Source organism: Balaenoptera physalus (assembly GCF_965194825.1).
Source record: "Balaenoptera physalus genome assembly, chromosome: 7".
In the NCBI taxonomy this organism is placed as follows: domain Eukaryota; kingdom Metazoa; phylum Chordata; class Mammalia; order Artiodactyla; family Balaenopteridae; genus Balaenoptera; species Balaenoptera physalus.
The window spans coordinates 6,727,148-6,795,068 of NC_138886.1; the positions used below are offsets into that span (position 1 = coordinate 6,727,148).

Below are 67,921 nucleotides of genomic sequence, written 5' to 3' on the forward strand. Positions count from 1 at the left end.
CCCTTTCCTGGAAGCCTGTCGATGAACTTCCCATGGGGAGGCCCCAGTCAGCCATGCACAGATCATTATGCCCAGCTGGGCATTCATCCAGCCAGATTTTGCTGAGCGAAACTTCATACCAGACAGTCAGGACCCTTCTCACTGGCATGTGGATTATACGTCTGCTTTTCAGGAGCAGGGAATGACCCTCCTCCTTTACCTGCTCCAAAGCTGGGAGATGGGGAGGGGTTAAGGTACAAAGAAGTGGATCCTCAAAGCTAGGATTGGAGCTGAGCTTCCCTGAGGCTGCCTGGGGTCGGTGGCCTGCGGCTGGTGTGGCTGCCTCATGCTGCCCAGCACCCTCTTCTTACCTGGAAGCTGGTGCCAAGGTCTCCACCAGTCTCCAGTGCCCCAGGGCTACAGGCAAGGCTTCTTCCCCCAGAGGAGCTCTCGTTCTTTGGCTTGGAAGGCCAGCCCTTTCTTACCGCTGGCGTCTAGTTCCCTCCAGCCAAGCCCAGGCACCTAGGTTACCACTTGCGAGTTGGTCTGTGTGGGCAAGGAAAGGGGGCCAGGGGACCCTGAGCTGCACTTCTGTGGGTCCTTCTCCTCCCCCCATATCTGGCCTCTCAGTTGAGTCCAGAGCCTTGAGGACCACAGTGCTATTTCTAGCAACTTCCAGACTGTCTAGTCCATTGGCCTCTCCCTCCTCCAAATCCCCAGTCGCTAACCCTCCTCCTACCTGCGGGTAATTCTACCCTGATCTCTAACACCACAGGCTAATTTTGCTTGTTTTCGTCCTTTATGTAAATATCTTTTCCACATCATGTTTGTGAGGTTCATCGCTATTGTTGTGGCTAGTTGTAGATCATCCATCCTTAAAGCTAACCAATCATCCACTGCACCAATAGTCTACAAATTGTCTGTTCTACAGCTGCAGGATATTTGGATTCATTCCATGCAGGGCTACTATGTGAATAGTGCTGCTGTGAATATTCCCAGTCACATCTTTGGAGAACGCAAGGATAAACTTCTGTTAGGTACATGCCTTGGAGTGGAAGTGTGGGTCAGAGGGTAGGACGTGCCCAATTTGAGCAGACCTGACACATGCTTCCCACAGTGGTTGTACCAATTCACATACCCGCCAGCTGGCTGTGAGTTCCAGTTGCTCCACGTGCTTACCAACACTTGACATTGTCAGTCTTCTTCACTTTAGCTTTTCTTGTGTCTGATGTGGTAGTTCACTGTGGTCTTAATTTGCATTTCCCCTTGATGACTTACGGAGCTGAGCACTTTATCATGCATTTGCTGGTTATTTGGCTATTCCCTTGTGAAGTACTGTAATTCATTTCCTCCATTTTTCTCTTGAGCTGTCTGCCTCTTTCATCTTGGATTATAAAGCCAATCTGCTCTGCCCCACAGACTCAAAGCCATAGTAGTTGGGTCATACTTGCACTGTAGGTGGTGACAGGGTTTCAAGCCAATGATACGTTGTATGAAATTAATCTGATTTGAATTGATTTTGTATTTGATTGACCAATTTGTATTGGTTTTATGGTTGTATAAGAGCTATAAGGAGTTTATGCTTCATTTAATGTTTGTACCTGTCCGAATAACACCACAGTAAAAATCACTTAAGGCAACAAGGAGGGCCCATGAGGTACCCTCTCCTCTTGGTAAGCAGGAGGAGATTTTCAAACCACAAATCCAATCTGGTAACTCCCTTGCTTAACGTGACTCAAAGGATCCCTTCTGTCTGGGATGGAGACGAGCCTCCTCAGCCTGACTCCCCTCGTACCTGCTCCCCTCGTACCTGCTCGCCTGTGTCATCCACTGAAGCTGCTGCCCCTTCCTGGACCGTGATCTCTCACACTGCACTTTCACTCTGCACAGGCCCCCAGCGCTTGCTGCGCCCTGTGTTGGAGCAGCCTCTGCCCTTAGCCACCTTCCCCTTTCTTTGCTTAGAGTTGATTCCTTGCTCAGACCTCAGCTCAACTGTTACTTCCCAGGGAAGCCCATCCTTTCAAGGATGGCCCTGAAACACACCATCCCAGCTGATGCTTTCCTTCTTTGCATAAAATCAGCTGCAATTTTTGATTTCTTTGTGGCATTCTTCCCTCCTAGACTGCAGGTTCCACAAAGGCAGGGATGGCATTTCCCTGCCCCCCGCCCCTTTTTTTCTCTAGTGCTTGGCAATTAGTGAGTGTTCAATACATGTTTGTTGAGTGACTTAATGACTTGAGCTTGTGTAACCCTCTCAATTGTATTGATGCTGCAAGGCAGGGAGGGCCCAAGGTCACGCACGCAAGCACAGGGAAGGGCTAGAGGCAGGCCTGGGGCCCAGCTCTTCTTGTCTAACCGCATGAACATGAAGGAGAGTCCTCTGGGTAGCAGGATGGGGGCCAGGGTCACCTCTTCACGGGCCCGGAAGACCCTTAAGGATAATCCAGTCCAATTCTTTTGTGCTTCAAATGAGGAAACTAAGAACCAAAAAGAAGACGGGGATTGTCTAGAGTCACATGGTAAGGCAGGAGCTCGGTGGGGTCTGGGACCCGTGGGACCTTACGCTCAGCATTCTTTCCGCTGCCCCACTCTCTCGTGGAGCAGGAGACCAAGGCGCGTGAGAGTTGCCGTTTTCATAATCCTGACCGGGAGCCTCTGAGCGTGGCTAGGAGTCCCAGCCGGATGCAGACAGGAGACTGATGACAAAGGCCTTCCTCGTCCTCCTCCAGTGTCTATCTCGGGTCCCATGGGCTCGTATTGAATTCTTGTCTATGGGAAGGTGAGAGAGAGCAGGAACATTCTGGAATAAAGACTGAGGACCTTCCAAGTGAGGCAGGAAGGACAATTCAGAGCCGAGGAAAACTCCAGCTGCCTGGTAAATGCCCACTTGTCCCTGTCCCGGTCTGGGCGGTTGTGGGGTTGGGCGAGAACGAATTGCAGTGGTTTACGTAACCCCTTCTGTGCAGAGGCAGATGGCATTTTTTTTTTGGCCACTCTGCGCAGCCTGCAGAACCCTAGTTCCCGACCAGGGATCGAACCTGCGCCCTCGGCAGTGAAAGCGCCGAGTCCTCACCGCTGGACCTCCAGGGAAGTCCCCAGATGACATTTTAAAAATTGAAATTTCCATTGAGATCATTGTAGACTGACATGCAGTTGTCAGAAATAACACAGAGATCCCCTGTACCCTTCAACCAGTTCCCCCCAATGGAATCATCGAGCAGAACTACAGGACAAGATCACAGCTGGGCTGTGGGCATTGACACAACCCACCGGTCTTACTCCGATTTCCCAGTTTTACTTATAATAGTTTGTGTGTGCGTTTAGTTCTCTACAGTTTTATCACAGGTTTGTGGATCCTCCGTCACAGTCTCACAGTCGGGATACAGAACTTGTCCATCGGCACAAGGATCCCGCCTGTTGCTCTTTTATGACCACACGCCCATTCCACCCCCATCCAGCCTGTCGCTAATCCGTCCTCCATTGCTAACATTTTGTGATGTTGAAAATGTTATGTAAAGGGAATCGTAGAGTATGTAACCTTTTGGGATTGGCTTTTCCCCTGGGCAGATGCCACTTTTGGGGCCAGCATCGTGTCAGCGGGATTGCAGAGCCCCAGGGCGTGGGCTCTGTTACTCTTCCAGCTGAGCAAAGTGAGCCCTTGAAACTCCAGAGCCAGCACTCTTGGTGGCCACAGCAGGGAACGCGTCCTCCAGGAGAGGAGGGTGAGGTGGGCTGGGGGTCCCCTGCCCCTTCCTCAGCTCTGCTGTGACCCAGCCTGTCCTCTGCTGCCCTGTCTGGGGTAGGTCTCTGTCCCCACTCCGTCCCCAGGGCTGTCTCTTTCCTCCACAGAGAGGCAGTGACTGGAGACCCCGCTTGGCTACTGAGAAGCTGTGTGACTTGCACGGTGGCCCCATCCTCGGAACCTGTCTCCCCCCGGGGGAAAACGGGGAGGCGGGGGAAGGTTCGCACCCTGCAAATCCGCGAAGATGCAATGAGGCAGCGTGTGAGGAGCAGTCAGCAAAGTGCCAGGCGCTGAGTGAGCCCCAGCGCACAGTTGCCCACCGCCCCATTTGGCAATGAATTATGTATGACCTTCTGGCAGCCCTGCTCACTGGGGCTGTGTGCCTTCTCCAAGCTTCTCCCCGGCCTCTCTCTCCAGTGAGGGGTGCAGGCGCCCCCCAGGGGGCCGGGCAAGGTTCTTTGTCTCTCCTGCAAGGACCTGATCGGCTTCTGGTGGCCGATATCTCAGTCCCCTGGATGCCCATTTCAGAGGCTGGAGAACCAAGGTCTGAGATCAGCTCAGGAACATAGTAATGATGATGATAGTAATAACAGCAGCAACATCAGTAATAACAGGAATGGCGATGGCACCAGCTGTGCTTTATTGAGTCTTTCTGATGTGCAAGGCACATTTAACAGACAATCGTTCATTCAGCAAAAATCAGAGTGCCCATCTGTGCCAGCTCTGTCCTAGGTGCCGGGGCAGAGTGGGTGACAGCACAGAGTCCTGCCCACGCAGAACTTGGATTCTGCCGTGGGAGAGCAGGCAATTAACAAATGAGTAATTTAATCAATGATACGTCAGATGTTAGAGGCTGGGAACAAAGAGAAAGGAGAACAAGAGGGGCGGGAGGAGACTGGGACGGCCAGGGCCAGCCTTGCTGAGGACAGTCCTGGAGGAGGTGAGAGAGCGATCTTGTGAGATGTCTGGGGAGGAATATTCCAGAAAGGAGCAGCAAGTGCCAAGGGCTTGGGGCAGGACAAGAGCCTGTGTCTGAGGCCCTGCGGGCTGGCTGGTATCATGAGAAGCATCAAATTCTTAGGGCAACTGTGTGAGCCGACTACCACCATTGCTCCACTTTAGAGATGAGAAGACTGAGATTCAGAGAATTTATGTCTTTGTTCAGAGGCTTTGATGCAGATGTGTTAACCTGTTTGATTACGGGGGTGCCCCACACTTCATTGGGGGTATTGGGGGCTATGTGGTCTGTGTCATACTTTCCTCCTACAACTGGAAAAATTCTGAGTTCTGGACCCATCCGCCCAGGGATTTGGGGTCCGGGATGGTGGGCCTGTGTGGTCTTCACCATAAGTGCTCCTGTACCATCCCCATCGGCCTTATATCATGTCCCTGTTCCTGTTTTTCTCCTTTTCCAGCCTGTGAACTCCCAGCATCAGATACACAGTTCAGCGTTTCAGTCTAGAGACGGGAAGTAGTGTCTCTGCATGTCCATGGCTCCCGATTAGGCCCAGGCTTCGCATTCCAAGTCAAGACCCAGGCCCAGGGCTGCAGGCAGGCCCGGAGGTGGCAGGCTGGGAGCTCATCGATGGATCTACCAGTGTTGGCCACTGGCGGCCGAGAGGTGTACAGGCGTGGACTCACGCTGTCTGACATTTTTGTCGATGGCCTGGATGAGGACTGAATGGTGAGAGTCCTCCTTCCATTTCCAGCTGGGGGCGGAGGGTGTGAGCAGCCTACGGGGAGGGAGTCCGTGCAGAATCAAAATGACTCTGCAGACTGGAAGAGCGGCTGGAGATGAGGACAAATCTGCTTGGGAAGGAAAACCCGGTCAACAGCGGCCTCCTCCTGGCCTCCTCCCCAGCCTCCCTGCCTCCAGGTTTGCCCCTTTCATCCATCCTGCAAAGGTTCCAGATGAATCTTCCCAGTTAATCTTCCTACCTGAGCTGTCAAACCTTCGCTGCTGACCTCGCTTCCAAAGGCCACTTGGTACCTGGCCCCACTGTCTCCTTCCCAGAGCACACATCTGGCTCCCCTCACCTCCACACCTTCGTCCTCACTATGTCCACGTCTGGAATGGCACTGAAGGCAAGCTCATAGGCCAACCCCCAACATCAGAGGAGCCCATCCTTCTAAAACTCCGCAGGGTCTCTCTCTGATCCACCCAGCCTACCCCATTCCACATCCTCCTGGTTATCCCAGCCCTGCAGTTCCCTAACCAGCCTCCCTGCCTTGGGATAGGTCCCACCTCCCAGCGGCCTGGCAATTGAGGCCCTTCCTAATTGCAGCTCCAGCCTCATGGCTCCCCCAACTCCCTCCTTGGCCCCTGCATCTGTTCAGCCCAACAAAGCTGCTTAGGGACCTCTGGTTCTCTGGGATGACCCTGTTCTTCTCTCACTTTGGGACCTTCTTATGTGTGGTTCCCTCTGCCTGGAACACCTTTCCCTTCCCTCTTAAACTGCCCAACTCTTACGTATCCTCCAGGACAGTGTTGATTCAACCTCCTCCAGGAAGCCTTCTTGGATTCAGGGTCCCTCCCCTTGATCCCCAGAGGCCCTGCCTCCCTCACATCATCATAATTCCCCATCTACTTTGAAAGTGACTGATTTGCCAGTTCCCTCTAGGCCACGGTCTCATGAGGACAGAGCCCCACATTGTCTCCCCCAGCCTAGCTAGGGCTCAAGAAAGCCCAGAGGGAAGAAGTCAGAAATGGAATAGCAACATTTATTGAGCTTCTACTCAAGGCCAAGCCTTTCATGTGCAGCACATGGATTACTAGGCCTTTCTGATGTGGAGTTAGGTCACCATCTGGCCACACCCAGCAGCCCTGGGCTATTCTCCTTTAATGTAAATAATGGGCATAATCCCGGATCTTATCTAACAGCATTATGAGGATAAAGGAAATAGTACATGTAAAGTGCTAATCTCAGCCGCAGGTATTCAGTAAGCATTTAATCCTCCTATTGCTATTAATTATTGGGGCTCTGGAGCCAGCCTCTGTGGCTTCAAATCTAGGCTCCTCCACTTGCTTGGCTTTGTGACTTTGGGCAAGTTACTTAACCTCTCTGGGCCTCAGTTTCCTCATCTGTAAAATGGGACAAATCATAGGCTTCTGCGCATGTGCGTGCTTTCTCTCCCTCTCTCTCTCCCTCTCTCTCTGCTGTTGGGAGGATTAAATAAATGGCACAGGGAGAGGGCCGAGCAAAGGCTGCCTGTTATTATTACTGTCTCAAAATCACACCGAGGGTCTCGATTCTGATCCCAGTGAGATTCCAGATTCTGGAAAATATTCCAGAATTACTGATCTGAGTTGGGGCAGGGACAAATCTTAGAACTTGTGAAAATTCACTTCCCACCCCCTGTATCTCCTGAAAGCACTCCATCCGTGGCTGATGGTCAGAGTCACCAGGAGGTTCTTCCTTGGGCCTCTGGTGATTCCTCTGGGTTCCCATCCAAGCCTGGATGGAAAGATGAGGGAAGGAGCCGATGAATCCCAGAGCTTCCCAGCTCAGCACAGAATCCAGCAAGGTGAGCGGCCTGGGATCCTGGGGGGGCCGACAGTCAGGAGGGTTTGCTGGGCTCAGTCTCCTCCAAGGCCTCCCAGCCACAGCCAATGCAAAAACACTTTTGTTCCCTGATTTCAGGCCTGGAGACCAAAAGGGGTGAGTGTGAGTCTGAGGGTGGGAGGGGGAGAGGGAGTGAGAGATGTAGGGTCTGAGCAGGAGGGAGCCAGGACAGACGGGGACCCTGGGCAGCCAGAGAGGGGAAGGGGTGTGGGAAACACGGGGCGTGGGGCAGGGCCGGCAGCACTGGGAAAGGGAGCCTCGGGGAGGCCAGCGAGGCGCGGGAGAGGGAGGCCTCATACCAGACACTGTCTAGACGCAGCAATTATTGTCAGCTCGGAACACCCAGGCTCTGCCGGCTCAGCTGAAAGGGAGCTTAACAAAGAGCCGAGAGAGGAAGAAAGCAGGGAGAAAAGCGCCCGCGGAGCCGGCTCCTCGCCTGTCGGGCTCTTTCTCTGCCCAGCTTACCCCCCTTTGTGCTCCATCGATGTGAAAGCCAGCTCAGAGATGCCTGATGGGGACCCGGCTCCTCCTGGGCCCAGACGGCCAGGCCAGAGTCACTGTGTGGGTTTTGGGGAGGGAGAGAAGGGTGTCCTGGCGGGGAAATGCATTTTGCACTTGAGTTTCTTTATTTGGAGGGCGGTGGGAACCGAATCCCAAATCCCAGCAGGCCTGAGAATTTGAACCCTTCCTTTTGTGTAGGGCCAGTTACAAATTCCTCTGAGCCTCTGTTTTCTCATCTGCAAAATAGGAACAATACCACCACCTGACCTGTGGTAAGTTCAATTCTCTTCCACCTTGGAGGGCTGCAGCCCACACCCCTCGACGTCGTACTGATGGGGAAGCTTCAGGGCCCCAAGTGACCTGGGACAGGCCCCTTTCCTTGCTAAAGGCCTTACCTCCATAGTTTCTCTGCCTCTGCCATTATTATCCCCATTTTGCCGATGAAGAAACTGAGGCACAGAGGCCAGAGCTCTCAGCCAGCCAGGCAGCAATGGGTATGGATTCAGGTTTGTTCCTTAATCTTAACCATGACTTTATGATGTGTACCTGCCCTAGGGGGTTGGGTGCTAATGGTAGGTAGCAGGACTGATGGGAAAGCCACAGGTCCATGTGTTCCAAGAGTCTGAAGGTGGGGTCAGAGCTGCAGGTGGCCAGGCCACAGCCCCCAGCCACTATCTGGAATCACGCCTCAGCTGAGCCACCGGACCCTCATATTAAATGCAGCACTAGGCTGAGCAGATCTGCCCTCCCATCCTGGGAGAGGAGCAACCTGGGCCCTGAGTGGGAAGTGGGCATGGGTGACCCTGGGTTGCTGCAACAAGGCCTCCTCGGAACTGTGCAGTAGTTAAAAGCATACAGACATTGCCCTCCAGCCAATAACCTAGCACCACCCACACCAGCTCCTTTGTTGGGGGGTGGTCAGATGCTGCTTCCAGGTTCCAGAATGATGTGTGTGTGTGTGTGTGTCTGTGTGTGTGTGTGTGTCTGTGTGTGTGTGTGTCTAGGGAGTTCCAGAGCTGTGGCCAGGGGCTGAGGTCCTCCTCCATCCATCATCCCCCTGGTCTGGTCTGGCCTGGTCAGACCACTCTCTGGTCCTGGAGGATTTGGATGTGTCCCCCAGGTCCTACCTCAAGTGAAGGGCAGGACACTCAGTGCAAGGGACACACACACACAGTTACTCTCACTCACCCACCCCACAGGCTGTCCCAGAGGCGGGCTCATGACACGCCCCAGTCATACCCATCCCCCCTCCGGCCGTGGGGTGCAGGCACCAGCTGCCAGAGACGCAGCCCCTGCCCGCCCTCGTCACTGTTTGCTGGGTACCTACCCTCCCTGTGTCCGTCTTCTGTTCCCACATTTCTGCTGCTCAACAATGACTATAGGCTGAGTTCAGACCCCTTTGCCTGCAGTCAAGGCCACCATGACCAGACTCAGCCCCTCTTTCTGGAAGATTCAGCACATCCCGAGGTACCACATGCGGTTCCTCTTGCCCTTCTCCTCTCTGCGCCTTTGCTCAAGCTGTTCCTGCAGCCTGTCCCCACCTTGTCCCAACACAAATGCTTGACCTCCTGTGAACCTGCTCCCTGGGCTGCCCTCTGTCTTAGGGGACAGCCCCTGACTCTGTCCTTGCAGGAGTCAGAGCCTGGCACTTCCCTGACACCTTCTTGGTCTTCTTCAGCCCCACACCATGACACACCAACTCCTGTCCTCTGGACCTCCCGAATCACGTCCAAGGCCAGCCTCCCCTCTGTCTCAGAAGCCGCTGCCCCGGGCCAGGCTGCCATCACTCTCCTGGGACCTTGGTACCACTCCTGTATCCACTCTTGTCCCCTACAGCCCAAGTGAACTTTGCGGATCTGGTCTGCTCACTCTGCTCTATAAAACTTCCAAAGCTTCTGGTCACCTCTAGGACAAGGGCCTTGGTTGGCCACACTGATCCTCTCTTGGGCCTTCAGGTCTGTGTCCTTGGGACCCCCATCCACGCCATCCCCACTCCCTCCACCCGTCACTCTTCCCTTCGTTAGTTAGCCCCTCCGGTCCTCAGGCACCCCTCCTCCCTCCTCAGGGATCCCTCCTATGACCCCTGCAGAGATCAGGCCCTTGGGACCGGCCCCTTCAGCCCCCTGTACAGTCCCCTCCCAGCCCACCGCCCTCTTGTCATTATTGGCTGCACTGTTCAGAACGGTCTGTGCAGCCTCAGCCTCCCCTGCAGGACTGTGGGCCCCGTGCGGACCCGGCTATGTCTGTCCTGTTTGTCACTGTGTCCCCAGCACCCTCCCCATAGGCCCCCTCACCAGGTTTGCTTTTCAGCTTGGCTCCACCCCAAGGCAGGAGAAAGGGAGCCCGAGGTCCCTTCTGCCCTGCTTCTGCCCTTCCCTCCAGGAACCCCTCCCTGCAGAGGCCATGGGGTTTTCAGGGCAGCCCTCCTCGCCCCCTCCGCCAGTGAGCACCACCCGGACAAGGGCAAGTCACCAGGCTGCTGTGGGCTGGAGGACACCCTGCCCCCCCCCACTCCCCAAGCCCCAGTGCCTTGCATAGCCCTGGGTTGGTGATACTCAAGAGGGCGCTGCTCTCAGCTCAGGCTTGGCAAGACCAGGATGGGTGGCCTGGGGGTGGGTCCAGCGGGAGCACCCCCGCCCCCCGCCAGGGGCCTGGGAGAGGAGCCAGAGGGGCGCAGGGAGGGGCTACAAGGGTGGCAGTGCCCTCTTCCACATCCATTCCCCTCCCAGAGACCCCTCACCCACAGCTGGCTTCCCTCACTCCAGCTGGCCCAGTCTCTCCCCGCTCTCCCCTCCCTGATCCCACAGTCTGCCCCTTCCCCCTTTCTGCCTTCCCTCGCCCCTCTCTCCTGCTCGCCTTCCCTTTCCCTCCTCCACCCCATTCCCTTTCCCTCCCCCTCCCCATTCCCTTTCCCCATCCTCTCCTCTCCTCTGCCATCCTCTCCTCTTTTCTCTGAGTCCTTCTCCCTCGCCTCCTTCCTTTCTTCTTCCTGGGTTAAAAATAATCAACTTTCTGGGAAGCAGCAGCTCCTGCTGAGCCGCCCTCCCCACACTTGGGAGCCCCTGAGAATAGCTTTCTGCGGTTCTCAACTCGAGCCCCTCCTCTCCCCCACCGCCCCTCTCCCCGAGAGCTGACTAATAAGCCCGGGCCCGGCAGCAAAGCCAGCTAGGCTAGAAAGGCTTTAACCACTTCGTGCCCAGACGGCGGGATCGGCGCTCGGCCCCCTGCAGGCCGGCCGGGATGGGGACCCCGGGTCGCGGGCAGCCCCGGAAGCCGGCCAGGCAGCAGCCAGACCCGAAGCTCTGAGCCGCACGTAGTAGACGCTCAATTAATTTTGGTGGTTCGATGAACTTTGACCTGTGACCACCAAACCGGCTCCTCCAGCTGCTTTTGCAGCTAACTTGGGGCTTGGAGGCAGCGAAGCGACATCGCAGACACCCAAGGGATAGGGAGGGGCTGATACTTTGGGGTCACAAGGAGGGTGTGACTGGGCCGGTGAGTCTCCCTCCCCTTGGCCTGGCAGACTCCTTGCCCCCCGGCGCTGGGCACTGCCTGAGGGGGGCCAGGACTGTGCCCGCTACAGTGCGGGCCAAGGGCAGGGAGGGGCTGAAAACCGTCCTGGGATCCAAGAACGTCCACCGCTGGTCTGGTCTTCAGCGATCTTCTTGCAAAAGGGGAAACTGAGTCCCGGAGGAGGCAGTACGTCTCCGGGTTCCTGCCGCAGACCTTAAGGGATGCAGGGCCACCCGAGACCCTCAGCTCCACCACAGGGGTTTCTACGGGTGTAAGGCTGCGGGGTGAGGGGGGGGCGGGAGACATCAAGGTCAAAGGTGAGGGGTAGGTGGGGAGGGAAAGAACTCAAATCCTGCGAGGACCCCGCCGGCTCCGCCCACTCCGCGCGGTCCCGGCATTACCTCATCGCGGCGCGCGCCCATTGGCTGGTTTCCCCGGAGGCCGGCCCAATGCGGCGAAGCTCGTTAACCCTTCCCGCCCCGCGGACTCAGCCTTGGCTGTGCCAGTTGTCCCCGCGGCCCCAGGCGGCCTTCGGGAGTCCACGGGCCACGGAGACCGGGAAGGGTACTTGGGGGGCTGGCCCGCAGGCAGAGAGCTCAGTGGTTAGAGCACAAGTCAGTCAGCCTCTCTCGGGCCCCATCCTCCTACAGGCTGTGTGACCTTGGGCAAACAACCTCACCTCCCTGAGCCTCCTCTTCTTGTTTTCTCAGCTGTAAAAAGAAGTGAATGATGTAACTCCTGCCCTTCCTAATTCCTTCCCCAGTACTTGCCAAGTGCCAGGCACACGTGGGCTCCGCGTTCCACATTGCCTCCTCGCTGCAAGAGGTACACTTATGATTGTGGGTTTTCAGAAGAGGAAAGCGGCTCAGAGCAGAGAAGCACCTCCCAAGGTCACACAGCAAGAAAGTGACAGAGCTGGGATTTGACCCCAAGCCTGTGTGCGTTCTGAGCCTGGATTCCTACCCAATGCAAGATACTGTTTCTGCTGGGAGGGGCTGTTTCTCGGAGCTCCTGGTCCCGCAGGAGGGACAGGACTCACATCCCCAGCCAGTCAGACCACGCACGAGGAGCCACTGTGACCTAATAACACCGGTGACAAGCTGGAGAGCCAGGGCCTCCAAGGAGCGAAGGCTTCCTGGAGCAGGAGGGGCTGGAGGTGAACATTCAAAGGGGGAGGCAGGAGGACCCTCGGATAAAGACAGAGGATGGATGTGCAGTGGGGGCACGCGAAGTTGGGTCTGGGAGCTCTGAAGAAGCCTGAAGCGTCCCCTGCGGTCGCCCTCCTGGTCCAGGGTCAGCCAGCCGACGCCGATGTGGAGCCCGGGAGGCTGCTCCTCTCCGGGCAGCACTGGAGGGCAGGAGTGCAAGCAAAGGCCCACATACCTTGTGTCTAAGTATTTACAAGTTATAAATCAAGCTCACGAACTGCTAAATAAAATATGTTCTGTCCTCCCGCCTTGACAAATACACCTTCCTAAGGACAAACACACCTGGAAGGCTGGGTTTGTATTTAGAAGTCGCAGACTCCTGGGGTCCATGCTGGAAGTGGCAGCATGAGGAGAGGTAGCCCTGGCCTCCGGTTTCCACTCAGCCCCTCTTTCCTTTCTGCGCAGGTTTTGCTCTTTTCCATGAGGGGCTTTACGTGCTTGGGTGCTGACACTCCAGCCTGCGTGAGTAAACTCTGCCCACACCCATTGCAAACAGCCACCTCTTGGCCACCCCTAGGGATAAGGGGTACCCAAACAGGCAGCTCAGACCACCCCCAGGAGGATGGACCCAGGAAGTGGGCTGGGGGGCACTGAGCGGGGAATTCCATGGTCTCAGGTGCCCAGATCACAGATTCCTTGCCCCATGAGGAAAGGCACAATCAGAAAAGGGCCAGAGTGCCGCTCTCTAGACTGGGACTGGGGTCTGAGGACACCACTGTGGTCCCCGGGCGCTGCTGCAGACTGGGGTGGCCCAAGCTGGATGCAGCGCTTCCCCTCTTTTTGGAACTTGCTCCTGACCATCACTTCCAGCCATGCACCTGACCCTGCCCAGTTCCCAGGTGCCATCGCCGACTCCTTCTCCCCAACCCCCAAGCCCAATACTTACCAAGACCTAAGGAGCTTCCCACTTCAAGAAGTCAGCTCCCTTCACCCTGTGCCCACTGCCCCTGCCCCAATCCAGGCTGGGCCCCCAGCTCCCACTCTCTGCCCACCTCCCTGCCCCGTCTGCCCTCTATGTCCCCAGACAGATCTTTCTAATATGCAAGCATGATTGATCACTTCCTTCCCTCTCTGGCTCTCCAGGCTTTCGAAGTAGCATTCCCAGGCTCCAGATATCTGGCTCCCCTCAGCTTCTCCTCCCCTCCCATCACCTTTGGTTCTAAGATCCAGACATTTGGACCTTCTCTCCAGTCTGGACAGCTTTATGTCCTTTCTGCCCCAGGGTCTTCAGGCATGTCATTCCCCCCGCCTAGAACCATGCTTTCTGCTCTTCATTTTGCCAATCTCAGCTTAAGAGTCCCCTCTCCATGGCACCCTGCCTGAATCCCCGGATCAGCAGAAGTGACACCGTAATGAGCTGATTCTCTCTGGAGTTACCCATTTCAGGTGTTTCGCATCTGGACTGTAGGTGCCAGGAGGGCAGACTTGGACTGTCTTGTTCACTGCTCCATCTTCAGTGTTGGCAGAGTGACTGGCCCAGAGTAGGTGACACTGAAAGTTCATTGGACAGATGGGTCTGCACTGGGCTAGAAATCAGGAGACTGACGGGAATTCCCTGGTGGTCCAGTAGTTAGGACTCAGCACTTTCAATGATGGGGCCCAGGTTCAATCCCTGGTAGGGAACTAAGCTCCTGCAAGCCGCGAGGTGCAGCCAAAAAAAAAAAATAGAAATCAGGAAACTGAGAATGACAGTATCCATTGCACACTGTATACCGAGCCCTGTTTTTATTCATAGTGTATGCTTATTTCTCACAACCATTTTTGAAATAGGAACTATTATTCTTCCCATTCTACAGAATGAGAACACTGAGGCACAGAGGGTTCAGAGACTTAGGCTCACAGCTGGCAAGCAACAGGCCCAGATTTGAACCTGGGCAGTTGAGTTCCAAAGCTCAACCACCTCCCTCTTCCCATCTAGTCCCAGCTGGGCCAGTACCTTGCTGTGGGTCCCTGGGCCAGTGTCTCTACCTCTCTGAGCTGAAAATTTTCTGTCTGTGCAACATAGGGTTGCCAAAGTTGTGATCCCTGAGCTCTCTTCTAGTCTGACACCCTGGGGTCTCATGACGCTTCCTGGGAAGTTCCTCTGATGATCTGCCCTTTGGTGAGTACCTGACCTCAGGCCCCGTCCCCAGGTCTCAGGCCAAGGCTCTCTGTGGGGGTCCTATGGGTGATGCCCAAGGAGTTGAATGGATGGAGAACAGTTGGGTGTGAGTTAGGGAAGGCAGGTGGGGGTGGTCAGTACTTAGAAGCTGTGGTCAATTTTCCTTTTTTAATCAGTGAGCCCCAGAGGCAGGAGGCAGGGCCCATGGCTCCCCTCACCAACTTGACCCTGTGCTTCTAGAACTCATCTCTATTTGAAACGTTCCACCTCGGACAGGCAGGAGCCCGGAGTACTCGGCTGGGTAACCAAATTGTCTTGTCATCATGGCCAGCTGGTGCTGGGCCTCCCCCTCACAGGGACTGCACATACCCTCCAAAAGCTGAGCTGCCAGGTACTGGGGTTCAGGCAGAGACAGGAGGCTAGTGGTCCAGGGGGCCTGAGCACGGCAGTCATGCCCAGGGGGCACTTGGAATAGACTCAAGCTTGGGTCCCCATGCCAGAGGGGACACTTCACCACATCTCAGGGGCTCATCACAACAGCCCTGTGGGATATGTACCCATTTTCCAGAGGAGGACACTACATGAAGACTCAGAGAGGGGCAGTGACTTGCCCAAAGTCACACAGCCAGGAGGAGGAGTCTGGATTTTGCTCTTAATCACTCTGCCCCCTGCTTCAGGCAAAGGTGTTCAAAACACATTCGTAGGGACTTCCCTGGTGGTCCAGTGGTTAAGACTTCACGCTTCCAGTGCAAGGGGCTCAGGTTCGATCCGTGGTCGGGGAACTAAGATCCCACATGCTGCGCGGTGCAGCCAAAAAAACAACAAAAACCAAACACGTTCATAGACAGAATGAGTATGAGTGAAGTGATAAGAAAAGTTCTGGAAGAAACTCTGGGACACAAATGTAGGTCCACGTAAGGGAGTGGTTTTTTGGTTTTGGCCGCACCGCATGGCTTGCGGATCTTCGTTCCCTGACCACGGATTGAACCCGGGCCACGGAAGTGAAAGTGCCAAGTCCTAACCACTGGACCACCAGGGAATTCCCATTGTAAGGGAGTGTTTATAAATGAGCATGAGTGCCCCTTCTTCACCATCCCAGCATCCCCCCTTTCCGGCTTTTCTCATGCTGCCTTCATGTATTCACTTCTTAGACTCTAAGCTCCATGAGGGCAGCAGCTGATTCGTTCCTCACCATGTACCCAGGACGTAATTCCATGCCGGGCACACGGAGGTGCCAGTGAACCCCAGTGAATGAAAATACAAGTGACTCCAAGAGCAGCACGTGGCCACTCCACACCGCCCCCCCCCCCGCCCCTTTCCATGTGTCCTGGCCAGTCCTCTCCCTGCTCTGGCCTCTGTTTCTCCATCTCTGCCTATGGGGTGGTGCATGCCACCCTGAACCTGAGCTCAGGTGAGCTGCTGGGCTCCTGCTGGGCCAAGGGAGGGGCCCTAACACCCAAAGGGCCGTGGGGACGAGGGTGGATGCTGTGAGGTTCTAGGCTCATCTTCCCATCTCCTTGAAGAAAGCGTGCAACTCAGTTCCTTCCCCGCGTCTGCCTTTCTCCCCTCCTTATTCTCCTGACTCTCATCACTCTCCAGGAGAGGCCCACCCTCCTTCTCTACAAGTAGCTCTACAAGCTACTTGTCAGGAACCCCAAGCAAACACTCCACTCCCAGGACTTGGCACAAAGTGTCCCAGGGACCCAGTTTGCCAGAAGGGAAGGGCATGACCAGGACACTCAGTTGGGGAAGGGCTCACATAGGGGATGAGTTGCACCTCCCAAAGCTCAGTTCACTCACAAACTCGGCCCAGCAGGAACCCGGTAGCCCTGAAATAACATCCACTCTGACACTTCTGAGTTTCTGCAAGGCACTTTCAGTGTGACCCCATTTTACAGATGAGAAAGTTGAGACTCTGGAGAGAAGTGACCTCAAGGCTCTGGTGCTGTTCAAGTCACCAAATGTTCCTGAGGCCCTGGAGGGGTGGTGGGGGTGAGAGGGGGTGGGGACGGGGAGCAACTAGACACTGTCCTTCCTCTCCAGTAGCTGTGGTCTGGGTGGGAGTGCGGCTGACCAAAGCCCGGGTAAGTGTGTGTGACCTGCAGGTGAGAGGGCCAGGCCTGGAGCGACTCTACTGGGAGTGAGGACAGCTCCTGGCACAAATGGGGGCAGGTACTCACTTGAGAGGAACTTGATGGAGGTGGGACTGGGACAATGTCGGCCATGGGAGGGGGTCAGGGGTCCAGGCACTAACTGAGCAAGAGTTGGTGCAAGGCCCTGTGCTGGAATGGAGGAGAAGGAGGATGGGTCCCTGCCCTCACCGGAGTGGGGAGGGTAAATACCATAGGGGGGAAGCAAGATTAGAGTCTGTAGGAGCCCAGAGGAGGGGCACCACTGTTGAAAGGTGTGTGTGTGTAAGTGTGTGCGTTTATTGTGTGGTCAGGGTATGTAAGGTGTGCACATTGAATGGTCTGTGTGATACCGGTGGGGGGTGCGTCTGCGGCCTATGGCATATGGAGCGTATACACACGCAAGCGTGTGTGCCTTTGTGTCTGTGCCTGTGTGCTGGTGTGTGTGTTGTGGGGTGGTGGTAACTGGGACATTCCCCAGGGGAAGAGCTAAGGAGAGATGGCAGAGATGTTAACCAGGAAAACGGGGGAACAGAGGAGGTGTTCCCGGCAGAGGGAGGGAACAGCACATGCAAAGGCCTCTAGGCAAGAAGCAGGCTCCCAGAGCACTGGAGCACTTGAAAGAGTTCCAGTGAGGCTGGGGGACGGGTAGGGCAGGTCTCTTTCTCTGATAGCTTGAGGGTGTGCCGGGCAGGAGTGCAGGTGGGAGTTGGGGGGGAGGGGGTGCGCCGAGAGGGTTCAGCCGCACTGACCAGGCCGGTGCGGGGGAGGGGGAGGCGGGCCTGGACCAGGGGCAGATGCTGGGTGGAGGTGGGGCTGCGTTTGCGGAACAGCCAGAGCCACGGCCATGCGCGTCTGGGAAGCTGTGTGGTCTGGGATCCCGGACCTGAGCCTAATCCCGGCTCAGCCGCTGAGAGCAGTAGCCAGAAGGTTCTTAGTTTCCCGTCTATAAATTGGGTCCCGAGATTATATGTCAAAGACCCAAGAAAGAGCCTAAGAACTGTCCGTGTTTTCAGTGCAGTCTGTGTGTCTCTGGTGAAGGGTGGGGTGGGCATTTGCTAACAAGCTTTCCCAGCACCCCAGGAGGCCGGAGATGCGGAAGATGGCAGCCCTGGCACAGGGCTCAGCTGTTAGTACCTGGCCTGAGGGCACAGAGGAGGGCATGGGGTGGGGGACGAGAGCCAGGATTTGAACCCAGGTGACCGGACTCCAAAATGGCCCTCTCACCTGACTGCGGTAGGTTCATAATCTGGATCATGCGCTAACAGCTGCCCCAGAGCCTTCACACTGCATGGTCTTTTCTTATATATTTTATCCTTTTCTTATTTCTTGCTAGATTATCAGTCGTGCTTTAGAAATGAGAAAACTGGCCAGGACTCAAACCCAGGCGGACCTGCTCCAGAATGCGCCCCCTTCCCCCACCTTGTATGTACGCAGCCGGTTTTCCCAGCGTGTGCGGAAACGGCCCTCAACTGCAGGTGGCTAAGAGCCTTCGGCAAGGCAGAAAGGACTTGGGCCCCGAAACCCAGCTCTGCTGCCCACGTGCCGTGTGACCTTGGGTGAGTCTCTTTCCACCTCTGGGCCTGGGGTCACCCAGCTGTGCAATTCGCTTACTGAGTCTGGGAAGATTTGTTGAGCACCTGCTAAGTGGCAGATGAGACCGCGATGTCCAGAGAGCCTAAAGGACTTGCCCAAGGTCAAGCAACCCGCATAAGGCGACTCCGGATTTGAACCTGGAACCCCAGTGTGTGCCCTTCAAGGCGGCCTACTCCACAGCCTCCAGGAGTGCTGTCCCCGCCCCTAGCGGCCCGCAGCGCGGAGCTCAGGGGCCCCACGCGGTTCCAGGCTCGGCCAGCCTGACGTCAGGCCGGGTCCAGCGGGGCCTAGCTCTGCACAAACAGACGGCGCGGGCCGGGCCGGGGGCGGTGATGACTCAGGGCCCCGAGACGGCCGGGAAGCGGAAAGTTTTGTGCAGATGACATCACCGGGCCGCGAGGGCGGGAGGGGACCGGCTCCGGAAAACGGCGGCCTGGCGGGCGGCCCGGCCTAGGGCAGGGCGCGGGAGGGCGCGGGCGGGGGGAACGCGGGGTCGTCACGCTCCGCCGCGCCGAAAAATACCGACCCCGCCACCCCCGGCCCCCCGCTCCCAGCCCCCGGCCCGGGATCCAGGCCCTGGAGCCCGATTCCGCGCTTGCCGGCGAGGAGCGGGTTCCACCCGCCTGCTAAGACGCCGCGCTCCCCAGCGCTCCGGAGGCAGCCGCATCCATCCTGCTGCGTCCCTGCATTTTAATTACCGCTGCATTAATATTCATGAGCCGGGACTCGAGGGGGACCGCGGGCTGTCATTTCCCTCGCCCGCGCACCCCCGCACCCCTCTTCCCCGGCTGAGTCGTGGGCTTTTTTCCCTCCCGCTCCCAGCCCCGCCCGCGCCAACAGTTGGTGCACAGCCGATGTGGGGTGTGTGTGTGAGTGAGCATGAGTGTGAGCGGGTGTGGGTGCCGTGGGCAAGGGTAAGGGCCGGGTGGGGAGGACCTGAACGCGGCGTGGGGCGCGGAGTGGGAGGGTGGGATGTGCCTGCGGGGTCTAAGTGTAAACGTGTATGAGTGTGGTTGTGTGCCTGTGTGTCCGCTTGTGTGAACGTGTGTGCCCGAGGGAGCATGGGCCTGCAGACACACGTGTAAGCCAGTGTGAGGGCCTGTGTGTGTGTGAGCGTCGCCTGTGTTTCTCTGGGCAATCCCAAGGGCTGTGTGTAAGTCTGGGGGAGGCAGCCGTGTGCACAGTCTGGCCTGGGGCTGGGGGAAGGGTCACAGGGTCTGACTGTACAATGGGGAAACTGAGGCCTGGGGAGAGGCTGGGCCTTGTCCAAAGTCACCCGCTTAGTGAGTGGCATGGAGGGCCCAGAACCCAGGGCCTGGGTGTTGGGTGCTTTCTGCTCCCTGCTCTCCTGTGCCGTTCGTTGTTTACAACAATGGCAGACAGAAGGTGCTGAGCTGGCACCTCTCAAGCGCTCTCCCCAGCAAACCTGTGCCGCAGGGGCTCCATCAGGCCCCTTTGCAGACAAGGACACTGAGGGACTGGTGTAGCAGGTGAAGGGTGAAGCTGGAGCCCAGAGATGTCCAAGTCCACAGCCCCTGGCTTTAACAACCCTGCCATGCGGCCCCCTGTGGAACTGTTTGTGGGGGGTCCCCCCTGGGATAGTCCGGGGGTACCTGAAAGTTCTTCAGGACCGCGGGTGCTGCCAGGGCCCAGAAACATGGCTGCTTTACCGTGGTGCTCCCAGCCCCCCAACTTGCCTCCCCCTCCTTTGAAGCCTGCCCATGCACCCCGCCCCGGCCCCCAGCCCAGGCACATCAAGGGCTCAACAGGACGCAGGAGGGCTTGCTTCACAAGGGAGCAGGCCGACAGACTTCAAGGCTCCTGGCCCTCCTCCTTGGGCCTGGGGTCAGGCAATCACTCATTCATTCATTCATTCATTTGTTCATCCAACTGATGCTTAAGTGCCTACTGTGTGCCAGTTACTGTTCTCGGCACTGGGGATTCTCTGAGTGTAGGAGGAACCCATGCCACTCTGTTCCCGGTGCTGGTCATCTCCACCCTGGGGTGGAGGTCTCTGGGCTCTAAGAGGGGGTTTTCTGTGCTCAGGCTCACTTGGGGTGGGGGTCTAGGGTACCTGTGCACAGAAGACAGTTTCCCACCCCCAGCCTAGCCACAGAGGTCCGCGTGCACACACACTGGGAGGGCCAGGCAGAAAAGGGCTGTCGTCTTGGGGCTAACGCAGAGCGGGGCAGACCAGGCTAGGCAGCCTGGATCTTTGCTTGCCTCTCCTTCTGGAATGTGTCCTTCTCCTTCAACCAATCCCAGGGGCTGGCCAATCCGTCTTTCCCTGGGTGAGGCAAGGCCTTCCTCCCTCTCATGTCTACCCTGCCCCAGTCCTGCCCTTCTGAGCACCCAGAACCAGCTGTTTCCTCCTCTCCGCCCACACGGGGCTGGGCTGGAACTCATCTCCCAGCCATATCCCCTGAGTTTTCTCCTCCCCTCCTAGGGAACTCTATGGGAACATAGATAAGGGGACAGGAGGTACAGTCTGGGGCTCTCTGGAGAGGAAGTCATGGTATCACTGGGCTCCACAGGTCAAGTAGGTGTTCGCCCTGTGAATGGTGGGGAGAAGGGAGGAGAAGCATCCCAGGCAGTGGGAATGGCTCAGAGGGATGACTGCGGCCCCTCTTCCGGGAACCAGAGCAGGCCAAAGCCATGAGATCTGGGGAGACCAGAGGGATAGATTTTCTCCTAAAGAGCTGGAGGCACTACAGCCTAGTGGTCGGGACTCCTGGGTAAGCCCACCCTGGGTGAGACTCACACTACCCCCACCACTGTGAAGCTTGGGCAAGACTCTGAGCCCTATTTCCCCATCTGTCCAATGGGGAGAACAACATATTTTTTTTTTGCTGGATTGTATTCAGATTAACAGACACTGCCCGTAAAGCACCTAGCATAGTGCCTGGTGCTCCTACATGGGACAGTCTTCCTCAAGGACAGAGGGAGGCCCCTGGGATAACTGTCCCCATATAGCCCAGAATGGGATTTAAGGCTCAGCCTCTGTCCCACAGTGGGGATGAGTTTGGTGAGGACAGTCTTCTGGGGCGAGTAGGGACAGGCTGAAGCCATCAGTCAGGGGAGGCTCAGGCTCTAGGTAACAGGAGGGTCTCCAAGCCCTACAGCCCCTGGCCTCACCTATAGATCTCTGAGAAGGTGCTGCCAGATTGCCCATCACTCAAATCGCCAGAAAGCCATCAGTCAGAGGTGGCCTGGACCCACTCATCCTGGCTCAGTCCGCTGCAATCTCCTATGTCTCTGTCTCCCGGCTCTTTCCTTTGCAAATTTCTTTCTTTCCTTCTTTCTTTCTTTTTTTTTTTTTTTGGAATAGACATACCTGTACAGGCAAAAGAAAAATTTTTTTAAGGAAGTGCTGCAAAAGTTCATGCAGTACATCCTCACCTATCCTTCTAGTTTTTTTGCCTGTATGTTTCCAGGACATTTCTCTGCCTACAGAACTGTCTTTCTCCATCTCCCACAGGATGATATCCACCTCTGCTCAAAGACCTTCGGTGGCTCCCTACCTTTACACAGCAAAGGTAGCTTTTCTAAGGCTTTTAGCAACACCACCCCGAGTGTGTTACCTCCTCTCAGGCTGCCATGCCTTTGCCCTTGCAAAGAGCCTCCACCAAAATTCCTCTTCATTGCTGCAAACCAGGCTTCCCTGTTTCTGGGCCTCCTCCCCCAGCTCCTGCCCTCCCTGCCCCCTACCTCTCTCCTGGTGCCCCGAAGCCCCGGAGCTTCTTTTATGGTGGTGCTTTTCGCATTTAACTTTCACAAGGGTGTTATTGGAGTCGTGTGTTCTCACTCAACTATGAGTTTCCGCCACCCCATTCTTAATTTTGTTGCCACCTACCTCGATGTCTTACACATAGTAGGTGCTTCAAATGTTTTATTTTTGAAAACATTCAACTTGCTTTTTCTTTAGGGATTCAGGCTCCAAGCTAGCAGATCAGGGTTTGAATCCTGACTCTCTCATTTCCTAGCTGTGTGTCCTTGAGAAAGTGAATTGACCTCTCTGAGCCTCAGTTACTTCATCTGGAAAATAAAGTCAATAATAAAACCTCCCTCCAAGAGTAACAGTGAGATGACAATGTATGTAAAACACCCAACATCAGCCTGAAGCAGAGCGACATGTTCTACTCATTCGAGTTATTCAGTCCTATTCAGTCTCATTCAGACTTGCCCAAGGCCACCCGTCCAGTTGTGGGCAGCGCAGGGACTCGACTCCCATCTCTTCCTACTGCAGTGCGCCTGACTTCCCGCTGATGAGTGACGCTCACAGGCCACCGTCTGTTTTGCAGATAGAACAGGGTCCAGAGAGGCTGAATTGTGACCCCAGGTCACACAGCCCTGTGAGCAAAGCAAGGATCAGTCTGTCTGCCAGGTCCCTGGTGGGTTCCCCCGGCCACTTCCCCACAGCCCCAGTGAGACCCACCACCCTGATCAGAGCCTCTGGTTCTCCTGGTGGTCAAGGAATCAGCAAAGTGGGCCTCTTGGAAGCCCGGTGGCCCCTACGATTGGGACAGTCAATAAAGCAAAGAGCCCCCGCTTGTGGGATGCTCACAGTGGCCCCGTTATCCCATCTTCCAGGGGCGCTCACTCAGACTCCTGCGGTACAGGGGCTTGCCAAAGGAGGGGTATGGCCAGCATTCTTCCTGCCCCAGCCCTCATGACCAGCAGGACAGTGGGCTCTTGCCTGGGCTGTAGCAGCACCGGGGCTGGAGATGGAGGCCAGGCGCGGCCCAGGGTTGGGGGTGCTTCCCAGTTCTCGAAGATCATCTGGGGGCCCTTCCCCAGCCCTGGCCCCGCAGAGCCTGCCCAACTGCGTCTCTGAGCCGCACCCAAACTCTTCCCAGCTTTGCCAAGGAGACTGGAAATTTCTGCCCAGCAGCTTCTCTGGGAGGATTTCGACACTCGGCTCATGCGGGTTGGGGAGGAGAAGCCAGGCTGCTGCTGCGAGGCGAGGCTCAGCATTCTCACGGCTCTGCTTAGGAGGACAGGGAGGGGGGCTTCGCTAGGCCTTGGTGAGTCCTTCAGAAATAACAGTAATAACAAACAACCAGCTCCAACAACAGTGACTGTGTATTGAGCGCTTACTGTGTGCCAGATCCTGTGCTAAGTCAAGACTGGCATGGCCTAACGGAATCTTCCAGAGCCCAGGCGAGGCTGGCACTGTTACTAACCCATCTCACAGGTGAGCAAGAGAGGATCAGAGTGGTGAAGGCGGCTGCCCCAGGCTACACAGCTGGAAGCTGAGGCCAAACCTGTGACACTCTGGAACCCAGTGGGTGCAGGTCACTAACTGGCTGGGAGCAGGCAGGGCTGGGAGGCCCCCAGGGGTGGCTGGGGTGGGGGGAAACACTAGGGACCCCTAAAGGAAACTTCGATACACAGAAGTTAACCACGGCTCGACCACAAGCTGCAGTCCAGGGGAAGGCCTGCTTGGTCCTGGGGTCTCTGTTAGCATCTAAGAGTGTCCTGCTGCGGTACACTGAGTCCCCCTGGAGACCTCAAGGGGTCTGGAAACTTCTCCCTACAACCAGTCCTGGTAAACCAGTAATTCCAGACACCTCCCACCCCTGCCCGGCCCTGGGGCTGTGGGCGTCTGACACTGTGAGGTCAGATGCACGGGCTTGCTCACTGCGCTCCGGGGTCCCTGGAAAAGCGCCCCAGTCAAACTCAGCCAGTGGCTAAGGTGCGCCTACAGTGTGCCTGGCCCTCAGACCCCAGGGCTGTCAGCAGACCCAAAGTCACGACCAGGGGAGAGGGGTGAAGGGAGAGTCTCAGGCCTTGGGCAAAGGAATGGGGCGGGGTGGGGGGGAATCAGACACCCCGGCCAGGCAGCTGAGCGGCCTGCCGCAGTGATGAGCCTCACTGGGCTCAGGTCCCCCACCCCTTAAATGGGCAAACCGATCCCTTCCCTCCCAGGCAGCTGAGGCTTCAGTGAGCTCCCGGGAACAGCGCAGGGGGGAAAAGGGGCCACCCCAGGCCTTGCTCCCCGCTCCCCCCGTCACCCCCCCCACAACCCCCGCCCCCGGCCGGGCGCCGTTCCCCACCCGGGGCCAGGCCGCCGAGGGCGATGCGTGCAGGGCGCGGCAGCGGCGCGGGCCCAGGCGCCCAGTTCAGCGGAAAGGAATGTCTTGCTCGGCGGGGGAGGCCGCGGCCCCCGAGGCCGTGTAAACCCCGCCGCCCTCCCCGGGCCTCATTTATTGCGGCTCTAAAGCCGGGCTCGTTCCGCCAGCCGGGCTGCTCGCCGGGTCCGCCGCATGACTCACCCCCGCGCCCCGCCGCCCACTCCCGCCCCCCTCCCGGCCGCCACCATCAGACCCTCTAACAACCTTCGCCCAAAGTCGGGGAGGGTCTCCCAATGGGGGTGCGCGCGCCCCTGCCCGCCGGAGCCCACCGCCCCGCCCCCACCCGCTGTGGCGCCCCCCTCCCCTCCCAGCGCCGCCCGCCCGCTCCCTCCCCTCCCCTCCCCTCCCCTCCCCCCTCCATAACTCAAAAGCTTGTCAAGCTGGTTCCAGACTCCTGGCGCCGGGCTCCGCTCCAGGAAAGAAAAAAAGGAGAAAAGAAAAAGGGAAAAAGCCGGCGCGAGGGAGCGAGAGAGAAAGAGAAAGGCCCGCAGAGCGAAACTGCGCCCCTGGACCCGCTCAGCTCCGTGGTCCCCGTCCCTCCAGCCCAGCCCGGCTCCCCTAACCCTGCTGGGGAACCCCCGCACCCTGGGGGCAGAGGGCGCGCCCGCAACACTGATCAATTATTTATGGGCGAATCAATTATTCAGCTGCCCCGGGAAGGGGAGGGGCGGGTAAGGCCGGGGAGAGGGAGAGCGGCTGCGGAGACCACCCCCCGGGAGGTCGCAGCTCTCCCGCTGGGCCTTGGGGGTCGGGAGGCGTCCCCACTCTGGGGGTCCTGTTGTGAGAAAGCTGCCTCGGGGTGGGCTCCAGGAGGAGCGCGGGGGAATCCGCAGAAGCAAGATAGCTGAGATACCACTCAATTAGTTTGGGGAGAGGGGTGGAGAGCGGGAGGCTTGGGTTGGAAAGAGCTGGCTGGGGATGGGGTGGGTGGCGTGGGAAGAGCCCGGCCTGTGAATTCTTTCCTTTGTTACTTCATTCATTCCCATCTTTATTGCGAGCCCACTACGTGCCACTGTGCCCAGAGCCTAGTGTGCCCGGTGGCAGGAGAGGGTTAAGGGCAGGAATCTGGAGTTAGAGCTGGGTCCAGTTCCTGGTTTGTACCGTGTTCTCTCCAACTGTGTGCCCTTTGGCAAGGGACTTGCCCTCTCTGAGTCTCCACTTCCTCATGTGCCGGATGGAGAAGGGCAGAATGAGAGCTTGAAGGAGGCCGTGTGAGGATTCAGTAAAATGGGGCACGTGGGCAGGGCCTGGCACAGAGTGGGGTGTGGGGGGCGTCCTCTCTTCACATTGAGGGGAATATGCCAAGGCCCCCAATATCCTTCCCTCTCCCCTGTCCCCATCTGTGGGTCCTGGATAACCTGCATCTTTCCCTGGTTTCAGACACTGAAAGGTCCTTATCAAAGCCAAGTCAAAGCCAAGGCCTCTGCCCAGGGCTCTCACCTCTGGCAGGCTTCTTACTAGCCTGGCCCTTCAAAGGCTAGTGCATAAGGCAGCTAGAGGGGTCTGCATGTGCCTCAGTGGAATCCTGTTGCTCCCCACGTCCTTCCCTCCTCCAAAGCCTCTTCCCTTCCCCATGTCCCCCCTTCTCCTTCCAACCTGCTCCTCCCTGCTTCCCATCTGGGCTGGAAAGGTCTGGAGCCCTGAGGCCATGGGGACAAGGGACTGTCAGAATAGGCCTGGGGCTCAGACTCCCCTGTTCAGTGTGTCAGTATGTTTTCCTTCCAAGGCCCAGGAGCTAAGGAGTCTTCTGTTTTCAGACTCAGGCTTGCCAAAGGGTTTACTGTCTTCTCACCAAATCTTACAGCAGCTGTATTAGGTGGACCTGGACAGATCCAGGTTTTGTGGGGCCTGAAGCTTTTACAGTCTTGGGGACCCTGTTTAAGAAAAATAATGCAAAGTTATGAATACACGGTTAAGCCCGGGGCCTTGACAAGAGTCCCTGAACCTGAAGCTTCATTAGTTTCTTGGTAAACTGCCACTGTAGGTGGGGGGCACAATTATTCCTTCGCAGAGGTGGAAACAAAGCTTAAGAGAGGGAAGTCGCTGGCCCAAGGTCACACAGCTGAAGAGAAAGCAGCAGCTGGGATTCCAGCCCAGGTCTTATGCTACAGGCAACACCCTGAACTGCCTCAGTGCACTCACTTACCATCTTACTGCCTCATCTACTCTGTGTCATATCTCACCTGTCCCCACCATGGGTCCAGCCCAGGCAAGGTCAGGGAAAGCAGCCTTTGCCTCCAGACCAGCCCGTGCCCTCCGTCCCAAGGCCTTCATGCCCCAGGGCTCCAGCCTAGGAGACTTTCTGTCTTGTGACAACAACCACACAGTACCAGGAAGTAGGTCTCTTCTAACCTTTCCATTCCCACAGCTGTACCTGCTCATTCCAGAACCCAGGCTTCTCAACTGACGCCAAGGAACACCCGCTGTTAGGTGGTGAGCTCCCAGGGGCAGGGGCTGGTTCCTTCTCCTTCGGCAAAGCATTTCCAGCTCCCTGCACAGTGCAGGCTGCCAAAGTGAATTTAGTGGTAACGTCTATTCCCAGCTCAGGGAGGGGATGGGGTGTTAGGGACAGAGGAGAGGTTGTTAAACTGCAGATTCCTGGGTCCCTCCAGACCTACTGAATCAGGCTCTCTGAGCACAGGGCCTGGGACTCTGCATTTTAAAACTCCCTCAGGTGCATCTCAAGCTCAGTAAAGTTTGAGACTCACTGACCCAGGGGCCAGAAAGCACAAAATGCTGTGTCTCGACCAAGCTCCTCTCACAAAGGGGATTCATCTCCCCTAATTCTGGACAGTTTTACCTGTGCACCAAGCTCACCTTCCAGCTGAGAGCTAATTGTTTCTAACACTTACTAAAGACCTATTGTGTGCCTGGGACTGGATCTGAGGCTTCAGATAGTTGACCTGATTGGACACTCACAAAAGCCCTAAGAAGTAGGGACAATTATTGTCCCCATTTTACAGATGGAGAAACTGAGGCCAGGGGAGGCCAAGTGACTTGCAGAGGGACAAAGCACTGGGGAACGAGGAGTTTGGAATAGGAGAGCCGTCTGCAGGACCACTGGCCTCAGTAATTTACAAGGGTCTCGTGAGAAAATCCTTAGATGAGAATTTATACACTGCCTATGAATGGCTTGGAGAAATCAAACACGCTACAGTCACTGCAGGGACCTCAGGCTAAGATGTGCAACAAAATTAGGTGACAGACCCCAAAGAAATCTAATCAAGTAGGTCTCTTCTCCCTGGTATCTTTGGAGTCAGTGTTCTGGGGAATGCGTGTTTGCAGAAGGATTTGATGTATTTGCGTCAGGCAAATCTTTGCCTTTTCTCTGCCTGCAGTTCTGGTACAAAAGGGAAAGGGCCAGGCCAGCAAGAGGAGGGAACCAGGGCTGGTGGTAGGCAGGCAGGCTGGCACTGCAGGCCAGCGTGGCTCCCTGGGCTATCTGCAGGACTGTATCATGTGATTCCCCACCCCCACCCCTGCACCCCCGGGCCAGTGCTCTGTGCAAATGCAGCCTAACCCTCTCCTGCTCCAGTAGGGTGATCAAGGCACTGAGGAGGTGTCAGGTGGGGAGGAGCTGATTTAGTGGCCTCTGTTCCTGGTGCCTGAGGAGCTAGTTGGGGCAGAGGGTGTGGACTTATTCTGGGAAGACCCAGAAGGCAGAACTAAGGGAGGTCACCCAGAGGGGTCTGTTTTGTCTCACAAGATAAACTGTCTAATTGTCAGGGCAGACTTGTAGGTAGTGAGTGCCCCACCTGCGGAGGTATTCAAGGACAAGTAGGGCATATGTCTGTGTGTATGTACAGAGCCATGACTCAGGAAAAGGATTGGCTGAGGCAACCTTGAGATCTTTTTCAATGTTGAGACTTCGGGAATTTCCATTCTTAACATAACTGACCTGCCCAAGCGGGGCAGATGGGAAAAATTAACAGAGAGAGAAGGTAGCTGCAGGTTAAGGTGCCCAGACTGGGAACCCACAGAGCCTGGAGAGGCACCCAGGGGCACGGAACCAAGCCCCCAGCCCTTGGCCTTCCAGCAGAGCTGCCATTTCTTTGACATTAAGGTGTGCTACTTTCTCTTGCAGTCATCTGTAAATGCTCATTAGCTCTTCATGATAGTGATTAATAATAATAGTAGTGATAACTGACAATCAATAACCGTAATATCCATAGCATGAACTGAGCACTTACTGAGACAGACTCTATGCTAAGCACTTTATATATAAACCTGTATAGTTGACATGACAGTCATACAAGCAATGTCCTTACTTTTACTATCATTCCCATTTTACAGATGAGGACACTGAGAGCTGACATGTGACCCAGGACTCAGAGCCAGGCTCAGGAAGTGAGCTGGGAAATGCCAGCAGAGGTCCAAGAAGAAGCATGCTGCCCTCCATCTGTGGGGCTGCTTCTGCCCTCAGTGGCCAGGGACCCTGGCCACTCCCAACCCCAGGGGTACACAGCAGCAGAAACTGGAATGGGAATAGGGAGAGGGGACCATCTCCTCCAATTCCCTCATTTTATACCAGGGGAAACGGGTATCAAAGAGAGGAAGAGACGTCTCAATCCTCCATGTGGGCTTCTCCTATGCACTCCCACATTCTACTCCTCTTTAAAAGTGATGTTTTAGAAGTTATTAGTGGTAGCATATTAATAAGAAAACATTGTTAAAGGAATGAGAAGACCTGCCACGTGTCAAGTGGTTACTATGTGCTGGTGACGTGTGCGGGGATTGTCTGCTCACCTGTAATGGGGATAATAACGATGCTTCCCCGCTGACCTCACAGGAGGGGGTCACGGTTAAAGGTGACAGTAAATGTGAAGCAGCTCTTTATAAACTGGAGGATAATGCCACCATGACCATCTTTGGGCACAGAGATTAGAAGTAAGTGCTGAGGCTCCTATCAGGGAAACTGACAAGTATTTAGGGCCCAGAGCAATCAGTTCTTCCAGTGTTAGATTCTCCCTAGAAAGCCCCCCATTCATTTATTCATCTATCTGCCTGAAAATCATGTACTGAGCACCTGCTATGTGCAGCAGTATGTCCAGCCCAGCAGCTTTGAGCGCAGGCTCCGGGTCAACCCTTTCCTGTCCTGAGTTCAGGTCTCGGCTTCACCACTCTCCAGCAGACGTGGCCCTCCCTCTGGGACCCTCCGTGTCTCCTGTTAGGATGCAGCCCGGCTGCTCTAGCAGAACCCAGGGAACAGCAGCTAAAGGAGAGAGGAGCCGATTTCCTTCACATGTCAGTCTAGGGGGCTCTGTGCTGGGAGCCGGTCCAGGGTCTGGGCTCTCTCTGTCTCTTCCATCCCATCGGGGATTGCCTCCATCCACAAGGTGGAAGACGGCCACCACCTCCCCCTTCCCATTCTTTCCTGTGTGTGTTGGGGGGGGGGGGGGGACCCAGGAGGTGGAGACCGCTCCTCCCTTTTAAGGGAGAGCTGGACAGTGCATAGATCACCTCTCTTGTATCCCATTGGCCATAACTGATCACATGACCATGACTAGCTGCAAGGGAGACTGGGAAATGTAGTATTTAGCCTGGCAGCCCTGTGCCTCAGTAAAACCCGGGAGAGGGTGTTCTGTTACTAACGGGGAGATGGCAGAATGGATACTGGGCAGCAGCCAGCAGCCTCTGCCACGTAGGATTCAGGGAGGTGCTCTGGGGGAAGCGCTCAGCACAGGGCCAGGTATGTGGCTGGTGCTCAGGAAATGTGCGCTGTTATCAATGGTGTCACAGGTGAGTGCTTTGCACTTTCCCAAGGGATACAGAGACCCGCTGAGAACCAAGCCCTGGGACTGCTCTGGCTGCTTCGTGGGGGCCTCCATGCCATGCCCTGCATCCTCTAGGTGATGGAGAGAAGCACTGAGAGACAGCAATCCTCCACCCAACCCCGCAGGACCCACAGCCCAGGCTGGGGAGGATCTCAGGCCTCCTCTTTCCTTTCAAAGAAAGAACAGGAAAGTGGCCTTGCCTTCAGGGCTTGGGGACATGGAGAGATGGGTGACATTGGGGGCCTTGTAGCTCTGCTGCACGGCTGCCTCAACGGAGCATGGCAACCTCTACCAGCCCACGGCTCGAGGCCGGGGTCCACCTTGCAGCGCTCAGGCTCTGAAAGCCTGAGCAGAAGACCTGGCAGGTGTCTTCGTTCCACACCCTCCGAATGCGGCGCTGGCTGGTTTGAGCTTAGAGACATTTCCTCCCTAAATACTGCCCTCTGGACACGAAGCCCTTCTCAGCCCAAGGAGGGCTAGTAGGCGACACAGGAGGAGGAGCACGACCTCCGGTGGGCACTGTGCCCCTGCGGGTCCAGCTCACCCCCAGCCATGGATCAGGGGGCTCTGTTCTGCAGAGGCTGGGTTCACGCTCAGGAGCTGAGAGCCCCAGATCAGACAGATCCTGGCTCTGCCTCTTAGCAGCTGCGTGAGCCGATCTCTCCAATCACAGTGGGGATGAGAAGGGCACCCGTCTCTCCATCTTACTGTTAAAGATTTATAAAATAATCCATGCAAGGTGCTTGTGGAGAGGAGGAGCTCAATGAACGGTGCCTACTCAGACCGGGATTATGACTATTATTTTCTTCCATCCGTTCCACACTTTGCCTGCCCCCCGACCTGTCCACACCTCCCTGCTGGCGATGCCCTCCCATCCCGCAGTCTGCACGCTAAGCGTTTTCCGAGGCCCCCAGATTGGGCAGGTCCCCTGCGTGTCAGCTGGCTTTGCATTGCATTCCAGCTTTCTCCTTCCCAGCACTTTCCAAATCATGATGAATTCATTGTTGGGTGAAGCACTGCCCTCCAGACGAGGAGTCCTGAGCCAGCAGGGACTGTGCCTATTTCATTCATTGGCATAGCCCTAGTGCCCAGCACAGGGTGTGGCAGCATGGTGAGGAGTCTAGTAATTGCTTGCGGAACGAGTGAATGAATAAATGAATGAATGGCTGGATGAGCGAAGAGGGCGTTTTGCTGTCAGCCTAAGAATGTGTATTTCAGAGCAGAGTTCAGGGGCTTCCCTGGTGGCGCAGTGGTTAAGAATCCACCTGCCAATGCAGGGGACACGGGTTCGATCCCTGGTCCGGGAAGATCCCACATGCTGCGGAGCAACTAAGCCCGTGCGCCACAAGTACTGAGGCTGCGTGCCACAACTAATGAAGCCTGCGCACCTAGAGCCTGCGCTCCGCAACGAGAGAAGCCACCACAATGAGAAGCCTGTGCACCGCAACAAAGAGTAGCTCTGGCTCACCGCAACTAGAGAAAGCCCGCCTGCAGCAACAAAGACCCAACGCAGCCATAAATAAATAAATAAAGAGCAGAGTTCAGAGACTTTGAAAGACTAATTTTAATTTCAGCTCTGTCACTGACTTGCTGGTGGCTCAGAACAAGATCCTGCGTCTTTTTTATTTTTTCCACTCCCACCTCCTCCCTGCTTCTTCTGGAGTTTCAGTTTCCTCATCTGGAAACTAACAACGCTTCATAGAGTATGGCAAAAGGAGTCACTGAGATCATGGGGAAATAATGCAGAGATACTGAGCTCCTAACACATAGTAACTGCTTAGTAAACTCTGGCTGGAATAATAGCTATTGTTGGTTTTTTTTTCTTTTTTTCTTGAAGTGTAGTTGATGTACAACATTATATAAGTGACAGGTGTCCAGTACAGCGACTCACAATTTTTAAAAGTTATACTCCATTTATAGTTATTATAAAATATTGGCTAGTCATAACTATTGTTAATGTTCTCCTTGAAACAACAAGGGGTTTGCTCTGCACTTGTATGTCAAAATTCCCTGGACTGACCCACTCTCCTTGACCACTGGAAAGCTCAGGAAGAGCTGACAAAAACTTTCATTCATTCATTCATTCAATCATTCATGCATACATGCACAAGGTGATTCAGCAAACATTTTCTGGGTATTCTCTGGGTGCCAGGCCCAGGGCTGGATGCTGCTGGTTGGGGGCAGAAAGGAGGGTCCTGCACGGAGGAGAAAACCATCAAGTTCATCCTCTGTGCAAAGGGAAGTGGCGGAGACCCTCTGTCCACATCCTGTCATCCCCCCACCCCCACCCCATGGCTGGTCCATCTGTGTCCTTTTCCTGTGCCTCTTTCATCCCGGCCTGGGGTGCCTCTGCATCCCCACCCCACCAGCAGCCATTTCCTGCCCTTCTGTCATCTGCTTCCTTTGATCCTTTTGTCAAGAGACTCTTAGAAGCCTCCGAACCGTTGGCAATACTGGCAACCTCCGCCGTTGGGCTGGTGACCCCACAGAGGTTGGAGCCAACGTGGGCTTCTCTTGGGATGCTGCCTTGGGAGACAGATGGATTCTGGCCTCATTCATTCATTCATTCACTCACTCATTCAGCATTCAGCATTTGTTCACAGGCTCCAGGTCTGTGCGGGGCCCACAAAGTGAAAAAGACAGCCGTGGTCCCTGCCCTCACGGAGCTCCCACCCCAAGGGATGACCGCCCATCCCACACCGAGGGGATTCTGAAGGGAGACGGGTGTGCCTTGTCGGTCAGAAAGAAAACAGGGCCTTGGCCTCCAAACACAGGCCTCTGCCCTTCACCTGGCATGACTCCCCAGGCCTGGCTCAGGGCAGGAGCTCGGCTGATGCTGTCGAGGGGGGCTGATGCTGTCAAGGGGCTGCCATTTACTGAGCACTTACCACACGCTGTGCACACCAGCTCAACTGTTTGTGCCGGGCAGGAATCTGCGGACTCCTCACTCTGGCCCTGTGAGGGAGGTACGGTTATTCTCCCCATTTTATAGACAAGAAGATGGAGGCACGGAGAGATGAAGAAGTTTGCCCAGGGCCCTGCGGCTTGACGATGGCAGAGCTGGGTTCTGAACCTTGTTTGCCTGAGTTCAGGCACCACACTGTTCCACCTCCTGGTGAAGGAATGGGGGGTGGGCTGCTCCAGGCCTAAGGACCCTGGGCTCACCTCTGCTGCACAAGGTGGGGGGCCCGCCCTTTCTGTGCTCTGGCTTCAGTAGTTCCAGCGGGCGGCTGGCCGGGTGGGAGGGTGGGAAACGGTCAGGAAGGCAGGTGGAGGCCCACCTCCAGGGGAGGCCCTTCAGAGGCAGCTGTGTGGATTCAGAGGCCTCCTTTCTGCCCCACCCCCTCCTGGGGCCTCCAGAATGAGGGAGGAGGGGGAAGAGGGCGGACGGTGGGGGGGATGGTGGGGTCATCTCTGAAACAGGCCATGGCAGGGGCGGGGGAGAAGCGGGCAGGGCAGTATCTTCACAGCCCTGGGCCACCACCTTTTCTTCCCCCAACGCAGAGGCGGCTGTTCCATCCATCCGTCCATCCGTCTATCCATCCTTGTACTCATTCACGTATTCATTCACTCACTCTCTCAATCATTCACACACTCATTCACATGCTCACTCGTTCACACGCTCACTCATTCATTCACTCAGATACCATGTGGGCAACAGGGTACGCAGGTGAACCCAGTGTCTCTCCACAGGGAGCTTCCTGCAGGGCAGCCGACGACACACACGGAGAGCACGGGAACGGGGTAGGTCAGGCTTGCTATGCGCTGTGAATCTGTGCTGACGGGGAGGAAAGCAGTGGAGTGAATGCGGTTGGGCCGGTGCCTCCCTGAGGAGATGACCTGCGGGCTAAGGCCGGAAGGATCAATATGAGGAGGCCCGGAAGGCCTGGGGAGAGGGTGTCCGAGTATCAGGAACGGCAAGTGTAAAGGCCTGGAGGAGGGGAGGAGGGCAGCCTGTGTGTGAGATGGAGGGAGGGACGGAAGATGGGGACCGAGGCAGAGTCGTGCGTGGGCTGGTGCTGTGGGCACAGAGTCCGATGCCCTTCTGGGTACAATGCGAAGCCACTGGGGGTCAGACATGAACCCAGTCATGTCTTTGAAGGCACTGTGGGCTTCCCTGGGGCTGCACTTAGCGGGAGGCCCCGGGAAGGGGGAGGCGGAGGCAGGGAGGCCCTGAGGAGGCTGATGTGCCTCTTGGGGAGGGGTGGGGGGATGGAGAGGCTGGACCTCAGGGTGGCTGTGGGGAGGGACAGGGGACAGATTTGGTGACAGAGCCAACAGGACTTGCTTATGACTGGTGTGGGGGTCAGGGAGGACCCTGAGTTTTGGGACCTTCACTTTTCAGCACTTGGGACAGAAAGGGGCCTGAGGTTGGGGTGAGAAACTCCCCCCATAAATGGGGCGACCCCCAGACGACAGGCTCCCTGGGACCCACAGCCCCACCCCATGTCCTCGTTCTTTGTGATCAGTGGAGGCCCCGTGCAGTGTTTGCCCAGCCATCTGGGCCCTCAGGGGCCGGCGGCCAGACTGTCCATCTGCATCTGTCTGTCTCAGAGAGGAGGAAACCGGAGGCAGAGGGAACATCCGCCAGGGTTGGAGCCAGACCCTCCTCACTCCGCTTTGCCCTGGAAGCCTCATCCCGGGAAGCTGAGGTTTGGATGATCTGCTGGCTGCAGGTGGTGCCCCCAGTACCCTGGGATTGGCCCCCACGACTGCCGGCTGTTTACCCATGAGGCCCTCTACCTGCCAGAGACCCCTGGTTTCCATGAGAACAGCGCCCCTGGGGGCCGAGGAGGGCGGCCTCAGGGTCAGGGCTGTACCATGAGGCAGCAGGCGCTGTGGGACCCCGGGCGCCGAAGATACCACCCTGCCTGCTTCTCCGTGTGGCCTCAGAGACGACCCCACCATCCACTCCACGGTCCACCCTCTTCCCCCTCCTCCCTCCTCCCCTTGTCCAGCAAATCTACCCTTTAGGTGCTTCCCGTCAGTCTGCTCTGCCCCTCCCTCTGCTGCTCCAGTCCGGCCCCCCATTATTTCTTGCCTGGACATCTGCAGCAGCCACCCCCCTGGTCTCCCTGCTTCTCCCTTTGTCCCTGCAGTCCCTTCTGCTCGGGGCAGCCAAAGCAATCTTTCTGGAAGGTTCTTCTGAATGTGTCACTCCTCTGCCTAAAACCTTCCATGGCTCCCCATTACCCTCAGTATAACATTGAAACTAACATAAGCCCGGGAATGGTCCAACCCAGGCTGACCTCTCTACCTCCATCCTTCAGTGATACTTTCTGTAGCTCTCGGCTTCTGAAACTGAATATTTTTCAATTGTTTGAATTAGCTCTGCTTCATTCTCGCCCCCTGGGCCTTTGCACGTGCTATGTGTCCTTTGCCGGAAGCACCCCCACAGCCTCTGCCTGGCTGACTGCTACTCAAGCTTTGGGTTTCAGGTTAGCTCTCTTCTCCTAAGGCATCCCTAGACCCCGCCCCCTCCCCCATCACACGCCTGACCACACTGGACAGGTCCTCCTCTTTAGGGCCTCTCTATGCCCACACACAGTAGGTGCCTGGGAGAAGGTTCAAGGGCAGGCTGGGAGGATTGGTGGGTCGTGCTCAGGCCTCTGGGGTATGTGTGCCGGAGAGAGAAGGAGGCAGCTCCTGGAGCCATTGTCACAGCAAATGTAACCTCCCATCTCCAGGGCCCCAACATGGTCCCATGGAAGATCTTGGGCCACTGCCACAAATGGAAGAGCAGCTGGGGGGCACTGGGAGGGCTCTGCCCACAGATAATCATATTGGTGACGGTGTCGTGCTCTGTGCCGAGAGCCACCTTTGCTCGAGCTCATTCTGTCCCTTTATCATCCCCAGGTCACAGATGAGGAAACTGAGGCTCTGAGGGGGTGCCGTGACTTGCTCAAGGTCACACAGTCATACCGGAGCTGGGGTGGGAACCCCGGATTCTGGCTGTACGTATCATCAGTCACCACCTGGCTGGCTTTGGGCACTTCACCTAGACCCCGCAGGCCTCGGTTCTTTCTCCAGAAAATGGGCTTCTTAGTAGTAATGACTGCTTTTCAGGGTGTTTGTGGTACCAGCACCCTGCAGGTGAGTGATGCAGGCCCAGCTTTCGGAAGAGGTGGGTCAGAGAGGGAGAGACAGTGATGTGGCCGTGGTCACAGGGCATGGGGGGGTTTGGGTTAGCCTCTGAGGCCAAGGCTAGTGGTACTTGGTGAGATTTTCTCCATTAAGCTTCCCTCTGAGACCATAGCCATCGGGGCTGGGGGGTGGGGTGGGGTGGGTGCACCGCTTGGCCAAGTCAAGGGAGAGCCTGGGAGGCTCCGTGGTGTCGGGACTGTGGCTTCAGGCTCCCTCTGGCCCTGGCTCTCCCGCAGCTCCTAGGGCAGGCACAGGGGGTCAGGAGCTTTGAAAGGGGTGGTGGAAACGTGAGCCACTCAGAGGCCAGAGCCCGCCTTCCTGGCAAACTCTGTGAGGGTCTCAACATAACGCTTTACTCCCCCCGCCCTGGTGCAAATCTGGGAAGCTCTGGTGTGAGCCTCGGTGGCAAAAAAGGAATCGGGCAGCTAGCCTGCAGCCTGGCCCAGCCCTGTGGGAAGAGCACTGGACACTGAGTCCAAGGCAGGCGCTGGCATGGCCTCCCTGTGCACCTGGCCCAGGCCTGACCCCTTTCTGGGCATGAGATGCCTGGTGGGAATCTCTCATGTCAACTCCATCCCCCTTGACGGTCTGGGCAGCTGGTCCAGGGTCGGGGTGGGTGTTCAGAACTTCGTCCTCTCCAGGGCCTCCTCAAGTGAGTAAAGGTGATGACCTGGCTGGTCAAAGTCATTCACAGTCGAAGGGCCAAAACTAACCATAGCTCGGAACCCCAAGAAAACTGTCCGCACGCTTACTCTCAGCTTGAGAGAAATCCTCAGACCAAGGCTGAGGGTGGAGGGTAAGGTGGTCTCAATACTTTTTGAGAACTTGCTGGGGGCCACATGTGCCCACCCACAGAAGTAGTCTGTCTTTCAGCCAGAGCGTGGACCCGCTATCCTGCATGGGTGCCTTGATTATTCACATCCTGAGGTATTTATTGGGTGCCTGCTCTGTGCCAGGCACCGAGGCTCAGAGGGGAGGAGGCTGCAAATGCAGCCCCCAGGAGCCCACAGTTGGGCCAGGCAAGCTATCCAGAGTCCACGAATTAGAACACAGTGTGGCAAACCTGACAAAAGAGTCAGACACAACCCAGACGCCTAACCACTGAGCACCGGGCCAGGTCCCGTAAGGGATCATCAACCCCCATTTGCCAGATGGGGAATTTGAGGCTTAGAGAAAGTGGAGGTGAGCGGAGAGCTGGAATTTGCACGGAGATGGAGCCAACACTACAGTCCCCTACAAACCACACACAGGAGCGTGGCAGCCCTCAGGAGGCTTGCAGACTCCTTGGCAGGCCCTGCGAGAGGTCACACGATGGGGCCTGTCTGTGCACCTCTTGCTGCCTGCATTTCAGCTTCTGGGACATACAGGGCTCCCACCAGCCACAGGGCCTTTGCAAGTGCCTGGACCTCTCTTCCTCGTGATGTAACTGCCCCAGACTATGTACCCATGAGGATGGGGTTAGGGCTGGTTTCTCCCTTGTTTACCCAGGAAGTGGCCAGGCTCAGCGTGGGTCAAGGGGCTCCCCTTCTCATTGCCAAGGCATGAGTGAGTGAGCGGGGGACAAACCAAAACGGGGAACTTCAGGCAGGTCCCCCAGTGCTGTTCCTCTCTGCCCTGGATGGGGCCCCCTTGGTTTGGTTGGGATGGAGCTGAGTGATGAGCTAACATTATGTAATTGAATCCTCATAACCATCCGTGAGGTTACCACTATCATTATTCCATTTTCATAATTGAGGCTTGGAGAAGTGAGGTGACCCACCCAAGGTCACTCAGCCAGTGAGTGGCAGAGCAGGAATTTTTTTCAATTTATTGAGGTATAATGGACATACAATAACTGCACACATTCAAACTGCATTTCGGGGAGTTCCCTGGTGGCCTAGTGGTTAGGATGCCGGGCTTTCCCTGCTGTGGCCCAGGTTCAATCCCTGGTTGGGGAACTGAGATCCTGCAAGCCGCGTGGCATGGCCAAAAAAACAAATTGCATTTCGGCATATGTATACACCCATAAAACCGTCACTACCATCAAGACAGTGAACACATCCACCCCCCTCCAAAACTTTTCTTGTGACTTTTCGTGGGACCTCCTAGCACCCAGTGTCCCCCGGCAACCACTGAGCTGCTTTGTCACTATAGGTTAGTTGGCACTTTCTAGAATGTACTAGAAACGTATGCACAGCATGCACTCTGTCTCCTGGCTCCTCTCACTCAGCATCATGACCTTGAGTTTCTTCCACGTTGCTGCAGTATCGGCAGTTCATTTCTTCTTATTGTTTACGGAGCCCTGTCCCATCGTAGGGATGCCCAGGACCTGCGGAGCCAGTCTTTTGCTGATGGACATTTGGGTTGGTTCCAGTTTTGCCTGTTACAAATGCAGCTGCTATGAACATTCGTGTCCAAGCCTGCGTGGACCTAAGTTTGCATTTCTCTGGGATAAATGCCTAGGAGGGGAATGGCCTGACCATATGGAAGGTGTATGCTTCACTTTTGAAAAAGCTGCCAAATGTTTTCCAAAGTGGTTGAACCACTTTACATTCCCACTAACAGTGGAGGAGGGTCCCAGAGGAGGGTGGGGACTGGCACCCAGGCCCAGCCCACTACAGAGCCTGCGTCCCTCACCTCCAGGACCCTCTGTCACAGCAGGTCTTGCGCCCTGAGCTTCTGAGCTGCAGGAGAAGGACCAAGCCACAACAGGGGGCTGGGACGCAATCCCCCCTCCCCCCCACGGGTCCAGCTTCCTTTCTGAGCAGAGCGCTGCCTCCCCCAGCCCCCGCCCCAGCTCCTGGAGGGCAGAGCTGGGCACACAGTGGGTGCCAGGCGGATGCCGCCGTGCCCAGGGAGCAGCGGGCCAGATCCTCCGTGGGTTCTTGTCTCTGGCTGTGCTGAGGAAGCCTGGAGCCTCCCAGGCCCATGACAAAGGCTGGGGACGGAGATGCTGAGGGTTTCACTGGTCTTCTTACCCAGCTGGTGAGAGAGGAGAGTGGTCGGGAGTGTGTGTGCGCGCGCTCTCGCGTCCACGCGCGCGCGTGTGCGGGGAAGGGGCTTGTGCCTTTGAGCTCTGGGACAGAACGAGAAGGAAAGAAGCCATCAGAACCTGGCAGAGGGGGAGAGACGGAGACCAGACGACCAGAGAGAAGCAGCCAAACCGAGGAGGGGGCGAACCTCTCCTTCCAGACCCCAGGGAGGCGGGAAGGAGGCGGGGAGGGGTGCGAGAGGGGAGCGGGGAGGGGTGCGAGAGGGGAGCAGGAATTCTTCATTAAAAAACCCCGGAGCCGGGCCCGCGGCGGCCGAGGAGCCGGGCTGCCGGCAGCTTCCCGCTCGCAGGAGCACAGAGGCCCGCGCCGGCTCCAGCCGCCCGCGGCCGACCTCACGCGTCCTCAAAGACAGCCTGTCCCACTTCCCCCGCCGGTTGCTACAGCAACTGAGCTCTGAGTAATCAGCTGCACGGTGACCTTTCTTCCCCCGGAGAGAGGGAGGGAGGGAGAGCTCGGGAGGGAGGAAGGGGGTGGGGGGAGGAGGAGAGAGGATAGAGGGAGGGGGGAAGGAGGAGGGAGGAAGGGAGAGGCGGAGGGGAGGAGGGGGGAGAGGATGGAGAGGGAGAACAGAGGGAGAAAGATGAAGGGGAGGAGGGGGAGAGGATGGATGAGAGAGAGGGGGAGAGATGGAGGCGGAGGGAGGAGGAGGGGGAGGGAGAGGAGAGGGGCTGAGCGGCTGGTCAAAGCTGTAAAAACACTGCAGCTGGGGTCTGGGGGCTTTGCGGGGAGGAGCTGGCAGTCAGAAGGCGGGGAGGGGAGGGGGCAGCTGGCAGCCCTGTGGTGGGGGGAGGGAGAAGCTGCAGAACTGGGGCGGGGGAGGACCGTGGAGGGGGCTGACCCGAGCTGATTCTTTCCCAGAAGGAATCCCCTTCACCGCCCCCACCCGCAGTGCTGCCCCTCCCAAGCTGCCGGGCTTTAGGAGATAAGAACAAGTCCCCGTGTGCTCTCTGGCTCAAAAGATACTCTTTCCGAGAAGCCTTGACTCCCCCATTCCCCAGATGGGAAAAGTAAGGCCAGGAGGCTTGTTTACAGTTTCAGAGCCTTTCACCTCTGTGTCACCCCTCCCTCCCTCCTCCTTGCTGCTTCTGACTGCGAGGCAAAGCTGAAGCCAGGGCCAGGGCCGGGGTGAGTCCTGGTTCACCCCCAGCTCTCCCACTGCCCTGCTTTCTGGCCTCCGTTTTCCTGGTTGTAAAGCAAAGATGCCTGGGGCGGGATGCAGGCTGCCCAGGGAGGCAACCCTCGTTACGGAGGGTCCATCAACGCTCTCAGACCCAGGTATTGATTTGAAATTCTCTAAACACAGCAGAAGCAAGGCGGGGAGGATGTGAGCGATCCAGGGAGCTGGAGGAGCTCAGGGAAGGGGGTGGGTGCAGGTGGGAGACAGGGTCACCGAGGGACCCCTGGGGAGTAGGGGCACCACTGCGGGAGGGCTTGGAGACCTCCTGGTACCTGGTATCCTGCCCGCCCACCCACGGGCTCCTCCCCAGCTCAGCAGCCCTGGGCCAGCATCAGGCCCATCACCCCCCTGGCCCTGGGGACCTGCCTGCCTCCTGTTTACAGGCAAGGAAGTCCCTGAGTCAGAGTCACAGCCAGCCCATGGAGTGGGGGAAGGATGACAGATGGTGGCATGCCATTTTAACCAGAGTCTGCAGCAGTTGGGGAAGGGGAGGAGGGACCCTAGGGCTGGTGGGGGCTGGGACCTTGCACTGCTGCCACCCCCAGGGGCCCTGGGTCCCCATTCCTGTCCCCCGGCACCTCTCCCAAGCCCAGGTCACTCAGGTCTGAGGGGGCGCTGACCCAACAACCATGTCACTTGGGCTGCCCAAACTCCCATGGACTCTGTGGGTGCCCCTTGGGTCTGCGGGTGTTGGGGGGTCCCCTGGGGGGTAGTCTCTCAAGGCTCCATGGCAAGGAGAGCCCCACCCCCCCGCGCCCCCGCCAGCTCACAGCAAGGACTCCACCACCGGCCGGGAAATGCCAGGCATTGGCAGGGAGTAGCAGTAACAGGAGGGATAGGGGACCCAGAGCCCAAAGTTCAGCTCAAGGCTTCAGCTAGAATACTTAGGGAAGGTTGGGCGCTCGGGAGGGGGCTGCATTCTTATCCTAGCTCCGCACTGAAGTCGATCTAGAACCTCTTTGGACCCCAGCATTTGCGTCTCCAGCGGTGAAGGGTGCTGGCCCCACCCCCTTGCTGGGAGGCAAATGAGAAAGCACACCGGTAACTCCGAAGCCCACCTTTTATAGGTGAGGAAAACAAGACGCAGAGAGGGGAGGTCGCTTGCCCAGGGTCACCCAGCTGGTAACGGGAAGCGCCAGGCTGTGGGTTGTCCAGAATGAGGTACATGTGAAGCCACGAAGCCGCCACACAGAGTTGTGGGTACGGTGCCAGCACATAGTAGGGACTCAAGGGAGTCGGTCCCCTTCCTCTCTTTTCCCTCTCTGCCCCTCCGCTGCCCCTATGGCTTTGCAGGTGCTATTCCTTCTGCCGCGAAGGCCCTTCTCCAATCATCCTGGTCCTTCCAGATCCTGAGCATGCCCCTGCCCTGGGACCCCTCCTCACCCGCTCAGTCCAGGCACAGTTGACACTCCTCCTCAGGTCCCCCAGGACTGAGTTCGCGCCTGACACCCATGCAGTGTGACTGTGCTCGCCACATCCGAGCTGGCTACAGTGGCTGTGAGCCTGCCTGTACCAGGGGGTCTTGACTCCCGGGAACTTCCCCGTTCCACAAGCCTGCGTGCAGCCAGACCTTCGCCCATGGGATGCTCATTCTACATCAAGCCCTTCGGGCCAGCATTTGGTTCTGGTGAAGACAGCAGCAAGGGCAGCTATGCCTCTCCGAGCCCAGCCCTGGGCCCCGTGCTGGGCTGAGCACCTGCATGTGTTGTGTCGTGGGGCCTCTTAGGCACCCTCCTTGGGTGGCTTCTGCTAACCCCGTTTTCAGGTGGGGAAAGTGAGGCTCAGAGAGGGGTGTTGACTTGCCTCAGGTCCCACCGCACTGAGTGCCAGAGCTGCCACTTCTTGATCTCAGAGATGGCCTCTTAACCCTAGCGCGTATCAGCCAGGCTCGACCAGACTCAGGGCTCTGGGTGTTACCCATGCTGGACTCGGCTGTGAACAGAATTCCCTTGACCTCTATTAGAAAGTGTGATGGAAACTGCACAGAAGTTCCCTGGGCACGGGAAAGAGGAAGGTCAGCACAGGACAGGCACGTGGGCAGGGTGAGATTGGTCAGGAGGGTTGGAGAGGCTATGGTGCCAGGGGGGTACTCACAGCCCAGGGATCTTTTCTGATCCCTGGGTAGTGGGTGGGGGCGGGGACTATTGCCCTTTTAGGCAGATAAGGAAGCTGAAGTCCAAGAAGGTCAGACGACTACCACAAGGCCCATAGGGCATAAGGGTGAGAATCAGGGCAAAGGCAAGATTCCCTAACCCTCAACCAGTTTGCTCTTTGCTCTACACCAGTGCTACCTCTATCCACCCACTCACCCATCCACCTATCCTGCGCCCTATCCATCTTCCTATCCTATCATCTGCCCATCCATCCACTCACCCACCTACCCACTCATTCATCCATCTTCCCATCTATCCATCCATCTATCCGTCTACTTATGCACTTACCCACCCACCCATCCATGAACCCGTTCACTGGTCCATCTTCCCATCTACATCTCCATCCACCACCCATCCATCCGCTCATCTGCCCACTCATCCATCCACCCATCTTCCATCTATCCATCCATCCGCCTATCCATTCCCCTACCCACCCCTGCATAAACCCATTTACGCATCCATCTTCCCATTTACGCATCCATCTCTTCACCCATCCACCCACCCACTCATCTATCCACCATCCATCCATCCACCCATCCACACATCCATCCATCCATTTATCTACCCATCTATTCATCCATCAACTCATCCAATCATCTAGCCATCACCCAGCCAACCACCACCCACCCATGTGTCCATCCATCCACCTACCACTCACCCACCATTCATTCATCTATTCATTCTATTTTTATTCTATAACCATTCTGAGTCCGGTTCCTTCACCTTTTAGTTTTTAAACATATGCTTATGTGAGTTGGGTGCTGATCCTGTCCTCTCTGTGGAAGTGTACCAATTCCCCATCCCCCAGTTCAGCACACCAGTTCCAACTGGTCCCCATCAAGACCGCAACTCCAGTGTAAGAGGTTCAGGCTGCTCTCCTTCCCTGCTTGCCTCCACTTGGGTGGGATCGGGCCTCTAGGTGCTTCTTATCCTTTTCTCTTCTGAGTCACTTCACCTCCCCAACTGGGCATTTCAGTCTCAAGTGAGAGGCCTCAAAAATGTGGAAATAGACCAAGTCACCAATATGGAGGTCACTTCCATAGCCTTCCCACTCTGCAAAGGACATTGATCATCAGGGGCACTGGGGAGTGTGCCATGGGCACCAGTGGCGGCCATGGGATGGGCCAGGACCCACCAGCCCAGGGACCAAGGATCAGAAGGATGGTCTGGACCAGGCACCTTCCTCCAACCTGCTGTGTGACAAACGGCAACTGAAAACTGAGAATAAGCATCCTTGTTCTGAGGATCCGAGAGAAACGTGGCATTTCGGGAAAAGGCAACAGCCTTTCACCAACACGATGGGGAGTTTTTTGAAGGTGTTAGCAGGGCTCAGCCTTTGAGGTGTACATTCTCTTATTACTAAAACCTTCCAGAAACGTTCCTTGATTCTGCTCAGACCAGCTAGCTAGGCATTCATTCATTCATTCATTCATTCTGCATCGGCTATGTACTAGGACCTGTTTAAGACTCTAGAAATCAATACAAATATTTTCTGCCCCCAAGATATGTGCTGACCCTTGCCTTGGAACAGAAACCACAGTCACACTGCATGGGTGTCAGGCGCGAACTCAGTCCTGGGGGACCTGAGGAGGAGTGTCAACTGTGCCTGGACTGAGCGGGTGAGGAGGGGTCCCAGGGCAGGGGCATGCTCAGGATCTGGAAGGACCAGGATGATTGGAGAAGGGCCTTCGCGGCAGAAGGAATAGCACCTGCAAAGCCATAGGGGCAGCGGAGGGGCAGAGAGGGGAAAGAGAGGAAGGGGACCGACTCCCTTGAGTCCCTACTATGTGCTGGCACTGCACCCAGTGTTCCCATCTCATTTGCTCGTGGATCCTCCCAACAACTACGCGGCTGGCATTCTATCCTCTTGCACATTTCACTGATGACAAAGCCGAGGCTCCGAGGGACCTGCCTTGTGGTGCAGTGGTTAAGAATCTGCCTGCCAATGCAGGGGACACAGGTTCGAGCCCTGGTCCGGGAAGATCCCACATGCCGCGGAGCAACTAAGCCGGTGTGCCACAACTACTGAGCCTGAGCTCTAGAGCCCGCGAGCCACAACTACTGAAGCCCGTGCGCCTAGAGCCCGTGCTCCGCAACAAGAGAAGTCATTGCAATGAGAAAGCCACACACCGCAAGGAAGAGTAGACCCCGCTCGCCGCAAGTAGAGAAAGCCCACGCACAGCAACGAAGACCCAACGCAGCCAAAAATAAATAAATAAATTTATTTTTTTTAAAAAAGCCAGGGCTCAGAGAGTGCCAGCAACTTTCCCAAAGTCACACAGCTCCCACATGCTGGATCTGTCGGTCTGACTCCAAAGGCTGGAGCCTTTGCTCGTCTCCCCTCACCCTGAGCATCTCACCCTCAAGGCGAAGGTGAGGGAGAAAGCTCCCTGTTCAGCATTCGCTCTTTGGGGCAGCTTAGGACGCTCGTGCAGTCATTTGATTAACAAATATTTATCCCCTCTTTCTCAGGGTCAGGCCCCACGCTGGCCTTGGGGGTAGAGCAGTGACAACACCGGCCCCGTCTCCCTCCTGGGGCTCCCTGGTAGGGGGAGGCGATGGGGATCGAGCTCAACTCCTGGCAAAGCCCTGCTTCGTCCAAACTTAAAAATAAACCCAAGTGCTGTCCAGGCCCAAAGACTGGGGGGCCACAGGCTCCCAGAACCGCGGCTGGGAGGCAGCAGGCAGAGCTGTCAGCTCGGAGCCCGCTCCTCTCATCAGCATGGGGCCCCAGCCTCCCTGCTTAAAGATCGCCTCGGGCGCTCTCTTAAAGATGCTAACGTTGCAGCTGACATTTGGGAGATCCTGGCAGGCGATCAAACCCGAGCTGAAAATCGGAGCTGCCGGGCGGGGGCGGGCACCAGGCAGCAGGGACCGGGGCTGGTTGGGGCCGAGGGCAACGGGGCTCAGGCAGCCGCTGCTGGCTAAGGCTGTGCTTGCAGACCGGCCCAGCACAGGTGGGTATTCGGCTCTCTGCTGGGAAGCCCCAGCAGAGGAGGAGGGGGATGCAGAAGGCAAGGAAGGAAGCGGGAGGAAGCGGGGGCTATGGAGAGACCGAAATCTCTTAGTTCATCCCCAGACTCAGGGCATTGTCAATAATCAGACCAGCTGGGGAAAAAATCCACAAGATGAAGAGTTATAAAAAAGAGGGAAAATGGAAGAAGGTTCCTGGTGCCAGTTACATCTCTGACTGCGGTGCCCGGAGCTGGGTCCCTCCAGTGTGGGAGCCGAATGCTCTGAGGAAGCCAAGGGGTCAGAGGGAGGAGTAAGGAGAACAAGATTCCGACTCCACTGCTGCCTTGGACACGCTGGGCCTTCCACAAATTTCCACATGCCTGAGCCAGCCTCATCTCCTTTCCCTTCCTTTACATCCAGTCTCCTTTCCACCCACCCACAATTCTCCATCCACCTCCATCGGCTAACCCACCTACCTATTCACCTATCCCACCTACCCTACCTCCCACCTAACCAGGTCACCCTCTGCTCTTCATCTACCCAACCATCCATCTACCTAGTTCACCAATCATCCCCTTCACCCATCCATCCATTAGTTCATCTATTCAGCCATCCATCCCCCATCCATTCACCCATCTCCATTCATTCATCTCCCCCATTCATTCCTTCACTCATTCCTCCAGTCATCCAAATGTCCATTCATTCCCCATGCATCCACCCAAAGAATATTTCTTCAGCACAGGAGAGGCACAACCAGCCCAGATTTAGGGGACAGGAAAGGCTTCCAGGACAAAGACCCTCTAAGCTGAGACATAAAGAATGGGTAGAAGCGATCCAGGTAAAATGTGGAACGGAGAGTGTTTCCCAACTAGATGGGAGACGAGAGACAAAGGCCCCTTAGGGAAACATTGGGTCGCGTTCTGGTTTTAGCTTAAGAGAGAGTAGTTTACCAGAGAGCCAGGGAGAGGCCAGCTCTGAGGCTGGAGTGGGCAGCAGGGGGAGGGCATGAAGCTAGGATGCCTTGCCTGGCATGGAGCCAGGCACACGGGCTCGTGGGAAGGGGTGTGAAAGATCTAGAAGGCCAAGTCGTGGTCCTGCAGCTGTTCATCACTGACCCCTCCAAATAGGCCCATCCAGTTCCTGCAGCCCTCCCCCACCTCTCCATCCCCTGAAGTCCCAATGTCTCAGGGTTAGGTCCCTACAGCCCCACCCTTACAGGCTTTCTCTTGACATGTGTGAATTCTGGCTCCTCTGGGTCAGAGCCATGCCTTATCCTTCTTGGTGTCCTGTGCCGTGGTACTTGGTCAAAGCTCAAAAAATATTCAAGAAATAAAAATATGTATCCTGCCCCCAAATCCTCCCCTTCTTCGTCTGCGGAACCCCTTCCATACACCCAGTCACTCTGCCCAAAAGCCTGGGCGCCATCCTCTTCCCCTTCCTCTCTCCCCAGTGCCACCGCCATGTGAGTCAGTCACCCAGACCTGTCATGCCACCTCTGACATACCTTGAATCTTCCCTCCACCTGCTCAGCCACCGACCTGGATCAGACTAGCAGCCGCCTTGCTGCTCTCCCTTCTTCCAGGCTTGCTCTCCGTGAGGCCACGTGCACGGTGCAATGAGAGAGATCTTTCTACCTTAGAAACTCGACCATTCGAGTCTCCCACTTCAACCTTTCACGGCTTCTCTTTGTCCTCTGGGTAAAGTCCTAAATCGCTGTCATTGCCTATAAGACCCTTCCCAAGTTGGCCAGCGCTGCCTTCTCTGGGCTCCAGGTTCATCCCTCTAACATTAGAAACCCATCAAGTTCATTGCTATTCATATTGGGTCTCCAAAACCATGGTCCTGGCTCCAGCCACTGGACTGTCTTGGCCCAAAGCCTAGAAACATCCTGAGTCTTCAACTCCCTGCTCATCCCCACACTTGGCTCCACTTAGACCACCCCCCCCATTCTGTCCCCAAAAGCCAGGGAGCCATCCCATGTTCTCAATCCCACGACCAACACCTGGTTGGCCCTCAGGTAAAAGAAGATATTGCTAAAAGCTACAAGAATATTCGAGTTTACCCCCAGACCCTCCCTCCCCAGGTCTGACCATTTCCATGTGTTATTTGTGCCTTAAACCAAAGCCAACTGCTTGGCCTCTTCTCTGCCTACAAAACTTATTTATTTATTTTTTTTTCACTGATTTTATGGCTACAGAAAATTTCCTTCCTGTCTTCACATTCACAGGAAAGAGAAAGCCCTGGCCCTGACTCAGAATTGGATTCTAGCTGGAGGCGTCCTCCCCGTGGCTGGCTCCAGGGAAAGGTCTGTTTGTTCCTTGACCTTGAGCAGGAGCCGAGGCAGCCAGAAAGAGGAGAGACAGGAGCTGGGAGGGGAAGGAGGAGAAAAGCTGGAACTGTGGCCCCAGGACCCTGCACTCTGCCCCAAGGGACCAGCCAGGTGATGGGAAATCAGAAGAAAGGAAGGAGACAGGCCATGCTGCAGGCACAGCCAGCCACAGAGGTCCTGAGGAACGGGAAGCAGGCGGCCTCTTCTTCTCCTGGTCCTCTGAGGTCCCCAGGCTGTCCCCATCCCTCGTCCCCTTGGAAACTGAACAGACCAGAGAACTGGAAGGAAAAGTGAACCACGCAGATAGATAGACTTTGCCATCCACATGGGGGCCAACTGTGGCTGTTACAGACCCAACGCTAGGTGGGGGGCATCAGTCCAGGCAACCTGGCCTTGCCCACGGTGAGCCTACAGACTAAGGACGGTGGTACCTACGGGGGCAAGAGATAAAGAAATAAAGAAAAGTGCCCTTCTCAGAAAGGGTCTCCTTCCTTCTGGTGCATGACTGAAATTTAACCCAAACATGTATTGAGCACCTCCTGTTTGCCTGGATCCTTACTCACAGTGACCTGACCATCTTTTCTCCAATTGAACTGGGGGCACGCTTAAAGTAGGGACTGTGTATTCCCTCCCAGATAACTTCATTTTTACTACAAAAGTAAGACATGCTTGTTATACATATTGTAGAAAATACAGATAAGCTCCAAACAGACAATAGGACCACTTTTAATCCTATCATTTAATGATGGTCACTTTTGACATTTGGAGGGCTTGATTCCCCTCCTGGTCCTCCATATCCAGCATTTTCTCTTGGAGTCTTGCCCCCAATGGACTTGTAAGAAGGACTTGATGTCTGACCATTTACCGGTTTGTTCATTACTCATTAATTCCCAAAGTGCTCATTGAACCCTCAGTAGGTCACAGCTTGGTGGTGGTTTAAATTCTTTGGGGGTGGGAAGAGATGTGCAGAAACCTAAGCTCATGTCGGTATAACCCACATAAAAGCCGAGGTTCCACATAGCTCAGCCTCAGCACTGAGTGACTTAATAGTCCAGCAGTCGAAAGTAATTTAAATGAGTTTTCTGAATTCACTTGTTCCCCAAAGAACTTCAAAGGGGTCTAATTCACAACCCACAGCAATAGCTCTCAGCAGCCCTTTTACTCTCGCCCCAGTTCTCTCTATAGTAGCTCTGGAATTTTGCACAAACTCCTTAACACTTCTGATACCAACCTATAGGCTTTTCAGTCACTCTGTGTTCTTTCGCTTTTTTCTCAGATACTTATTATGATCTATACTCAATGGCCAAAGCCTTCTCCATCCCTCCTGCTGACAGAGTGAGTGGTCAAGAGCCCGGATTCAGATCCAGATCCTGGCCGCATCACTGAGCAGCTGGATAGCCTTTGGCAAGCCACTTGATGCTGTGCAACCCAAACTGTGGTCCACAGGCTGGTGCTGGCTCACACACTGTTTGCTGACATGATAAGAGAAGCATAGAAACCGATAATTTAGAAACGTCCATAGCAGTTTGGCACTGCCTACATCCAATTGCGACTGTGTAGATTACAAAAGCATCATTTCCCACAGACTGGAAATTTTTTTTCTGAAAGTCCCTTCACCACGGATAGTTTGAGAAGCACAGACTTAACCTACTCTGTGCCTCAGTTTCCTCATAAGTAAAATGGGAATAATGATGCCCCCTAACCTCATCAGGTCCCTGGGAAAAGTAAATGAAGTTAATCTGTGGAAGGTTCTCAGGACGATGGCTGGGCACTGCGAGCTCTCATTAAATGTCAAAGTCACTATTATTTTTGCACATTTTCCATATTCTGCATTAAAAGCACCCACTTTTCCTCTGAGGGCAGGGGAGGAAAGTGGATTCCGGTTAATGCATCCTACCTTAACTCCAGTTTCTAGACTTCTAGTCAACTCTTGAGATTGAAACACCCCTGTGACTGCATCCAGAACCTCCCAGGTTGCCAAAGGAAACACCAAGTAGTTTATCCACTTACTAAATATCCTAAATATCTGTAGACCACTTACAGAGTGTGAGGCAGGAGACCCCAGCGGCTAAGAACTCGGGAGCAAAACAGCCATGGGTTCAAATCCTGGCTCTGCTACTACTTCCTAGCTGAGTGACCTTGGGCAAGTCACATAACCTCCCTGAGCCACAGGGTTCCCATGTGAGGGCCCAGAGGGGTCCAAGGTCAGGACTCAGCCCCGGCAGGCGATGCCCCCACACTTGTGGAGAGCATGACTCAGGGGTTCACTGCATCTGAGCCCAACTGTGAAGACTAGGGTGACTTCCGAGGTTGGGTTGCCGCCCTCAGAGAGTTCTGCAGATGAGGAAGAATAGGTGGTGTTTTGAGGTGCCAGACTCACCAGGTATTACTTCTAGAAAAATGGATGAATTTAAGGACTTTGAATATCTGAGAATGGAGGGATGTAGAACTATAACGGGCTCAAGATGAGTAGACTTCTCACCAATTGGCCTTGTGTTGTATGGAACATGGAGCTTGTGTAATGGCCCTTTCTAGAGCATGTGGGAGATTAAAGATGGCTGCAGGCTCTCTGTCATCCTCCCATCAAGCCCTAGGTGGTGTTTTTTTTCCCTCTCCCCTTGAATCCGGGCTGGCCCCAGGATTGGCTTTGAAAAGCACAATGGAGCCGACCTGCTGCTGTGTAGCTTCTGAGATTTGAGGCCTCTGCATTCACCCTTTCTGGAGTGCTCCGTGTTGGCAGCCGGCCGCCACGTAGAACCCGCCATGCTGTGAGGAAGCCCAGGAGAGGGAGGGGGAGAGGGACAGAGGGAGGGGGAGAGGGAGGGAGGGAGGGAGGGAGGGAGGGAGGGAAAAGGGAGGGGCCAGTGGAGTAGCACTGAGGTTCCAGACCTACAAAGTAAGACTTCTTGGACCTTCCAGCCCAGCTGCCAGCTAAATGCAACTGAGTAAGTGCCACCCCACGCCCCGTGCTTCTCTGGATATGGAGCTCTGTATATGGGGTAACGTTTTCTGGTCTCACACACAGTTATAGACCGAATTGTGTCTCCCCAAAATTTGCATGTTGAAGTCCTAACCATCAGTATCTCAGAATGTAACCATGTTTGGATATATCTTATAAGAGGTAACTACTTTTGGGGTTTTGTTTGTTTGTTTGTTTGTTTGTTGGCTGTGCCACGCGGCTTGCAGGATCTTAGTTCCCTGACCAAGGATTGAACCTGGGCCCCGGCAGTGAAAGTGCAGAGTCCAAACCACTGGACAGCCAGGGAATTCCCAAGAGGTACTTAAGTTAAAATGAGGCCTTTAAGGTGGGCCCTAACCCACCAGTGTTCTTATAAGAAGAGGGACGCACGGAAAGACACCAGACACGTGTGTGTGCGCACAGAGAAAAGACCATGCGAGGACACAGTGAGAAGAAGGCCGTCTACAAGCCCAGGAGAGAGGCCTCAGGAGAAACGAACCCTGCTGACACCTTAATCTTGGACTTCCAGCCTCCAGAACTGTGAGAAAGTAAATTTCTGCTGTTTAAGCCTCCTAGTCTGGTATTTGTTATGGCGGGCCTAGCAGCTCATCCACACACCTGATACTCAGGGGAGGAACAGGGACAGGAAAACCCACAGACACGCTCCCTCAGAAGGGGGAGGGCTGGGAGGGAAGCCGCAGGCACCGCGCGTGGCAATTCTGAGTCCCGCTGGGTGGACGCTGTGCGGGTCACCTCCCCCAGGTGAAGGAAACACTCTTCCATCTGTGCTCCCTCAGAACTGCTCCCAGGCCCCTGTTCCCTGTGGCCCCTGGGTAGCCCTCCGGAAGGACTTCCTTTCCCATCACCTCCTTGGCCACATCGATGGGGCTGAGCAGCTTTCCTCCCTTGGGGGTCCAGATGCTGTTTTAAGTCGTGAACGGTCACAGACTCTTTTAGTCCAGACTGGCAGCTCTTTTGACAGTGTGACCATCTTCAGAACTCAGTTACCCTTTCTCTATTTGTTGCCATTCAGCTTCTTATGCTAAAGATGCATCCAACTTTTCTAGACTTGCCTCTCTAGACTTTATCACAGGTATCTTGAGCTCACCAGAGGTTTTAACCAAGGGAGTGCTGGTCGTACCCCTATGCGATCTTTACCCTGAGACTGGGTCTTAACTAGACTCTATCACCCAAGGCATTTCTTTTTATTTTTAAATAAATTTATTTATTTTTATTTATTTATTTTTGGCTGCATTGGGTCTTCGTTGCTGCGCACGGGCTTTCTCTATTTGCGGCGAGTGAGGGCTACTCTTCCTTGCGGTGCGCGGGCTTCTCATTGTGGTGGCTTCTCTTGTTGCGGAGCACGGGCTCTAGGCACGCGGACTGCAGTAGCTGTGGCGTGTGGGCTCTAGAGCGCAGGCTCAGTAGTTGTGGCGCGCAGGCTCAGTAGCTGTGGTGCATGGGCTTAGTTGCTTCGTGGCATGTGGGATCTTCCCAGACCAGGGTTCGAACCTGTGTCCCCTGCGTTAGCAGGTGGATTCTTAACCACTGCACCACCAGGGAAGTCCAGCAGGCAGATTCTTAACCGCTGCGCCACCAGGGAAGCCCCGGCATTTCTTAGTTTTATTATTTCTTCATAAGTCTAGAATATTCTTTATTGATTATTTGTGGATTACCCATTTTGCAGAGTCTCTACATAAAGATTCAAATTTACAATTAGACTTCTCAAACAATACATTTCTGGGGACACAGACAGTTAAGATTAAAACTCATTATCTGCTCCAAGATCACATCATGTATTCCAAACACCCATGTATTAGAAATTTCACTAAAATGTCATTTGTAACTCGAATTTGCAGAATCAAGTAACTGCCAGAGGGGCAGGAACTGGGTCTGTTTTGCCCACTTGTCACGCAAAGAGCAGGCTTTTCCCAAAATGGGACTGGGTTTTCTCTCTAGGTTTTCTGGAAGACAAACCGCTGGGGCGGGGGTGGGGAATGTCACTTTTTTTCCACTGGGAATGAGGTGATTACACCCAAACTCAGCATCCTACAGGGGCCCCCTTCCCCTAATGGCACCTCTGCATCCTCCCGTGGGCTCCAGGCCTCTGGGCAATGGGCTCGTGGAGCTCCTGCTTCCTTTCTCTTTCACTGGCTAGAGATGAGAAATCGTTGCATTTTTCAACCCTGCAAACCCATAATTTCTGAATTTTCCCTTTCCCTTTCTTTCCTGCTTGCAAGCAGGCTAATTCCTTTCAGAGGGCATCTCTATTCCATAGTGCTTGTGAAAGGCAGTGTATGAGTTTGCTAGGGCTGCTGTAACAAAGTACAACAGAACTTTATTTTCTCACAATTCTGGAGGCTGGTTCTCACAATCAAGGTGTCAGCGGGCTGGATCCTTCTGAAGGCCCGGAAGGAAGGGTCTGTTCCAGGCCTCTCTCCTTGATGTGTAGAGGGCCATATTCTCCCTGTCTTCACGTCGCCTTTCCTCTGTACACATTTGTATGCAAATTTCCTCCTCTTAGAAGGACACCAGTCACGTTAGATTAGGGCCCACCCTGAAGACTTCATTTTATCTTAATCACCTCTTTAAGGACCCTGTCTCCAAATACAGTCACATTCTGAGGTACTGGGTGTTAGGGCTTCAACATATGAATTGGGGGGACTTGATTCAGCCCATGACATGTAGCGAAAAGCAACCAAGACATTCTAGACATTTCTGTTTCCCAAGCTCTTCAGCTAAAGCCACAAGTGCAGTATCGTATCAGCTTTGCAAGTTATTGTAGGCAAGAATCTTCCCAAAGGTTTCCCACTGTATAACATGGGTCACCCTCTCTCCTACCCCCAATAACTGATTCCTTGCCACCTGTCACCTGTTACCTCCTCCTAGAGCCAGTGCTACAAATGTTTGTTGCTGCCAATTTCTGTATTGGTCAGATTTTGCTAGGTTATGCTGCATAGCAAACATCCCCTAAATATAAGTAGATTATCACAGCCAAGGTTTATCTTCATTCAGGTTTAATGCTACCCACAGTTCGCTTGCCCCTCTGCTCTACCACTCTGCTTCACATGCTATCTTTATTTTGGGGTCCAGGCTGAAGATGCAGCCCCTATCTAGGACGTGTAAACCTGAGAGAAAAGAGCCAGAGAGCTGGCATAACCACAGGATAGCTTTTCAGGCTTCTGCCAGGCACTGGCATGTGGTCACTTCTCACATTTCATTGGTCAGAGCAATTCACATGGCCAAGCCTGCCGTCAGTGGGTGTGGAAGTATGCTCTGCCCATAGGGAGGCGCCGTGAGTCGCTGACCCCGGGGCAAGGAGGTGTCACCTTCTTAGGGTCCAGAATCACTGGGAACAATGGCACCATCCACCACAAGAGTTAACACTGGTTAAGATTTACCAGATGTGGGGCTTTGTGCCGGCAGCCTCACATCCTTAGCTCATTGACTCATCATCATAGCCCCATTTTACAGATAAGAAAACTGAGGCCTTGAGAGAGGAAGAGACTTGTTCACCGTCTAGTATGATAAACAAGATCTATGAACATGCCTTGAAAAAGCCCTAAGGGTCTACACGCATATGGGGTCTTACTCCTGTCACTTCTCTTCTCGGCAGCCAGGGTGAGAAAACACTTGGTGAGGAGGGGCTGGCTCAAGATATGGCCCATGGGGCACGCACATGAATGTTGGCCGTGGCAATATTCTCAGCTGGGGTGGGGAGCCGTGAGCCAGCTGCACCCCTTGCCAGGGTGTCGGAAGAGCCCGTTCCTTGGGGAGCCCACACCCCACCTTTCAGCTCAGCTCCACCTGGCTCACCCTGCCCTGCAAATCTAGGAATTCTGCCAGAGCCACGCAGAACTGAGGAAGGCAGGGGGCTTACAATAAATACAACTCTTGGGGGAAAGGAAGAGGAAGAGTCTCGCTCCATCCCAGGAGCCCGTGCGGTATGTGAGTCTGTGCTGATCGCCTGCTTGGACACATGCTCTTCCTGCTCTCAATGCCTCTGGGAAGGTTGAGCATTTTCTGGTTCATTCGTTTTGTTTGTTCGCTTGTTTGTTTGTTTGTTTGTTGGGAGCAAATGAGGAGCTTAAACAATCTTAGGACCTTATTGTTCTTATCCTTGTTTTCCAGCTGGGGAAACTGAGGCCCGAGGTAGAAGCAGCTTCCCACAGCCAGTGGTGATGTCGACCCAAACCCCACCGAACATGAGGCCCACGTGGACCCGTGTTCAAAGAGGCTGCGGGGTGGGGCCAGATGGGGAAGTAGTTAGGGAAGGGGGGCCTCTTCGGCTTCCCAGGGTTGTCCTCGGGTCTTCCCGGGCCACCAGGTCAACAGGCTTGTCCTTCAGTAACAAGGAAGATGTAGGTGTGACAGTGATTCCCGGGGAGAGGGACAGAGTCCAGGGGCCCGAGATAATGGAGAGAGTGCCTGGCAGGGGGCAGAGGGCACAAAAGATGGTGTGAGGACACCCTGACATACATAGGACACACATGCACACATGCGTACCGCACACCACATTCGCATATGCTGCCCACACCACACATACTGCATTCACACCCCTTCACACACATACCATATGTAACACACCCCACACACACTGCATACTTAACACACATACCACACACACATCAAACATAACACCTTCACACACACACCGTACATCACGTACTCACCACACACCACCCACAGCATACACACCACTGCAGACTTTTTCTTGGTTTTGACACCCAACTCAGAGGCGGTCTTTTTGTACTGCAGATTTCTGAAAACATCACGATTAGGAATAATAACAAAAATAGTAATGACAACAGCGGGCGTTCATTGAGAACTTGTTGCGGGTCAGGAGACTCCTGAAGGCTTCGCATGGACCCCTTCACGGAGTTCCCACCACCCCTGTGAAGCAGGTGCTGTCGGTGCCCCCCTGGGGAAGTTGGGTACCACGACTGGGAAATTGAGGCTCGAGGATTTGGAGCTTGGAATGGATGGAGCTGTCACTGAACATGGGTCAGCCTGTCTCCAGAAGCCACACTGAATGTTCCCTTCGAGGCACAAACAACAAAATCCAGAACAAAGGCCCCACCTCGCTGCACACAGAGCCTCTTCTGGCTGACTTCGGCTCTCTCCGTGGATGCAAGGTTTGGGGTCCCCCTCTGGTGGGTGGGGGCAGTTTGGAGGGGAGAGGGAGGCAGGGACGGGGGGCACAGAAGGTGCTGAAGGGGGAGGAGAGGGAGCTGGCTACTGCCCCCTCCCCCGAGGGACACAGACTACTCCACCTCGTCAGGGGAGGGAGGTGGGGAGGGGCCCGACCGGAACAGCTCAGACTGGGTCCTCTCCCCACGGCTTCCACATCCCGGGGCCCCCAGGGGGCAGGGTGAGGGGTTTCCTTCCCCTGCGGGTTTGAGGGCTGGGCCCCCAGGACCCTGCTTTCCCTGAGGCTATTTTCCCCACCCAGCCCTGGTGCTAGCAGGGCGCCAACCAGCCTGTTCCTGGGGAAGGGGGGGAGCCTTCCCCAGACGCCCTTATCCTCCCCGTGCACCCTCGGTACAGCGGCCCCTCCGATGCCAACAACGCTGCCTGCTGCGGAGGGCCAGCCCGTTCTCTGCAGCCCTGAGAGGGCAAGAGCGGACGCAACCTCTGTGCCCATCCACCGGGGACTGGATCACCGCGCGCGGGGGCATGCGCACAAGGGAACACTATTCAGTCACGAGGAAGAGCGAGGTCGCCACACGTATAGACCTGGAAAGGAGACTGTAATGTGGAAAGGAAAATAAATTGCCAAACAGGATGTATAGCACTGCCCGACTTTTATCAAAAGAAGTATTTATATGGGCTTCTATTGACAGAAGAACCTGGAAGTCTTAGTATTAATCTCTGGACGCTGGTTATCTGGGGAGTTGAATTGGGAGGTGTTGGGAGGGAGATGATTTTACCATTTTCTTTATACCTTCTGTGCTGTAACAATGAAGGCTCATTTTGCTAATTAAAAAAATCAGCAAACGGTGGTGGTGGGGGGGGGGGGAGTGGGGCATCCTGGGTGTCTGCAAAAGATACCAGAACTTACTTCCCAGCCTCAGTTCAGGCAAAAGTGGGGGGTCCGTCCACAGGGCCGGGGTTCTTTTCTCCTCTCCAGATGGCTTTCTCTCCATCTGCCTCAGCAGGGGGACTACTGGGCACTTTTCAGCATCACTCCCTTAAGTTGGGGCCAAGAGGCATTCTGAGACGAACCGCAGGGTCTTGGCCTGGAGATGTCTGGAATCTTCGGAGTGAGACAGGTGGGCACATACTCATAAAGCTAAAAGGCATCATCACAATGGCGGTGGGAGGGCATCTCCCAGTGCTTCGTGTTCTGCCCAGGGCTTCACACGCATTAACTCATTGAAATCCGACCATAATTCTGTGGGTTTTCTCATTTTACCAGTGAGGAAACTGAGTCTCAGAAGGGAGCCCTGGGGAGCAGACCCGGGGGGGTTCTGTGCCCCAGCCTCTTCAAGGACAGAATCATCCAACCACCAAGTCATTCCCCAAGAGGCAAGAGAGACACCAGGCAAGAAGAGTGAGTGCAGTGGACACGGGAAGGGTGCTGGTGACAGAGCCACCCCCGCAATGCAGTGCACGCATTGACTTGGTCCTCATGGGAGGTACCATGGGCTCCAGCTGAAGGTCAGAGAGAAGGCCATGGCCAAGGTCACTGTGCTGGAAAGCATCACGGCTGGCTTTGGAGCCCTGGTTGGTCCATCTGATGGCAAAGACCTCCTTGCCCAGCCCCCAGCTCAGCGCCCAGCGCCGTCCAGAGCCCCGTGCTTGGTGCTGCATAGCGCTTGGCATCCAGCACGTGCTTAACACCCAGGTAGCCTCCCTCCTTGTCCTGGTCCTGCCAGGGTGTGACCTTGGCCGTGTCATTCTCCGTTTCCAGGCCTCAGTTCCCTGTCTGTGCAGGGAGGGTGGTGCCCCGGGGGGTGTCCTAGCTCCCCTCGCAGCCTCAACATCCTAGACTTCCACTGCAGAAGCCAGGAAGAGTTGGTGGGGTCCCCCGGGGCTGGGGCAAATTTGGGGGCCAGGGCTCCTTTCTGGAGGGACCCAGGAGAGCCCCGCCGACAGCCCCCAGCACCCCCTAAAACAGCAGCCCCGGCCAAGCCTGGCTCCCCACCTCCATCTCTTTCCCCATTCCACCAGGCTTGGTCCTCCCCCCCACCCATCACACCGACACCCTTGCCTCTGACCGGGGCTGCCCCCCACACTGGCCGGTGCCCGAAGCGCCTTGAAAAATCTCTCTCTGGCATCCCTTCCCCAACACACAGCCCCAACTGGCAGCGAGGTGAGCAGAGAGTGAGGGGGAGAGAGGAGAGAGCAGAGAGAGCGGGTAGGCAGAGAGGGAGGGAAATGCAAATGTTTTTTATCCTCCTTTCTTTTAAATGCTGAAACCCGCCTTGACAGCCTCTGAAAATAAATGGCACCGACTTGCTGGGATTTCAAATTCCGTGATTAAGGGCTGAAGCAAATACTTTTTCCCTCCCTCCCTCCTGCCTCCCCCGCCCTCCCTCCGTGGGCTGATAGAGCGGCTCGCGGGGCCGGGGACAGCTTTTTGCGAGCCTGCCAGGAGCTCTGATACGCAGCCTCCCGCCGCCGGCAGCGCTTTGGCTCCGGGCTGTTTATCAGGAGCGCTCACGCCGGCAGCCGCGAAAGCAGCTTTAAATCCCCTCCCGAGCCCGGGGGCCCCCTCCTCGAGGCTGCACGCCGCTCACACATGCACACACGCGCGCGCACACACACACACACGTGCACGTGTGCACACATGCACAGTGTATACATACACAAGCACCCATGCACAAACGTGCACAAAGGCACACATGCACGTGTGCACACATGCACAATACACACGCGTGCACTATACACACATGCACAGTATACACACGCACCCGTGCACACACGTGTGCACAAAGGCGCACACGCGCACGTGTGCACACACACGCACAGCACAATACACAAATGCACACACCTAGCCTGGGTGGGTCTCTGCCTGTTCTCTAACCAAAGCCCAGGAAGCCTGCAAAGCTGGGGGGCTGAGAGCAAGAGGGGAAGGAGGAGCGCTTGTGGAGAGTCGGGGGAGGGGCCAGGAGGAGAGAGGCCTCCTGGGGTCCACAGTTTGCAGGGGCTGCCTTGGGGTGGCCTCGTGAGGGGGACAGCTTTGATGCAGCAACAAGCCAAGTGGCCCTTCTGATTAACTGCTTACTGCCCCCCCACCCCCAGTGGCTCTCAGCTGCCTGTCGCCCCCCTGGCCTCTCAGGTTCTGCCTCGCTGCTGCCAGCTCCCCCGCCGCCCCAGGTTTGGATTCTGGAAAAGGAGAGGCTTGCACAAGACAGGCATTGTGGGGCGCAGGGCAGGGCGGCCCCACCAACCCCTGGGACCTCGACAGTGAGGAGGCTGCTAGGCCAGTCCCCTTCTGTGGGTCTGAGAGCTGAGGCTCCGGGGCAGGGAGTCACCCAGACAGAAAGCAGGACGGTCTGGGTGGACAATCTGGCGGGTCTGGGGAGGGGTGGGGATGGGGTAAAAGAGGAAAACAGAGAACCCTCCCCTGATTCTGCTAGGGCCACCCCTGCTCAGAGACAACGCCCGGAGGGACTCTCCAGGCTCACTCTGCCGTAGGGACGCTGTGGACGGATGGGTGAAGGCAGGTGCCCCCAGAGGCCAGTAACAGGGGGCTGCACTCCCTAGGGGGTCATTCATGGGGTGCTAACAACTGGCTGGGAAGCAAGGCCTCCCTGGGGGGACCCCGCCTCCTTCACGCTGCTGAGCTCTGTGCTCCTAGCAGAGGGGAAGATGGGCACAGTCCTGCAGGGGCACCTCCGGCACCACGATGCTGGGGCAGCCTGGGAGCGTGAGCCGGCTCTGCAGAGGTGGCACACACCATGCCCTCACCCCGCTCCCTCCACACACCCTGGAGCTGGTGCCTCCCAGGAGAAGCCCCAGGCGGGAGATGGGGGTGGGGAGAGCTGCTCCTGCTCCACGGGCTCAGTTCTGCACTTGGTATACACAGCGCATGGAATCCTCGCTGTACACATACCCATTTTACAGATGGAGACAAACTGAGGCTCAGGAAGGGGAAGTGACTTGCATGTGGGGTCTTAATTCCCCGACCAGGGATCGAACCCGCGCCACCTGCAGTGGGAGCGCGGAGTCTTAACCACTGGACCACCAGGGAAGTCCCCCATTTGTTCTTTTTTTAAATAATTAATTAATTAATTAATTAATTTTGGACTGTGTTAGGTCTTCGTTGCTGCACACGGGCTTTCTCTATTTGCAGTGAGCGGGGTCTACTCTTCGTTGCGGTGCGCGGGCTTCTCACTGCGGTGGCTTCTCTTGTCGCGGAGCATGGGCTCTAGAACGCAGGCTCAGTAGTTGTGGCACACGGGCTTAGCTGCTCCGGGGCATGTGGGGTCTTCCTGGACCAGGGATCGAACCCGGATCCCTTGCACCGGCAGGTGGATTCTTAACCACTGCGCCACCAGGAAAGTACCCCCCACCCCCATATGTTCTTTATGTGTAGAATTATTAGGCTGAACAAACAGTGCCGATATTCAACCATTTTGACCTCCATTTTGTGCAGTTGAACTCAAGAGCTGCACATCAGTTTAGTTCCCGGTCAATACAGCTGCAAAGCAAAGCAATGCCAAGTATGAATGGAACAGAGCTGTCTCTCCTTCAGCATTATAAGTTGCACAGGCTTCTCTGGCCCTGTCAGGCGTGGAAACTTCAGGTGACCTCCATCCGAGACAGGGACTCTGAAACCCAGAGAAGGGAGGTGACATTCCCAGAGCCACACAGCAGGGTGATTTTAGACCTGCCCTGGAGTTTCTCCCTCACACCTCCTAGCTATGGACACTGAGACTCTGGGGCTTGGAATGCCAGATTTCACAAATAAAATTGCAAGACACTCAGTTAAATTTGTATTTTGAATAAACAATGAATAATATTTTAGTGTATGTTCCATGCAAATACTTATAGTTAAAAATTATTTGCTGTTTATCTGAAATTCACATTTAATTGGGTGCCCTGTATTTTACCTGGCAACTCTATCTGGGAGCCTTCCTCTGAAAACAAGCTTTGAATTTGGGAGCTCTTCAAGCCAGAAACTCCAAAACAGACAGGAACAACATTGGTACCCCTTACATAGGGACTAGTCTGGATTGATGAAGTCTGGGATTTCAGGCTGAACTGGGCTCTCCTGACTGCCCCTTGAGAAACTGGGTGCTGGGGACCACAGTCAGTCATGAGAGCCCAAGCTTCCACACAAAGACTTAGGGTGAGATGACATGAAACAAAAGCTGAGACTTTCCAGAAAACTATCTGTGCAGCCTCCCAAACACACATTCCAATCCCCTTCCTTCTGGCCTTCCTCTATACAGAGTCCCGAAAATTAAAATACTCAATTTCTCAGCTTCCCTTGCAGCTAGGGGTGGGCTTGTGACCCAATTCTGGCCAATGAGGTGAAGGCAGAAGATCCTGGGTAAGATTTCCCTTCCCGAGTTAAAAGGCAAAGATTTCAAGCAATTCACCCTGCCCCCTTCTTCCTGCCTGGAATGTGGACGTGATGGCCAGAGGTGCAGCAGCCACTTTATGACCAGGAGGTATTCCCAAGTGCCCCATTAGGGACTGGTGCCTGGTGCTCTGCTGCGGCAAACCTTTTCCAGGTCTAACTTATAAGAGACAGTGTGGGGTCTCCAAATGCTCCTTTTGGGGGAGGAGTGTCCCTTCATTCTAAGATTATGTCCCTCACACCTTTTGGGTTTTCAAATGTAATTTATTTCAAGAATTGAAGTGATAGTTGATGACGGGATTTTTAATGTATATGTTTCTTTGTTTTATTTTGTTTTGTTCCCGTTAACACCCTTCCCTAGAAAAATTTAAAATTGGCATCACCCTATCAGTCCTCCAAGATTTCTTTGGAAATCGTATTGGTCTCTGAAACCCAAAAGCTTTGAGAATGTGCTCAAGAATCTCTCAACTCACTCATACACCCAGGCCCAGCTGGGAGAAATAATGCAGGAGGGGTGGGCAGCTGCCCTTGCGAGGGGCCAGCAGCAATTAGGGGGTGCTGGATGCCCAGGGGCCACTGTTCCAGATGCCTGCACTTTGGGCCCCAAGGCCTGGCACAGGGAGAACGTTCCTAGCCTGCTTTGTGCCTCCCATGGCCCCCTCGCCACCCCCTGGAGGCGTCCCCTGCGGAGTGAGAACAGTTTGTTACAGCTCCCCAGGAAGGTGGAGCCCCCGGCACACCGTGTTCCAGAGGCCAGCGAGGGCCTGTTCCGGGCTTGGGCCAGTGGACCGTGTGGGCACACCTGTTCCGAGGCCCAGTGACCTGGCAGGTCCCTGTCGGGGACAGCCACACTCAGCTGGAGGTCCAGCTCAGCAAACCTTGAGATGGCCAGGGATAACAGGAACTCATGGGAGAGTCCAGGCCCCCCTAGGGGCCCTGCAAATGGTCTGGGAGACCCTGACAACCCACCTGTCGAGAGAGAGAGAGAGAGAGAGAGAGAGAGAGAGAGAGAGAGGACCCGGGAAAGAGCGGTGGCAGAAGCAGTGGACTGGGAAATGGCTCAACCAGGGAGATAAAAGGCGAACACTGTGCTCCACTCACAGCGTTCGAAACCCTGCAGCTCCCACAGCTCGGCCCTAATGAGAAGCAGGAAGACCTGCAGCAGGCAGGGAAGGGAGACGCTCCAAGAGGATGGCAGGGCAGAGAGTTTAGCCAGGTAGATCTCTGCTCCCTGCCACCCGGGGGACCATCCTGCCCCACACAGACCCCCGAAGAGCATTTCCAAGCAACAGAGAGCAACCAGAATTCCTGGGCTGCGTTTGGGGCGCACTCTCTTAATAGTGCAGACTGGAGGGCATGTGAGAATTAGACCACGCGCGGGCGCAACTGTGCGTCATGACCATGGTCCCAAGAGGTCTTGCTGTAACAGCCATGAAGACCTAGCACCCCCTGTGCCAACCCCCAGACATGAAAACACACAGCTGGGGGATAGCAGAGGGGCACGTGGTTCTCTTCCTAGGGATGCGGCCGGGCTTCATCCACTGCAAGGCCATCCGGCCTCGTCCTCCCCACAGCCCCAGCTCCAAGCCCAGCCTGCGTTTAACAAGGCAGTGAAGAGTGTCAGATAAGTGTCTAGCTGGCATCAGACAGTGCTGAGTTCAAATCTTGACGGAGCTGAAAATTGCCTGGCTGGGTGACCTTGAGCACATAGCTTGCCCTCTCTGAACTTCAGTTTCCTTTCGGTGATGTCCACTCCCAACAACTACCATCAGAGTTCATGTCTGTGCTGATAACAGGCTCTAGACTACCAGTTAGAGAAATGGCCTGATTCCGTCCAGAAATTTCCAATGTTTCCGTGCTCACGAGGCTCCTGGGAGACGCCTCCAGATCTCTTACTGTTCAGAGAAGCATGGGCTCCACTTGCATTAGGGAGGATTTATCTTATTTTTAAAGAAGTTGAGGCCACTTTGCAATCAGCGCCCTCGTGGTTGGAGCGCAGAAGATACTAGGAAGGGGTATTAATCAAGGTGCCTTAAGGACGTGCAAATCAGGAGAAAACGCAAGTGATTAGGGTGTGATGGGGCCTGGGGTCCAGGCTTTATCCCCGCCTGAGAAGAGAGAACCAAGGGGCCTCATGGAGACCGGGAAGGTAGACTGTGAGCCAGTGCAGGCAGAGGGAGAGAAACAGCCACGCAGAGGCCGCCGCAGGGCCCTGAAGGTGGAGCTGATGTGGCGCCCTTGCCGGCTCCCCGCCTCCCCTGCAGCTGCAGAGGAAGGGGCTGCTCTGGCAGGACCCTTTGCCCAGCCTGGATGGGCCACTCTTCGAATGATCAGAGAATGGCACTTTGGGAGAGATGGGCCCAGGGCAGGGAACATGGCATCAGCAATCTGGCAGCATCTCCAGAGTGATGGATGTACCCACCCTGTGTAGACCCGGGGGTTCCAAATCTAGGGACGTGACCTAAGGGCATAGGCCGGTGTGTGCACAAGGATGCCATCTTGGGGATCTACACAATGAAAAGCTGCAATCAAATAATGACCAACAAGGGGATTGTTTGAGCTGGTTATGTGTTTACACGGATTTCCCTGTCTCCCTGTAAAACAAGGACTGAAGTGTGGGAAGATGGCTACAACATATTGTTCAGTGATGGGAAAAAATGCAGGTTGCAAAACACTGGGTGGTGAAGCCCATCTCTGGGGGAAAAAAAAAAGATCTATCTAGAAAAACCTGGAAGGAAAGGTAGTCACAGAAATGTCCACAGTAGTTACTGTGGAGAGGGTAAGTTTCAGATTATGTTTACTTTCTTCTTTTGTATTTTTTTTATGATGATGAGCATATATTACATGCAAAATCAAAACTATTTTCTCTTCTCTTTTTAAGAAAACCGCTCTGTTACTTGACCTCACATCTTCTCCCCAACGCTTCACTATGAAATAAAATATCCCAGTGGACCTTGAGAATGATACCCACCCAGCCCTCTTGGGGGCATCAGATCAGCGAGCCCCCTTCCTAGCACAGAGCAGCTACCCACCACGCAAGGAACAGGCAGGCCAGGAACTGGGGTCATTGTCAGACCCTCATCTTCTTTGGGTGGTGCAGAAAAAAATGGAATATACAAATATCTAATCATTATGCTGTACACCTGAAACTAACATGTCATGTATCAATTATACTAAAAAAAAAAAATGGAGCGCATGGCAATTGTTCTGTACAGGGCATAGATAACCGTCTTGTGTGATTCCAAATCCCTTCTTCTAAACCCCTGGGCCAGAGGTTTTCGGGCACTCAGAGTTGTCCCTTTAGAAGAGCAATATGGTGTTTACAGTATATTTTAGGTAACACCCCAGCAGGGCCCGGGCAGCCCCCATAGTCAAACACATTAATAGCTCTGCAACAAGACGTACAAATGTTCACATTAAGGGGAATAAATAAAGCTATAAATAGCTTCCTGTTGGTTGGGGTCAGGTTTTGCCTCCAAATGAATTTGCCACCATCTTACAAAAGAACTTTGGATTTTCAGAACTTTTGTTAATTTCAGAATTCCAAATAAGGGGTGGGGGCCAGATCAGGATGGGGCTGGGGCTCGCTGGTTTGGCTGTCTCCCTGCAGTGCACCCTGCACAATCCCTCCAGGCCCCCGCTTGCTTTAATGCTCTGGGGTCACCATCTTCCAACTCTTAATACCTTTTGGAAAAGGGGCCCCTATTTTCCTTTTGCACGGAACCCCGCAAATCACGTGGCTGGCCCTGCCTGTGTCCAGAACGAGGAGATCTGGCTCAAGGCAGTCACTCAGTAAGTGCTGGTTGAATGAATGAATGAAACGTCATCCTCATCTTGTCTGCTTTGCCCCTCCCTGATTTTCCATCAGCATGGGGAACGGAGAACTAACCTTCATCAGGGTCCTGAGTGGCCCACTCACTGGAGAGCCAAATGTCCATGCTGATTCTTGGGGCACCCAGACCCACATTCAGAATCTCAGGGGGAGGCACATGAGTTTCTAACTTGCGCCCTGAATGATTCAGACCCACGTGACATTGCAAACCAACTGTGTGGTCATCTTGAGGGCAACCTTGCTCTCTCTCCCTCCTTTCCTGGCTGTGTGATCTTGGGCAGGTTGCCAGACCTCTCTGAACTGTCTAAAATGGGCAAAGGGTTAACTCCTACCCTTGAGCCCTACCAGGCCAAATGTCTGGGAACAAGGCCCTTCCTGCCAGTATGGGGAGTTCCCCGGGGAAAGGCAGTCTTGTCTGTGAGTCTGTCTTGTTCCCCATGCACCCCAGCACCCAGTCTGTGGAGGGCTCAGGGAATATGTCCTGTGTGTGTGGATGGGCAGGCAGCATGGTCCCCCATCTCCCAGGGCTGCATGAGGGTGGGGGAGGGCGTGCAGGAGGCACACAGTAGGCGCTGCATAAGTGGAGCTGTCTTTGTTGGTCTCACACCCTCCTCCTGGGGCTGTGAGCCCTGCTAGGGGTGGAGGCCAGCAGGCTGGAGGCAGCGGCAGGAGGGGAGGAAGGCAGGGGCCAGGAGGATGGAGTCCAGGCACGTCCTGATACCAATTAAGGCGGCTCTGGCGCAGGGGGGGCCTCGGTCGGCATTTATCAGCCTGCCGGGAGGGGCTGGCAAGCTGTCCTCCGGCTGACAGATTAGACAGCGGACAATTAGGTTTCAGGCAGGCGCTCTCTCGCTCTCTCTCTCACACACACACACACACACACACACACACACACACGCACGCACGCACGCGCGCGCACACACACACACACACACATCCCTTTCTCCATCAGTCTGTAAGGCCCGGTGACAGAGCCCAGCTGGGTCCCTGCCCAGCCCCCAGTGGTGGGGACAAAACAGACACAGAGCCACCCCCCCCCCCACCGCCAAAGGAGTTGAGAAATACCCCTCAATGAGAATAACCAGGGAGCCTGTGACCCAACCCTACCCTCACGAGGACCACGGCTCAAGACCCCGTAGTCTCCACCCCAAGCATCCCTTCCCACTGGCTCGAGAACCCAACACACAGGATATGACAGCAGTGATGGTGCTTTTTAAAGCTGGTGGGGGGGTGGTGAACCTGAGCTGCCCAGGGACCCCTTCCTTCCCGACAAATAGCCTCTCCCCTTCCCCAGTCGGAACCTTTGATTGCTGGGTCCCAGTGGAAGGAACGTGAAGGCAAGGGAGGGGACTTTGAAGGACTTTGTGAACCCGGAGGAAAAATCTTCAAGATTCTAGAATGTTTTATACTGCAGACTCTCTGGGATGAGTCGGGAACCCTAGAAGGGAAGGAGGATGGCCTGAGTTTTTCTTCGGTAAAGGCAGGATCTGGAGGGACTGTTGGGCAGCTCTGACCCATCCAGTAAGTGGCATCGTTGTTACCCCAAGGCCAGGTCCAGAATCTGGGTTCAGCCTCATCATCCCTCCCCCTCCACAGCTGTAATCATCAAGCGCCTTCCCTTTACCTCCTAGAGAGCTTTCGCATCAGCCTTCTCTCAGCCCCACGGCCACTACCCTTTGCCTGGAGACTCCCCTGACCCCTGGCCTCTGGTCTTTCCTTGTACTCCATTCTGCCCCCCAGCCGTACAGGACTCATCTAGAATACTCTCCGGCCATGCCTCTCCTTGCTTCAGGCCTCCCGGCTCCCAGCACCCCTGGAAGAGAGGCCAGCTCCCGCCTGCACCCTCAGGCCGGGTCTCCCCACCTCCCTGCTCTGTTGGTCTCATTCACTCTTCACCCTCAGCCATGATCTTGTTTATTTATTTGGTTACTTGGTTGATGTTTGCTCCCATCCGTCTCCCACTGGAATGTAATTCAGGGCGACAGAGACCAGCTCCCTTTTGTTCACCTTTGTCAGCACCTGTCACCCGGCAGGGATGCTGGGCGGCTATAGAGACAGTCAGGACACGAGGCCCGCCCAGGAGGGCCACAGCCAATGACCTGTTTCCCGAAGACCACACTTGCCTCGCCCTTCACCCCTCTGCCAGAAATGCCCCTCAGCTGCCAGCTTCCGCCCCCACTTCCAGCCTCGGAGTGGATGTCATTTCTTCCCGAAGGCTCTTGACTCTCCAGCTGCATCAGTCTCCGCCCCTGGGCTGATCTGAGCCTGGATGACCATCGAGGCAGTGTGGCCAGTTCACTTGTCTGCCTCTCCCACCGCATGGTGGGCTTCCTGGAGGCTCATTCACAGTGCCTGGCACCCAGTAGGTGCTCAATAAATGTTGGTCTTCACAGGCAAATGCGCCCAGAATGCTGGCTCTATCCCCAGCAGAGCCCCTGCCTTCCTCTGGCCTGATCTCCCCTCTGCCTGGGGCTCTGAGGGTCCCGGGGCCAGAGTGGACATAACCAGGCTGAGTGACACAGACACAAAGTGCTCTGGGGACCCTGTAACTAGGGACTCTGCCCTG

The 67,921-nt window shown here is 55.5% G+C and overlaps 1 long non-coding RNA gene across 2 annotated transcripts; it reads left to right on the top strand.

Annotated features, from left to right (window-relative positions):
- Positions 1-36,556: 36,556 nt before the first annotated feature.
- Positions 36,557-60,220, top strand: LOC309663789. Of its 2 annotated transcripts, XR_014265469.1 has the most exons (5): positions 36,557-39,348; positions 47,929-48,006; positions 55,748-56,124; positions 57,120-57,261; positions 57,408-60,220. It is a non-coding gene; the product is annotated as an uncharacterized lncRNA (long non-coding RNA). The 2 variants fall into 2 exon arrangements; XR_014265470.1 differs by lacking the exons at positions 36,557-39,348; positions 47,929-48,006 and having other exon boundaries at positions 50,876-56,124.
- The last annotated feature ends 7,701 nt before the right edge of the window (positions 60,221-67,921 follow it).